This window comes from Sturnus vulgaris, chromosome 19 (assembly GCF_052056855.1).
Source record: "Sturnus vulgaris isolate bStuVul1 chromosome 19, bStuVul1.hap1, whole genome shotgun sequence".
NCBI lineage: Eukaryota > Metazoa > Chordata > Aves > Passeriformes > Sturnidae > Sturnus > Sturnus vulgaris.
The window spans coordinates 4,596,679-4,666,269 of NC_142261.1; the positions used below are offsets into that span (position 1 = coordinate 4,596,679).

Here is a 69,591-nt window from a genome sequence, read left to right on the forward strand (position 1 = left end):
TTACTGTACAAGGAGAGGCACGGCAGGGCCGGGCGAGCCCCGACGCGCTCGGTGCATGAATGATCCCGACAGGTGAAGCCGGGGTCAGCCCCAAGTGGGGCACGGACGGGCTCCTGCGGCCACCCAGCCTGGAGCCGTGGGGTCCCACCATCACCCCCGTGCCACCAACCCTCTGTGCCACCCTCTCCCCACGCTACCCTGGTCGCTGCTGGTGGCCTCGCCCTCCCCAGCATTGCCACCCTGCCGCGCTCCGGTTGGTGCCCTGAGCTCAGGTGGGCAATGCCCGGCAAGGTCACGGTGCTGCCGGCCCGGCACAGCTCTGGGGCCAGCAGTAGCCCCTGGCTAACTCTCTCCTCTCTCTCTGCCCGGTGTTTCCCCGCGTGTCTCCTCACAGCACTGTCCTGCCTCGCCGCCACCATGGCCATCTCCTCGCGCCTGGCGCTCTGGGAGCAGAAGGAAAGTCTCGGTCCAGGCTGGCACTGGTGCTGTTTTGGGGCTGGGTGCTCAGTGCTGGGGGGGTGTCAGTGCAGCAGCCCCCGGGGTCGCATCCCCACAGCTCCCTGGGCACTTCTTTGGGCTGTGTCCAGCCCCCTGGCTCTGGGCTCCTTCACAGCCTGAGTGTTGTGGTTTGAATGATTTTTGCCTGCCTGGGTGAGCCTGGCAGGAGGCTGCAGGGTTTGTTCGATGCTGGTGCTGCTGCTGGAAAAGCTGTGGGAAGTGGGGCTGCTTTTGCCCTGGGCCTGGCACGGAGTGACCTGCGGGGCTGCATGTGGCTGTGGTGATGCTGGAGCTGCTTCTTGCCTGGCTGCAGCCAGGACGGTTCCTCCTGTGGCCAGGCCAGGGCTGCTGGCACAGAGCAGAGCTGGCAGTGCTCATGGGCTCCTGCTGTGCCAGCCCCCGGCGGCTGCACCAACCTGGGCGCTTCTCTCTGGGATTTTCTCCTCCCTCAGCATCTCTGACCCAGCCTGGTGCCCATGAGTGCCCTGTGGTCTCACCAGGGGCCAGGGCAACGCTCAGCCCTGCTGCCACTACCAGGCTGTGCTGGCTGCTGTCTCTGTGCCTGCCCTGTGACCCACCTCTGCTCCCAAACCCAGATTCGTGACGAGGACCGAGGGCCACCCCCATCTGCACCCCCCCTGCTCCTGTCGGTCATCCCGGGGGGGTTCATCAAGCAGCTGGTCCGGGAGACCGAGCAGGAGGCCAAGGCAGCACGGCAGAGGAAGGAGAGCAGGGTGGGCACCAAGGAGGAGGTGAGCACTGAGGGACCTCCCACAGCACCCACCAGGGAGCTGGATGTCCCCAGGTGTCCCCAGGTGTCACGCCAGGCTCCTCTCCTTTGCTTGGCAGCCCGTGGGGAAGGACGGCGAGGCCCGAGGAGGGGGGACCAGCGAGGGGCCACTGAGGAACGGGCTGAAGGCAGAGGGGCAGGGGGCCAAGGGGGTCACAGCCCCCCCCAACAAGGAGCTGCCCCCTGAGAAGGCTGTGGTGGGGACTGTCCCCAGCAAACCCTCTGTACCTGGCCCAGCAGCACCTGCCCCCCATCCAGCCGAGACACCCCCCAAAAAAGCAGAAACATCCCCCAAAATAGCAGCACCTGCCCCCAAACCGGCGGCGACATCCCCAAAAAGAGCAGAGACGCCCAGCAAACCAACAGAGACATCCTCAAAAACAGCTGAAACATCCCCCAAAACAGCAGAGGCTTCTTCCAAACCGTCAGAGACCACCCCCAAACCAGCAGACACCCCTCGCCCAGGGGGTCCCAAGGTGGTAAAGCCATTGTGGCTGGGGAAGAGCTCCAAGGACTCGTTTCTAGGGGGCAGCCCCCCAGCTCCTGCCCCTGCACCCAGCCAGGGCCTCCAGAGTGGCAGCAAAATCCCAGTGAAGGAAGTGCCCAAGGGAACAATCCCTGAGAGCACCAAGGAGAAGGGGACAGTCCCTGAGAACACCAAGAAGGAGAAGGGGACAGTCCCTGAGAACACCAAGGAGAAGGGGTCAGTTCCTGTGAACACCAAGGAGAAGGGGACAGTCCTTGAGACCACCAAGAAGGAAAAGGGGACAGTCCTTGAGAACACCAAGAAGGAGAAGGGGACAGTCCCTGAGAGCACCAAGAAGGAGAAGGGGACAGTCCTTGAGAGCACCAAGAAGGAAAAGGGGACAGTCCCTGAGAACACCAAGGAGAAGGGGACAGTTCCTGTGAACACCAAGGAGAAGGGGACAGTCCTTGAGAGCACCAAGAAGGAGAAGGGGACAGTCCCTGAGAACACCAAGAAGGAGAAGGGGACACCCCTGAGGCACGAGGAGCCCCCAGCCAAGGTGAAAACCCAGAGGGAGCTGTTGTCAGCCAGGAAAGAGCCAGAGAAGATGAAGAAAGATGTTGGAGGTGGCAAGAAGGAGCCAAGGGAGATCAAAAAGCCTGAAAAAGCAGCAAACAAGTCAGAGGATCTCAAGCGGGAGCCAGGAGGAATCCAAGAGAAGTCCACAGATGTGGGAAAAGAGGTGGGGAAGATGAAGGAAGAGCTGGGAAAGAGTAAAGAGATGCTGAAAGAGAGCAAAGGGATTGGCAAGAGCACGGACAAGGACCAGACTAAAGAAACATCGGGAAGGAGCAAAGAGATGAGCAAGAGCATGGAAAAGGACCAGGATAAAGAGGCATCGGGCGAGAGCACGGACAAGGACCAGGTAATGTGTCAGGTGTTATCTGTGTTTTGAGGCACTGGTGCAGTTTTCTGGTTTCATGCAGCTCCTCCCGTTCCCGTGGGCAGGGAGCAGAGGGGCAGGAGTGTGGAAATGTCGCTGTCCCTGCGGCAAAGGCAGTTTGTGCAGCTCAGCTTTCCTCCTGCTCCTGCCCAATCCCCCTCTCTCCTCCCCGCAGGCTCCGAGGGATGTTTGGTACGAGGCAGAGAAGGTCTGGCTGGTGCAGCAGGACGGGTTCACGCTGGGTAACTCTCCCTCCTCTGCTCTGGATGAGACGTGTCGGGAGCAGAGCAGGCTCCGGGTGCTGTGCCCTGCTGGGGTCGGGGTTGGGTTTGTCCCCTTGGCATCTCCCCAGCCCACAGCTGGCTGTGCCCCGGGCTGTCCCACGCTTGGGGACACTCACCAGCCTCTCCTTCAGCCACACAGCTCAAGCCAGACGTGGGGACACCGGAGCTGCCAGCAGGGAGGGTGAGGGTGCGGCGGGACGAGGATGGCACCGTCACCGAGGTGGACGAGGACAGCGTGCAGAGGGTGAGTCTTGGTTCTTGGGATACTTTTTTTCCTTATATTTACATATGTATGTACACAAACAACAGGATGAGACTGCTGGAGCAGCTGTCGGGATGCCTTTATTCCATCACAATAATCAGCCTCATTTTACAGAGCTAAGCACAGGAGATGGACACAGCTTCAGCCACTAGAAGTTTTTTTTTGTTACAAAGTCTTTTAACGACTTTCTAGCCAATAGCATAATATTAAAAGCTGACAAACCTTTGCTCAGGCCAATTAATAAAGCTGCACGTACATCTTGCTTTGAACAATGCTTGCTTGTAACAGCTTAAAACAATGGATAAAGCTTCATTATTAAGCTTACATATTTCTACTATTTTGCTTAACATGTTTTCCTGGTGGAAAATCTTTACACAGCTCATAGCCCTGCTGTTTCTTGTCCTCGCATCTTAAGCATTCTTGCATTCTCCATCTTGAGATTTGCCTTCACACAGTCCAGTCCTCCCTTTTACCTTTACCACTAAGGGTTTCACAGATGGAATTGTGCCTCTTAATCCTGGCATCTTGAGTGATTCGACAATTCCCGATTATATGTGCTGTCGTTTCATAATTGGCACCACAATGTCTGCAAGATCTAACGCAGTCATCCCTCCTACCCCCGGCTAGGAATTCTCAGCTTTCTGAGAGTTTTATACCTTTCCTATTTCCCACAGGTGAGCCCTGGGCTGGTGCAGGGATGGGAGCCCTGCTGCAGGGCAGTGCCTGGGCACAGTGATGCTTCTCCAGGCTGGCTGTGCCCAAGGTGTTGGGGTTCCAGCGGGTGTGGCACAGCCCTGCCATGCCAGCAGAGCTCGAGGGGTCTCTGTTCCCACAGACCAACCCCCCCAGCCTGGACCAGGCCGAGGATCTGGCCATGCTCATCAGCCTCAACGAGTGCAGTGTCCTGAACACGCTGCGGCAGCGCTTCCGTGCCCGCCTGCCCTGCACCTACGCGGGGCCCAGCCTGGTGGCCATCGGCACCGGCCCCGCGCCCGCAGGAGCCGGAAAGGTGAGAGAAGGGACCTGGGGCAGCGACACCTCCCGTGGGAAGCGGCCACCAACCCTCCTGGGGACAGTGGCGGAGGGCGCCGGGCACGGCGGGGCCGGCAGGTGGCACCGTGGGATCGTCACAGTGCGGGGACATTCCGGATGCTCAGGGGACATTTGGGACCGGGGATGCTCAGGGGACATTTCGGACTGGGGATGCTCTGGGGACATTTGGGATCGGGGATGCTGAGGGGACATTTGGGATCGAGGATGCTCAGGGGACATTTGGGACTGGGAATACTCTGGAGACGTTTGGGGACTTGGAATGCTCTGGGGACACTCGGGACCGGGGATGATTTGGGAGGGGGCTGCTCTGAAGATACTGATGGCCAGGAATGCTCTGGAGATGCTTGGTCTTGGGGCTGGGGGTGCTCTGAGGACTCAGTCTCGGGAGGTTCTGCATCCTGTGGAGCAATCATCATCCCGAGTGTGAATATCTTGAGGATTTTCTCCGTGAGAAGCATTTTCGGGACGTGCTCTGTCACTCTCTCCCTGCCCGCAGGTTCCCAGGGGGAAGCGGGACAACCTTCCCCCGCACATCTGCTCGCTGGCACACAGAGCCTACAGGAACCTGCTGATGCAGCGGCAGGACCAGGCCATCGTCCCCCTGGGGCACAGCGGGGCCGGCAGGACCCGGTGCTGCCAGAGCGCTCTGGAGTACCTGGTGGGCACGGCGGGCAGCCTGGACGGCAGGGTGACAGGTACGGGCAGGGTCTGGGCAGGGTGACAGGTGTGGGCAGGGTGACAGGTACGGGCAGGGTCTGGGCAGGGTGACAGGTGTGGGCAGGGTGACAGGTACGGGCAGGGTCTGGGCAGGGTGACAGGTGTGGACAGGGTCTGAGGTCTCAGGTACGGGCAGGTTTGAGGTGTGGGCAGGGTCTGAGGTGTAGGCAGTGTTACAGGTATGGGGAAGGGTCACAGGTATGGGAAGGGTCTGGGCAGGGTCTCAGGTACGGGCAGGGATGGCTCTGCATGCCCGGTGCTGAGCAAGGGCAGCACACAGAGCCTGTGCAGGCTGGGGGCACACAGACACACAAAATCCTGGCCTGATTTGTGCCCACTGGGGTGGCTCCTAAGCAGCCGGTGTGGCCGCGAGTGCCACTGTCCCCGTCCCAGCCTCAACAGATTTGCTGCTTTGATAAACACCGGCGTGAGCAGCGGGAGGGAATTACTCGAATGACCCCGGTGCCTGGGGCAGCGCTTTCCCACCTGCTCGGGTTACTGGTGACGCGGGAGGAAGCGCTGCTCCCGAGTGGCTTCAGAGGGCAGGATTGGATTTTGGAGCTCTCCTGGGTACACCGTGCTCTTGCACAGCACTGAGGGACGGCCTGGAACAGGCTGGGCAAGCTGGCACATCCCGTTCCCATCAGTGTACACCCTCTATGGGGTGCTGACCCCATGCCTGGCCAGTTCCCCAGGGCTGGGACAGACCCCAGGAGGAGCAGGTAGAGGTGAGGCAGGAGGAGACACCTCCTCCAGAGCTGCAGGGGCTCAGAGAGGCTCTGATGGGGTTTGTGTTGCAGTGGAGAAGATCCAGGCGATGTTCACAGTGCTGGGAGCCTTTGGCTCGGTGACCACCAGCCACAGCAGCAGCTCCACACGCTTCTCCATGGTCCTGTCGCTGGATTTCAGTGCCACTGGCCAGGTCACTGCTGCTCACCTCCAGGTACCTGGCACCTGGTGAGATGGGACGGCTGTGGCTGAAAGTGGGGGTCCTTGGGGTGGGGATGAGCCTCCCCTGTGCTGCACTTCCCAGCCAGGCTGGGCATGAGGAGCGATGCTCTGCTCTCTGCTCCTCCTAAACCAGAGGTGCCCAAATGGCCCCTGAGCAGAAGCTCTGTCAGCAGTGTGGCAGAGTCCCCCAGCCTGTCCCCGTCCCTGGCAGGGAGCTGGGAGCAGTGCTGGGATGAAATGTTGATGAGGAAATGTATAATTCAGCGTTTCATTAGCAGCACCTCACAGCCGCCTGGAGCTGAGCCTCAGAGGGCTTTTATCACCGTCAGGGCTCTTATCAAAGCTCTTTAATCAGAGCTCCCCATGCCCCTGGGCCTTGTCTGGGGGAGGGCTGGAGCTTTGTCTGCTCCTGGGGAGCGCCAGGGCTTCCCACTGCTGCTCCTGCTCTGCCCTGGGCACCCACGGGGAGCTGGTGGCCCGGTGGAGCTGTCCCTGTGCAGGAGTGGGAATGTCCCCATTGTGCCACCAGAACCATGCAGGCACGTCCGTGGGACAGCGGGATGGGGACCCCCAGCTCTGCAGACTCACTGCTGGCTCCAGTGCTGGCACTGACACCTTAGGCAAGGCTGGAGCTGAGCTGGGCTTGTCTGGAGCCCAGGCAATGACTTATCCCAGTCCTGCAGCGTCTTTGCTGGGGCCATGGCACTGCCCAGACCCCTGGAAGCTCAGAGGGACCGTGGGTGTTGCTTTCATGCACTGAAGTGTTGCCTGGATCATGATACAGCCCTGGGTGGGAGGAACAGCCCCCAAACCCAGCTGAAGAGCAAGGAGAAATCCTTCCCTCCTTGGCAGATCCCAGAGCATCTCCCCATGTCCCTGTCCCCTTTTCCCTCCCCAGACCTTGCTGCTGGAGAGTGCCCGCGTTGCCCAGCAGCCCGAAGGAGAGAGCAGCTTCAACATCTTCCCACTGCTGCTGGCGGGGCTGGATGTGGCAGAGAGGTGGGTGTGAGGCTCCAACAGCCCCGGGCTGCCCAGGGATTCCCCATACTTTATACCTAAATTCCCTCCATCAATGGGGTTTTGAGACCCCCGGATAAGAGATTGTGAGATCAATTAACATGTTAATGGGGCTGCAGGGATCTTTCTGCACATACAGAGATTTTCTGTGGAATGAGGGCATTTCCTGGTGCTTTTTTGCCCCTCCACTAAAGCTGAAATTGGGGTGAGAAATGAGACAGAGCTCCCTTTCCCTCTCACTTCCCCTCAGGCTATATCCCCAGGAGGAGGCTCCTGGTGCACCAGCTCATGTCCCTGCGTGGGGCAGTGCTGTGGTGGCCTGTCCCATCCAGGATTCTCAGATGGTGCTGTAAAGGTGGCTGGGGGTGCTCCGGCCAGGCAAGGAGGGAGCTTGACTCTCTTATTTTTTTTTGTGACTACTCCCAGGACGATGCTGCACCTGCACCAGGTGGCTGAGAGCAATTCCTTTGGGATCAAACCGTTCACAAAGGTAGGGAGAGGGAAATGCTGGAGTCTGAAGTGGGATGCTTCAGGGCACCCCCTTTGTCACCACCAGTTAGAGAATGACTTGTTGTCCCTGGGTGACTCCAGTGATGATGCCACTGTACAGGGAGCCTGGAGGAGAGGGAGGGAATGTTGGGATGTGAGGGAGGCTCTGCCCAAACAGCCCCCCCAGCACCCCTCTGACACCACAGGGGAGCTGCTGGGACTGGGGCTGCCCTTCCTGGGATGTCTGCTTGGGTTTTCCACAGCCACAGCCACCTTGGCACCAGATCCTGCTGCTCCAGGGTCACCTATCCCGGATGTTCCCTTGCAGCAGCAACTCCCAGGGGCAAGAGCATCCTTTGGCAGCCTAGAATGTGAATTTTAGGGGTTAAAGCTCCACAGCTGATTCCCACCTCCAGCCCCTCGTTAGTCTGAGCTGTCTGCAGAGCCCCAGCAGATTGTCCACGAGCCAAAGTGCTGGGATGAATTGCAGCAATTTGCAGTTACATCATCTACTGATGAATCCAATATTCCATCTTCATTAGGGAGCTCCTGCTCCACTTTGGCAGCCAAAAGAATCTGCTGCTGGAGCAGCAGCTCTAGGGAGGGCACAGCAAGGTCCTCACCCTGCTGATGCAGCAGGTTTGGGTTCAGAGATGGGGTTTTACCCTCCTTCCACAGCTCTGATTTTTGGGGATTTGCCGTCCCAGAATGGGGAGTTTCCCCTGGTCCATGCCAAGGTGGGATGCTGCCCGCTGGAGCTGGTGGCTCCTGGCCCCACAGAGCAGTCCCTGAGCTGCAGGACAGGGTGTCACTGGTGGGAGGTGGCAGGTGTTTTTGGTGAGGAGTGAGGGGACAGGGCTCCATGGGCAACCTGGGCTGTGGAAGGTGTCCCTGCCATGGCAGGGGCTTGGAAGGAGATGAGCTTTAAGATCCCTTCCAACCCAAACCATGATATAAATGAAATAAATGATGGATGATATAAAACATCCACCTCCAGCTGCTGCTCTGTAGGCTCCCATGAAGTGGGAATTATTACATACAAATCCTTGTATGACAAGGTGATGCACACTGCTTGCTCCCAACACCAGGCACCCCAGCAACCTGCCAGTGGCTTCCCCACTTGGTCCAAATTTTCTGAGGGTCCCTTGCTGTGTTTCCTTGCCGTCCTGATGGTTTCACTCTCCCTTCTGTGGGGCACAGTGCCCAGCAGAGGCAGTGACATCCCCTGGCTCTGTCTCCCTGCAGCCTGAGGATAAGCAGAGAGCCTCGGTGGCCTTCTCCCAGCTCCGGGCTGCCATGGGCACGCTGGGCATCAGCACAGAGGAGCAGGCGGCCGTGTGGCGAATCCTGGCTGGGATCTACCACCTGGGAGCTGCTGGAGCCTGCAGAGGTGAGGGGAAATCTGTCTCTGCTTCCCTCACACCTTGTCTGTCACCAGAAGGTCAGACGTGACACACACACACACACACACACACACAAGAACAGAATAACAACGGCGTCCTCCTTTATTTAGTGTGTTTTCTATATTTATATAGAAATAGATTTAGAAATATATAGAGAAATTTATATAGAAATAGATACAGAAATATATATATCTCTATATTTTTCTATATTTCTATATATAGAAATATAGTTTATATAGAGTATAGAGTTTATATATTCTTAACAAAGCGTGATCTCAAGTCATTGACTACATCGCAATAACTTATTATAGTAATTGGTGCAAAGCAATTAGCCTCAATATATTTGGCAAAAGTTTTGCAAAAAGTTAGTAAGGCGTGTATACACGTTTACTTATGCATGTAGTTTAGTACAAAAAAATTTGGTGTCTTTTAAAATCAATTTTCGTGCTAATGGCTTTGTCTTCTTCTTTGCTACGGATACACTCAGAATTCATCAATTGCTGTTTCTGTTACTAACTCAGTTTGGCTCACAGGCCAGCTGCCAAGCCTCTCTGCACTTGTGTCTGTGCTTGGAGCAGGGAGGGAGCGTGTCCTGGCAGGGATCAGTGTTTGGGGCTGTGCAGGGATGATGCTCAACCCAAGGCTGCTCCGTTCGTGGTGGTTCCAAGTTGTTCCTTGCTCTTCCTCCGTGGTGGGGTGTGGGATGCTGGTGTCCTGCCTCGTGGGGGCTTCTGGACACATGGGGACAGGGCAGAGACTGCTGAGTGTCACCTCATGCCAGCTCCTTAGGAAGGACTGGGATGGGTGACACCTTGGTTGGCACATTGTCCCCAGTGACACCACGAAGGGACAGCCTCAGGTCAGCACTAATTTCATCATCTCTTGAGTGTCTACCACAGTAACTGAATTATAATAGGCTGAGTCTGGATGAAGATTGTATTTATAGAGACTTTGTTAATATGGGCGAGCAGAAATTGCCTTATCCCTTACAAATTATTTTAGGACCTGCTCTAACCCATTTTAGAGGCAGCCACATTGATTTACACACTTCAATTTATGAGGGCTGCATAAAGGCTGCCATAAACTAAGCCACAGACATTTATAAATGTCTCTGCAACATGTCATAACACATCTTATGGTAATTTATGCCATTAATCATTTATTAATTATTTTAAAAGGATAGATGCTGTCATGACTTACAGTGAGTTCTCTTTTCTCCTTTTTGGTGTTCTCTTTCCTCATCTCCATCTACCTAAATGCCCTTCCAGCCTTTATAGATGACCCTGTGCTCTTAGGCTGATGAATATCAGAAGGCTCTTGGCCAAAAAAATTTTGAAAGTCCTTCTGCCCTGTGAGTTTTCAGGAGAGCAGATTTTGGAGAAGTGTCTCATTTTGGGAGTGCCCAGCTCAAGGGCAGCTGGAGGGATGTCACAGGGAGTTTTGCTTTGCTCAGACTTCCTGCACATTCAGCCCTCTGTAAATCAGTCTGGGAGGGAATTGAATGCTGCATCCAACAAATGCTGCTCCATTCTTTGAGCAGGAGCAGGAATGGGAGTAGCAGCTCCAGGCAGCTCCAGGCGCACTCTGGTGTGGGATTAACACGCAGAGCATGTCTCAGTGTCGCTCACTCTGGTATTGATTCCCCCACCGTGTGTCAACAAAAGGGGAGAAATGAAAGGAAATATGGATAAAAAATGGATCAAAGCTGGGTGGAGCAAAAGTCTCAGTGGGGGCGACGACTCTTTTAATGTGGTTAAACCTGTCTCCCGATAGCCATCTCTTCCCTTCCCCTTTCATGCCCTTTGATGTTGTGTATTCCAAATCCTCTCCTTGAAATCTCACCGAAGGGAGCCTTGGCACTGCTTTTCCAGGGCATTCAGGAGCTCAGCCCCGCTCCTCCTCCATCCCCATCCACAGCCTCGTGTTAAACGGGCCCCAGTGTGGGCTAAAGGCACCTTTTTCCCTTCTCTCCTCACCCGTTCAGTTTGTTCAGGAATAAACCAGGAGGGAACAGCACCACCTCTCCCTGGCTGGGGGTGGAAAATGCATTTGCAGCTACAAAAACGCTGAGAAGAAAAGGTTGAATTTCAAAAGCTTGTTCTGCTCTATCCTGGCGTCAGCCCTTCCTGCTGCCTTTGAAATGTATTCGAGCAGCTCTTTTATTAGGAAAGCAGCCTGGCAGCTGGAGGCCAGCAGGGCACCCCGGGCACCATTCACCTGAGTGCTCCAGTCCCTTTGTGGGCTGCAGAAAATCCCCAGTTTTAATTTATTTGCTGCCCCTGTAAGCGGAAGGGAGGTTTGGGGTGCAGCAGGGGGGGAGTTCAGCTCGCTCTCACACTGCCCTTTTGCTGGCTGATATCAGAATAAAGATCCCAGCTCCCTGTGGGCTTCCCACCACGCACCTGTAGTGGAGGTGGCTGCCATTCCACCCTCCTGGTGCTGCCACAGGTGTGTCAGGAGTCACTCCAAACCCCCTGGCACAGCGAGGCTGCTGCAAATCCAGCATCCTGAACCCCTCTGAATGGAGGAAAACCACCGGGCAGGAGGGCTGGGACCTGCTGCTCAGGTGGAGGACACTGAGCTGCCCCAAACCCTGCAGAGGTGTCAAGGGCACCAGGGCAGCAGGAGGGAGGGACAGGAGCACCCAGACAGCCAGGGGGGAGTTTTGGGGTCAGTGAGAACACCATCAATAGCTCAGGGTGAGTGCTTGAGCTGCTGCTGTGGCCCAGGGGGTCTGCACAGACCCACCCCTGTGGCATCACGTCCTGGGAACCCAGGAAATCGGGCACTGAGCAGCTTGGAAATGGGCTGAGAAATGGGAAAGAGCTGTCCCTGTGAGTGCTGACCCTGTGCTTTCCTTCTGCTTCCCTTAAATATTACCCGAGCTGAAATAATTCCCTTCAGGTGTTAAAGTCAGCGAATTTTCCATGGTCGCATCACACTCAGGAGAGCCATGTGGAGCTGCTGCTGGTTATAGTTTATGGAGGGTAAAATGGTTCCTGGTGATGCCAGGGCTGAGTGGACCTTCTTGTTTATCCCAGGGATGCTGGAGTGGGCAGTGTGGGGTGCTGGAGTGGGCAGTGTGGGGTGCTGGAGTGGGCAGGGTGTGGGATGCTGGAGCACAGAGGGATATTGGAATGGGCAGTGTGGGATTCCAGCCTGCTCTGTGCAGCCCTGGCCCCCAGCCCCTCCAACTCCCTGGCAGGCAGAGCTTTTGTGTCTGACAGGAATCAGCGTCTGTCCAGCCAGCTCAGACAAGAACAAGCGAAAACAGAATAAATCAAAGCCTGGAGTGCTGAGGCAATTCCCCTGCCTGCTCCAGCACAGCCCTTGATGTTGGAATCCTTCAGTCAGCATAGAAAATACTGGGAAAGGATCAAAGGGGAAGGGAGAAGGGGGCTCTCATGGGTGTGAGGGCCCTCGAGCCCTGCTTTGTGCATCCCCTCGGCCAGGAGTGGGTCCTCCATGGATATCCCCAGGATGTGGCCACCTCTCTCTCTCCATCCCACACCCTCTTCCCTGCCACCAGCTGTGTTTTAATTTTAGCTGCGAGCCCCCTGAGCTCCTCACCCACCACCCAAAAGTGCCACCCTGAGGTCTCTGGGTGACTTTGGCTGCTCCCATTTGTGCTCATCCCCCATGCCTGAGCTGTGCTGCCTGGCTGCCTCCACGGCACCTTTCTGCCCTGGATTTGTAAAAGGATTAATCCTGCAGATTACTTCCCTATTGATTTTAATCATTAAGCTGGAATCATTATCACCGGATGTGAGTGATGTCTGCTCCTGGCTGTGGGGACAGCAAACACTGCTGGGACCCTGAAAGGTGATCCCGGATTTCGAGGGATTGGTTGGTAATCCCATCAGCTCCCACCAGCACATCTGCTGCTTTGATCTGCTCAAACTCTTCGGACACTGATGTCCTGTGTTTGCCGACTTGCTTTGGACCATTTTGATTTTGGGGGTGCACGAGGGAGGGCATGGGGGCGTTTTGGTGCTGCTGGGGCAGAGCTGGCCCTGGCTGAGCCCCCTGTGCCCCTCTGCAGTTGGCAGGAAGCAGTTCCTGAGGTTTGAGAGTGCCAGCCGTGCTGCCGAGGTGCTGGGCTGTGACGTGGAGGAGCTGGGCACTGCTGTCTTCAAACACCACCTGAGGCACATCCTGGCACAGGTGACAGCACGGGGCCAGCCCCAAGCAGAGGACAGCACACCAGGTACTGGGATGTCCCGTCCTTTTTCCCTTTATTTCTGCAGGAGAGGGGGAGGTGAGGCACATTGTCCTGTTCTCCTTAGGCTGTGATGCCCAGTGAGGTCTCTTGATATTCATAAAATCATTAACTGTGCTGGGTCACGTCGCTGCCCTCAGCTCTCCAGCTGGCCCTGCCTGACCCCCCTTAGGGACACATGAAATCAGGTGAATTCAGATAAGTGATGTGGCTGAAATGCTGTGAGAGCTCTGCCTAGAAAAACAGGGGAAGTCACCAAACTCCACAAATGGAGCTGGGCTGGTGTTGTGCTCCAGATGTGGATCAGGGATTGTGCTGCTGAGCCACCATAAACCTTAAATTATTGCATGGATCTAATTCACGGAGGCAGATCCAGCACGTGCAAGGTGGGAGGGTGAGATATTGCCTGGATTTCAGGTCAGCCTTCCCACATTCCTTAAAAGTTGGACTTGATGATCTTAGAGGTCTTTTCCAACCTTGATGATTCCATGATGCTCAGCAGCAGAATTCCAGCTGGGCCTTGCAAACTATCCCGATAAAAATAAGGACTTGAGGAAGTGGCATGGCAATAATTGCATTCCTTAAATCCACGTGAGGCAGGAGAGGAGCTGAAGGCAGGCGAGGGGATGTGCAGGGGTGCTCTGTGGAGCTGTGCGGGTTCTCCTGCACCACAATCCGGGGAATCCTGGGTGCCACCTCAGCTCCGTGCAGGATGAACTTGGCTGGAAATGAACTTGGCTGTTCCTGCTCTTCCCTTCACTGTGCCAGGGCCAAAGCTGTCGGGAGTGGAGTGTGTGCAGGGAATGGCCTCGGGGCTCTACGAGGAGCTCTTTGCTGCCGTGGTCTCGCTCATCAACAGGTACCAAAGATCTGATGGGCGCTGGGGCTGGGGGTGGCAGTGCCTTCTCCAGGGGCATGGAGCAGGTGCCTGATTCCTGCTGGATTCTTGCTGGATTCCTGCTGGAAAAACAGGCAGTTGTGTGAAAAATCTTAATGTGTGAGCTGCGCTGGCACTTGGGACACCCATGTCCCACGCTCCTGTGGCACGGGCACCACGAGGGCCTGGCTGGCACCACTCTGCTCCTACCTGTGGCTAAATCCTGGTGCTGTGTGTGCCTTTTCCCAGGTCCTTCTCCTCCCAGCACCTCTCCATGGCCTCCATTGCCGTGGTGGACACCCCTGGCTTCCAGAGCCCGCGGCAGCAGCGGAGCGAGCGAGCGGCCACCTTCGAGGAGCTGTGCCACAACTACGTCCAGGAGAGGCTGCAGGGGCTCTTCTACGAGAAAACCTTCCTGTGGGAGATGGAGAGGTACAAAGAGGTGAGGAGCAGGGGCTGGGAGCTGCTCCCAGCACCTGGGGAGTGGGGCTGCCTTTGTCCCCAGGGGTCTCTGTGTCCCGCTGTGGGGTGAGAGAGTAACTCAGGAGCTTTACTGCAGCAGAACTGGGGGGGTTCTGCGTGGAGCAAAGCCTCTCTCTCTACCCCCTGCCTCAGTTCTGAATCCTCCTGGCTATTTCTGATGTGCCAGAGATGCTCTCTTGGCATCTTTGTGGAAGCTTTGTGGCAGGGGGGTTGGAATGAGATGATTTTAAGGTCCCTCCCAACCCAAAGCACTCTGGAATTCTATTATATACTTGCTCCAGCTCAGGAGACTGTTCCCTTCTGTTGTCACAGATGACTTTTTCCTCAGGTGATGAATAATAGAGAATAGAAAGGAAAATGATAAATTATTGCAGAAATAAGCTGCTGAGAAACCTACAGGCAGAGATGAACTTATTATAGGCTTGAAGGAGTTACCATAATGCCTCTAGCCCTGGGAAAATAACTGAATTCCTATGGTTTAACACACACATCATTGAGTAAGGAGAGATGTGCCCTTCCCTAGTAATGTAGACTTCCAGATGCCATCCCACGACTGAAACAAGCTTTTAAATGATGTTTTCCAGGAAAATGTTGAGGTGTCTTTTGATCTTCCAGAGCGCTCTCCACTGGCCACGCTGTCCATCATCGACCTGAGCTGCTCCCAGGTACCCTGTCCCCTCTGCAGCCTGCTGCTCCAAGCAGTGAGGGCTCCAGAGGCAGAGTGGGACCCTGTGGAGCATCCCAGAGCAACCTGAGGTGTTGCAGGGAGGGAGGGGCGCAGCATCCACCAGGACCTTTTTGGCTTTTTAAAATATAAGGGCCCTCCCTGACGAATCCATCACCCCTTCCAGCCTGGGCTGATGGGCTACTCTGGGACACTGTCACTGCTGAGGGTGATGTCCAGAGCTGGATCAGGTTGGGAGGGTCTGCTCTGGGGTGGGGGTCACAGCTGGGCAGTGGGAGCAGGATGGAGGGAACAGAGCAGGATGGAGGGAACAGAGCAGGATGGAGCAGAGCAGAGCAGGATGGAGTGAGCAGAGCAGGATGGAGCAGAGCAGAGCAGGATGGAGCAGAGCAGGCTGGCGTGGCTGTGGCTGGAGCACAGAGCCCTCGTGTTCCTCGGCAGCCTCAGGTGCTCCCAGGCAGCCCCGGGGCCGCTCGCCGGGGGCTGCTGTGGATCCTGGATGAGGAGGTGCTGATCCCAGGCTCCGGGGATGGCACTGCCTTCGAGCGCCTCTGCTCCTACTTCGCCACCAAGGGACCCGACCAGGAGGGTGAGTTGGGCTCGGCTTGGCTGCCCAGCCTCTGCCATCACAATTTTCTTTGGGAGTTTGGGAGATGTGGAGGATTTAACCCCTCACTGGGCTTTTCTCTGGCCGGACCTGGGGTGCTGCTGCTGTCACAGGTGACGGGCACCTGCGTAGGTGTGAGCAGACCCTGCACTTCGAGATCTGCCACCAGCTGGGCACGGCCCCCGTGCGCTACGACCTCACGGGCTGGGTCAGCAAAGCCAAGTTCAACCTCTCAGCCCAGAATGCCATCCAGGTGCTGCAGAATTCCACGGTGTAAGTGCCAGGAGGTGCCACAGCGCCGGGGGGGAACCCTGTGCCCGTGGGAGGAGGACGGGGATGTCCCTGCCCTGAGCTGCCAACCTGCTCCAGAGACAGAGGGTGGTGTGGGGCATCAAGGGGGAATGGTTTCCCACTGCCAGAGGGCAGCATTAGGTGGGATATTGGGGAGAATTCCCTGGCTGTGAGGGTGGTGAGGCCCTGGCACAGAGCAGCTGTGGCTGTTCCATCCCTGGAAGTGTCCAAGGCCAGGTTGGACAGGGTTTGGAGTGACCTGGGCTAGTGGAAGATGTCCCTGCCTGTGGGGGATCCAGCACAAGTCAGAGCTGTGAGGCTTCACCAGCAGCTGCCCAGGTTTTCCCAACTGCTTTGAGCAACCTTGTAAAATAAATTGGAATTGAAAGGGAACTGAAGTGCTGCAGGTGTCTGTGCACACAGGGGGATTTTAACCCTCTGCTTGTGTACTCCTGCCTCATTTGGTTTGGGCTTCAACCCAGGGAAGCTTTAACAGCAGTGAACAGCTCCATGCTCGGAGCAGAGAGGATGAAGCGGGTTGGGGTGTGCCAGCATCCTGGTCCACCGTGCAGAGCAGCACCAATTTGGAATTTGGGGCTTTGGGTGTTGCATCCCTGTTGAAGAAGCTGGGAAACCGATCCGGCCGTGTGTGTCCCGGCAGAGCCGCGGTTCGGGAGCTGATGCAGCCGCGGGCCAGCGCTCCGCTGTGCTGCCGAGCCCTGGCCGGGCTGGACGGGCGCTCCCAGGCTGCCCTGCACCGCAACGCCTGCCTGAGGAAAACCTTCGCCAGCAGCTTCGCCGCCGTCAGGAAGAGGTCGGTGTGTGCCCAGATCAAGCTGCAGGCGGTGAGTGCCGGCACCGGGACCCCGTGGCTGCGGCTCGGGGGGGTTGTGGCACACAGCGTGGTGGCCACACGCTTGCCTTGCTCCCTTTACCGGGGAGCCCACACCCCCAGCAGTGACCTGTCCGTCCCCATTGTGGCTGTGGCCACTGGGAGTGCTGTGCTGGCCAGTCCAGCACTGCTATCACACAGGGAGAGCCCCCCCGGCAAAGAGATCAGTCACAGATTACACACTGATTACACAAATCATACATTGATCACACACAGATCATACAGTGATCACACACAGATCATACAGTGATCACACACTGGTCACACCCAGATCACACCCAAATCACACACCGATCACACCCAGATCACACACTGGTCACACCCAGATCACACCCAGATCACACATTGATCACACCCAGATCACACTGATCACACACTGATCACACCCAGATCACACCCAGATCACCCAGATCACACCCAGATCACACCCAGATCACACCCAGATCACACCCAGATCACACACTGATCACACACAGATCACACACTGATGACACACAGATCACACAGATTACAGAAGCGCCTCGCTGCTTTAATCCTCTTAAGTGCTCAGACAGTAACCAGCCCTTGGCGCTGGGCACATGCCAGGCTCCTGCTGCTCTCACATTTAATTAAGTGTCCAAACTCTCTTGAGGAGCGGAGGCTCAGGCTCTGCTGATTCCCTGACCAGCCCGTTTTGGGGTCTTGCCTGTCCCCAGCATGCCTCAACCACGATGATCTTTAACCCTTCCAATACGAAGCGTTCCATGATTCTACCAATCCTGGTAAATTTTCTGGCCACCTGAGCACATGGGACGTGAGGAGGAAGGGTCCTGCTCAGTCCTGCTCTCCACCTGTGTTCACCCCTCTGACTGACGCTGTTCCCAGCTCGGAGCTGACTCCTCCACCTGCCCAGACACCCTGCAGGTGCACAGGGAGCACTTCCCACTGCCAGCACGTGCTGACCCTTTGTCCCTTCCATCCCCACTGACCTCTGCTGCCCTCCAGGATGCCCTCACCAACCTTCTCCGACGGTCCCAGCTGCACTTTGTCCACTGCCTGCTCCCAGGGATGGGCGGGGAAGGGCCGGTCCCTCGGCCCCCAGCGCCGCCAGATGCAGCCCCACAGCTGGATGTGGTGGCCCTGAGGACACAGCTGGAGGGCACCCAGCTCCTGGATGCCCTGCGCCTGCACCGTGTCGGTAAGTCCAGACCCTGCTCTGGCCCCTGCCCATCCCACCTGCTGCTCCCTGCCCCTGGCTCAGCCCTTCCACTCTTTGCTCATCACCTGCTTCTCACCAGCAGGCAAGGAATCCCCTCTTTGAGAAATTCCCCATTCAGAAATCCTCCTCAAATTTTATTCCTGCTTTTTGCAAGGGTTCTGAGCCCCTCTCATGCCTGAGCTCTGTGGCTGCAGCTCCAATGCAGTTCCTCTTGGAGCACCCATGCATCAGGCTGGACCTGCACTGACCACAACCACAGCCCATGCCATGGGGAGAGGGAGCTGTGCAGGAGGTCCAGGAGCATGTCCTGTGTGACACGAAGTGCTGGGGTGGCATCTGGTCACATCCAGCTCATCTCTGTGCCCTCTCCCTGCCCTCACTGCAAGGGTTTCTCTCCCATGGCAGCTCCCCATGTCCCCTCCACCCCCGGTGCCCTTTGCTGGATGTCCCAGCAGGTCCCTCCCCATCGTGCCAGTGCCCTGGGGCTGGTGCAGCTCCCAACAGCCCTGTGTGCCCGCAGGGTATTCGGATCGGCTGCTCCTCACCCAGTTCTGCAGGCGCTTCCAGGTGCTGGCTCCGGAGGTGCTGAAGAAGCACAGCTCTGCCCACGAGGTGCCAGAGGAGAGCAAGGTGTGTGCTGGGCTGGGGGGCACGGGCTGAGACCCCCACTGGGGCTGTGGTGATGCCAGAGCTATTCCAGCAGGACAGGGATAGGAGAGGGCAGGATGTGGGCATTGCTGTGGCCCAGCAGAACAGTCCATATCCCTGGCTCCCCCAAAACCCGGGACAAGCCAGGCAACATTCCCAGGGACCTAAGAGAGCAAGGACTGTGGAATTTCTGGGCATCACCTGCAGCCCGGGGTGACTCCTCACCTCACCTCATCTCACCCCATGATGCTGAAAGCCAAAAGAGCTCAGGAAGGAATCTGGACATGTGCCAGTTTTATTTGTTTCCTAGTAAATTTGTAGCAAAACCGGCACAAAGCCGTGCCTGGAATAAGGCTATGGATGAGCCAGGAAGAGCTGAGAGGAGCTGAATTAAAGCTGGGCACGTGCTGTGTTGTGCAAACTGCAGCCAGCATGTGCAAAGGCAGTTAAGACCTCGGGATTTAATAAGACAAGTCTGACAATCGGGAAAGGTCAATATTGCTATGAAATGCTGTTGGAGGCAGAGGGTGCCTTGTCAGCAGCGTGTAAGCAGGAGATTTGGAAAATCCCATCCTCCTTGGAGCTTGCTGCCACGAGGGTTTGTCAGCTGGGAAATGCTTCCCAGGACACAGTATTAATCTGGCTGCTGGAGCAGGAGAGAGGCTCGTCAGCTGCGAGGGGACAGAGCAGAGCTGGCCCTGTGCTTGTGTTTGGGACTGTCCCACACAGCCCTACACCAATCCTGGTCCCAGGAGTGCCACCAGAACAGGCACAGCCACAGCACTGGTGCTTCCTCACCCTGGCACAGTGTTTGAGGCTCTGTGATCCATATCCTCATTCCCTGGTGTGATCCATCCCTTCCTTGCACGACTACTGGTGAGGCCAGTGTGCTGCTCCTGAGTCTGTGGTGGAATATTCCTTCTGTGGGTTTGTCCTTTGGGGAGGAGCTGGGTGAGGCTGCCAGATGATGTGGTGTGGAGTGAGGTATTAGCAGAGGATTTTTGTTACAATTTCTGTAGCCCTGGGGCTTTCAAACCATCCCTCCAGCCGGCCAGCGTGGCTGCCCCGGGGGAATGGCTGGTGTTGCTGGCTGTTATGTTCATGATCTGGTCCAAAGCTTGGAGTAATTGAGTTCAGGCTTCTCCTTGGGATAATCTCCTGCTCGAATCCTCCAGGAGTTCTGTTCTGTGCCGGTGGGCTCAGGGGACAACTCAGCCCTTCCTCCTGTTTTTGGCTCCATGGGATGAGCTGTTGCTGAGGTGGGCAGGAGGGGAGCACCGAGTGCAGCTGGATGGTGCTGGGACAGGCACTGTCCCCTGTCACCTCCTGCCCACGCACCAAGGCTCTGCCAGACCAGGGATGGCAGAAAAATGGGGAAAATCTTGCCTGCAGCTGCAGATCTCGACTCCCCGTCCTGCTGAAAGCCTTGGGGGAGGAAAGTCCTTGCACTGGGACTTGGGACTGGGCAGATGGGCTTTGGCAAGGGGAGGAGGAGAGGAGGGCAGAGCTGGATGAACCCTTCCTGGAGATAAGGGGGTGCCTGCACCCCATTTCAGCAGCTCATAGCAGGCTGTGGGTGTTTCCTGAGCAGTGCCATGATGTGTCCCTTCTCCCTAGGCTATCGAGGAGCTGTTGCAGGCGCTGGACCTGGAGAAGAAGAGCGTTGCCATAGGGCGCACCCAGGTACGATGACTGTGCCCTGCTTCCCCGTTGCTCTGGTGTGTGGGGGAACAGCCCCATCCCAGACTCCCCAGCAGCCCAAAATTCCCCAAATTGAGGACGAAAGCTCCCCTCCACTGCTGCATGTGGCACCAGGTGGTCTGGGAAACAGACTCGCTAAATATCAGAGCAAAAGAATCCTAATTCTCATCTGAAAGCAGTGCCCAGGGTAAATCCTGTACCTAATTACCAAAATCCAGCCAGTTCCTGGTGGTATTTAAGTTCCTAATTACCACTGATGGCTTCTGGGAGTGAAGGGGGCTTGGGCAGTTCGTGGGCTTGCTGCAGAGCAGGAACTGTTTCAGCAACAACACTTGAACTTCAATGGTGATGCTCTCAAAGAAAAATTAATTTCACGTGCGTGCTTGCCTTCAGCTCTGGAGTTTGTAAAGAAAGAATCCATGGAACGGTTCTGTGGAGCAAAATGACTTTCTTTTATCCTGCACTGTGCAGTTTGTAATTATCTCCTCTCTGGAAGCCTCGTTCTTAATCAATAGCGCGGTGGCAGCCCCGGTCACATTTCGTTAGGGACGAGTTCGCTCTGCCGTCGCTTTGAGCATTGATTTTGTAGCAGCTGCGAAACTTGCGGGGCTGGGGAGTTAATTCAGACATTAATGAGGCAATCGAATGGGTGGTGGAGCAATCATGGCATCAGCTCGGCAGAGCCACTTTCCTTGGGATTGTGCTTTGATTCAATTTGGCGTGGTTAAAATGCAGCTCTGTCAGCACAGCCCCGGCCTCGCCCGTGTCACTCGGGGGTTGTTAAAGCTGGGCCATGCAAATGGTTGGGAGCTCCTGATCCTGGATTCCAAGAGCTTCTCCCAGCAGTGACCCAGAGACACTTCAGACACTCAGAGATCGATACTGGCCTGGGTTTGATGGCATCAGCAAACCTGTGTCATTTCTGAGGCGTTTCTGAGCAGTTCACAAAAAGAAAAAAATCTGGTTTATTTTGGTTTTGCTATTGTACCACATCGTTGCTGTTACCTGTGTGCATCTGTGTGCATCTGTCAGAATCCATCCATCCATCCATCCATCCATCCATCCATCCATCCATCCATCCATCCCTCTCCATAGTGGGGGCAACGGGCAGCATCCCACGGGAAAAAATGTTGAGGAATTGCGCCTTGTGATGGTCGATGCCTCTGTCGAGCAGGAGGAGGGAGAGGTTTCAGAGGTGTGTAACCTGTTCCTTGCTGCCAGGTGTTCCTGAAGCCAGGAGTCATCTCCAGGCTGGAGAAGCAGCGGGACAAGCTGATAGCCCAGAAGATGACTCTGCTCCAGGCTGCCTGCAAGGGCTTCCTCAGCCGCCAAAAATTCAAGAGACTGAAGGTACCCATCCTGTGGGCTGGGGATACCTGAGCCCAGCCAGCTCAGTGCTGCTGGGATATGGCCCACAGCACCCAAATAACAGCTCTTCTGAGCTCCTTTGGAGGGTACCAGCTTTTCCCTGCAGCCTTGAGATGCTGTGCTGCCATCCTTGAGCTCCTCTGCCACCCTTCCCTCTCCAGCCCCCTGTCCCAGCCTGGCCATGGCTGGTGAGGGTCACGGCTGCTGTGTCCCCACAGATCCAGCGCCTCGCCATCCGCTGCATCCAGAAGAACCTGCTGGTGTTCCAGGCGGTCAGGCACTGGCCCTGGTGGCAGCTGTTGAGCCACGTGCGGCCCCTGCTCAGCGTTAACCTCGCCGAGGAGCAGCTCCGTGCCAAGGAAGTGAGTGCCAGGGGCTGGGGTGGGGTGGGTGGGACAGCACAGGGCAGCACAGGGTGCTTTAGGGGCTCTGCCTGGTGGATTGGTCAAGTTGGAAGTCATTTCTGCCCAAGCAAAGACGTTTTTCCTACCATCCAGGAGCTGCCATCTGTTCTTAGCCCGGTGTCACACGTTCTGCAGAGCTGTGGAGGGAGAAGTGATTTCTTGCTTAGAGGGACAGTAGCAAACACACGATGTCCCCAATCAAACCCCATCCCAGGGTTCCCCCACTGCCCTTCTTATTCCTCTGCAAGCTCCAGGGGCTGTGTCCCCTGAGCCAAACCCCTGAGGATGGGCTCAGCCTGTGGGGTGATGGAAGATGAGCATTCAAAGACACCTGTGACACAGGGGACAATATCCTGTACTGTCCCCGGTGCTGTGCTGCCATCCACCTGTGTTGCCCCGGGTGATGGGAGATGCTAATGGACATTTTTTTTGTCCCAGGAAAAGTTCCTTTCACCCCTCTGCACGCTCTGAGATATGGGCTAAATTCCTAGTCTATCTTCCCTGGAGTCCCGCTCCTTCTCTTGCCTTATTGAGGTTTTAACAAGATGTTTTCAGGCTGGCTCAGATGAAATAAAAGCTGCCCAAGCCTCTGTTTTTGTCTCCAAACCCACCTGGGATCCATCAGGCCCCATCATCTGTTAACCTCTGTTTTTATCACGGCTCTGCACGTTCTGCTCCTGCTCAGTGTTGGACATCAAAGCAGGACAAGGCTGCGTGGAGCAGCTCCTGCTGCCTGGGGAGGAATCACAGCCAACACTGTGCCTTTGCACCGTGCTCTGATACCTGCCAGGGCCCTGGGACACTCCCTGGGCATGATCCAGGGCCCTGGCTGTTCATCCCAGCCTTTTGAGGTTTGCTGCTCTCTCATAAAACATGCTCTCCACACACCAAAGCTGACATTCCCTCCGATGGAATTCATGTCAGGAGCTGTAGTCCCGGCAATTTGCAGTGAGCAGCCTTCAAAGTTGCCTGGTAAATTTTATTAATAAGGCAGCTATGTCTCTTCCACTTATTTTGAACAGAAAACAAGGTTTTCATAAATAAACCGAGGATGCTGGAACTCTCTGTGTGTTTTTTTCCAATCTTCCCTAGGAGGAGCTGGCGGCGCTGAGAAGGAAGCTGGAAAAATCCGAGCAGGCGTGCAGCGAGCTCAGACAGAATACAGAGAGTCTGGAGAGCAAGGTACGGCCCCAGATCCTCTGGTACATACCCCAAAACATCTGATACAGACCCCAAAACCTCTGCCACAGCCCTGTTTGGCCAGGTTGGGAAAGGAGCAGATGGGGATGAACAGGAGCAGGAGGAGCCATGGGCAGGGGCAGCTGCCAGGGATGGTCCTTTGGACAGGACTCTGGACAGGCTGCAGTGTCCAGCTGCAGAATTCCAGGCTGGCATCACTCCAGGCTGCCCAGAGAAGGTGTGGCTGCCCCTGGATCACTGAAAGTATCCAAGGCCAGGTTGGATGGGGCTCAGAGAAACCTGGCCTAATGGAAGGTGTCCCTGCCCATGGCAGGTGGTGGAACTGGGTGAGCTTTAGGGTCCTTTCTAACTCAAACCATTCTGGGATTCCATGTTCCCAGCTGGCTGCTGGTCCTCTGTGGGTTCTGCTCTCAGATGTGCAGTTCCTTGTGATTATGCCTGGGATTTTGCCAAGCATCACGAGGAGAAGGAGCTCCCAAGGTTTCTATAAATAATACCCTGGGTTTTCCCAGCTCCCTTGGCTGCAGCAGGGCTGAGCTGGGTCTAGGCTGCAGCTCTGCCTAATGGAGCCAACAGCCCCCAAGCCAGGACCCTCCTCTTCACTGGGAAGGGGGTAAAGATGTTTTATTTAAGCTCTTTGGGAATGCTGAGCAGGGCAACTGCCTCAGGGCAGACCTAGGAAAACACCATTTCTCTCTAGGGAGAGAAACCCTCTGAGATTTGCTCGCTGGGTTAAACTTGTGTGACTCCCTAGGGAGATGGTGCCTGCACAATGCGAGGTGCCTTAAAATGCTGTCAGACACAGGAAAGGAGCGTTGGAATGCTGTGTTTTCCTGTGGCCCCCTCTGCAGCCCCTCGCTGGACTGGCTGAGCAGGAAGGACCACGGGCCCGTCTGCTCTGTGGAAAATGAAATCGATTTTCTGGATTAATAGTTCTCCCCTTCTGCTCCTGGTTTCAAAGGAGATTTAATGTAATCAAGTAGGACAATGGAGAGCTGTGATGAGCCCTGCCTGCAGTGCAGTGCGAGCAGCATGGCACAGGCAGGAGCCTGGTGACACCGGTGACACTGCTCAGTGCTGCTGGGCACTCCTAGACCAGGCAGAGCTGTCAGGACTCTGTACGGATGTGGGATGGCAGAACCCCTCCCAGCCATGCCCAGACTGACCCCCTGCTCCCCCAGATCATCGACCTGACCACGGAGCTGTCGGACGAGCGGTACAAGGGCGATGTCACCTGCCAGGCCCTGGATGGGGAGCGGGCGGAGCGGCTGCGGGGCACCCGCGAGCTGCAGGAGCTGCAGGTACCAGAGCCCCTGTGCCGTGACAGTGGCAGTGCCATCCCCCTGACACAGCCCTCCTGAGTGCCCCAGAGCCGGGTAGAGCTGCTCCCTTCCTCCCTCCCCCAGAGCAAACACGACCAAGTGCAGAAGAAACTGGAGTCGGTGGAGAAGCAGCTGGAGGAGGCGCAGCAGCTGGTGCAGCTGCGTGAGATGAAGATCAGCGGCTCTGGAGGAGGTAGGGATGTCCCTCCGGAGGCAGTGCATGCTCTGGGCATCCAGCCTGACCTGTGGGGCCACAGAGAAGCGGGCAGAGGTTTGTCCCCTCCGTGTCAGTGCCACTCTCCAGCCCCTGGCCACTCCGGAGTGTTCTGTCACCCCACATTGCTCATGCAGTGGGAGCTGGCAGTGACAGCTCGGTCACACAGCTCTGGCTCCAGCATGGGGCTGGTGGTGCTGTGCCCCAGGGTGTTGCTGGCACTGCCTGGCAGCCCTGGCACCTCAGGGTGTGCCTGAAGCACGTGGAGTGAAGAGCAGGCTGCTGAGGCACGGATGGGATGGGATGGGATAGGCACAGATGCTGTGCCTGAACCTGGGTACGTGTTTATGAGAGTGGGGCAGCCCTGGGCACACAAAGCAGAGGCCTGCCCCATAAATTCCGTGCTGGTGTGGGTGCTTTGTGCATCCCCAGCAGGGCCACGGGGCTGCAGCACCCACCCTGCAGCCCTGGGTGTCTCTCGTTGGCAGAGGACGAGTGGCAGGTGAGGTTTGACTGTGCCCAGACCGAGATTGTTTTCCTGCGGAAGCGCCTGGCACAGCTGGAGGAGCGGCTGGAGGCAGAGCTGGGCACCAGGACAGGGCTCGAGCAAAAGGCAAGTGCTGCCAGCCCAGGAGGGGACAGGGACACCCAAAGGAGCAGTGCTTTTCCGGGGTTATTCCTCTCCCTGCTCCCAGCAGCTTTGCAGGGCTGAGGCTCAGCATTGCATCTGCTTCTTGTTGCTGCTCGCACTGACCAGGGAAAAGCGGATATTTTCTACTGGTTTGAGCTTCAAAAATCACTTTCGTGTAGCAAAATTCCACCTTGCTCAAGTGTGAGCGTGGGCAGAGGGTGAGGAGCTGTGAGCACTGGTGGGTCTTGCGACTGCTCTGGCTTTAGGAGCTGTACAGGGCTGTGCTCTCCCCATCTGTCACACAAAGAGCTGCTGGTGGAAAGCTTTGCCCTGAGGAGGGAAAAAGCCAGCGTGCTCCCCTGAGCAGTGCCGGGGAGCCAGGTCAGTTCCCATAAGGATAAAACAAAGAAATAAAGATTTCTCATGGTACATTAAATAGTAATAAGAAAGAAGCCGAGTCTTAGGAGCTTGAGTAAAGCGAAGCAGCCCATTTGCTCTCAGTTAGTTCGGAATTACAGGCTTCATTAATGCAAGATTTTGCTTATTTAAAGTCATTCCTTAACGACTCCATTCCCTGGCGTGGGAGATCTCTGCGTGTCTGTCCCAAACACAACGTGAATCCTTGGGGATTCCAGTCCAGACGCTGCTTTTAGCAGAGAAATGGGATCAGGCATGGCCCCGGGGCAGCTCTGCTGACTCAGCAGGAGGGGCTGGGGATGCTGCAGGCACTGGAGGGGTCACAGCACCTCGGGCTGTCCCGGTTTAGTGAAAAATCTTCTGGGTGAACCAGCCGAGGGGAATAAAGTGAGGCTGAGTCCTGGTGGGGATTTTATCCAGGGGGTGTGTGCTGTGGGGTCAGTGGGATCCCTCCTCTGTGGGGTGTGTGGGGTCCATGTGCCCTTCCTTTGTGGGGTGTGTGTGCTGTGGGGTCCTTCCTCTGTGAATTGAGTGTGCCATGGAGTCTATGGGGTCCCTTCCATGTGGGGTCCATGGGTCCCACCTTTGTGGAATGTGTGGGTTCCATGCGCCCCTCCTCTGTGGGGTCCATGGGTCCATGTGCCCCTCATTTGTGGGATGCCTGTGCCATGGTGTCTGTGGGGTCTATGGGGTCCCTCCTCTGTGGGGTCCATGGGTCCTTGTGCCCCTCCTTTGTGGTGTGTACATGCCATGGTGTCTGTGGGGTCTATGGGGTCCCTCCTCTGTGGGGTCCATGGGTCCTTGTGCCCCTCCTTTGTGGTGTGTACATGCCATGGTGTCTGTGGGGTCTATAGGATCCCTCCTCCATGGCACACATGTACTGCCGAGTCCATGGGGCGCACGTGTCCATCCTCTGCGGGGTCCCTGGGGTCCATCCACGTGTCCCTGCCCGGGGTCCCTGTCCCACAGTCCCCGTGTCCCCTCCCACAGCTGGCTGAGGCTCAGGCTGCGTGCCAGGCGGCGAGGGACGGGGCACAGCGGCTGCGGAGGCGGTGCCAGCGCCTGGCCTGTGAGCTGGAGGATGCCCGGGTGCTGGCTGAGAACCAGCAGAGCCGCAGCCACGAGCTGGAGAAGAGGCAGAAGAAGTAAGGAAGGCTTGGGGGGCGAGCATAGGGAGGGCTGGGAGTACTGGAGCAGGAGCCAGGGAATAGGGAGGATTTGGGGTGGGTGAGGAGCTGCTGTGAGGGTGGAGCTGTTTTCATCTGTTTTGGCTGCTGGGAGTTGTTTTCCCATCCCATTCTGTGTGCCTGACACGTGGTCTGATCCCAGACTGGTTTGGGTTGGAAGAGACCTTAAAACTCATCCAGTTCCATCCCTTGCCAATGGAGGAGGAATCTCCTCCTGCCACCATCCCATGCTGCTCCAAGCCCCGTCCAGCCTGACCTTGCTGTGCTCCCCTCCAGGTTTGACCTGCAGTTAGCCCAGGCCCTGGGGCAATCTGCCTTCGAGAAGAGCCTCCGTGAAAAGCTATCCCAGGAGAACACGAGCATCCGCTGGGAGATGGGCAAACTCCAGCAGAGCCTGGAGGTGAGGGGAGACCCCGCTTTGCTGTGCTGTCCCCAGTTTTGGGAGCAGCTCTGGCAGCAAAGCCATTACCTTTGCAATTAGAGCAGAGGCAATCAGGAAACTTGATTCTAATCTCTCTTAGCACAGTTTGGTGTGTTTAAATAACTTTCTCCTTCCAGAAGGGTTGTTGCTATGTATAAGTGATCCCTGTCCCATGGTTCAGTTAATCAGGGCCACCCCCATTTTCACTGGGGTCACTTGTGCTCTTCCTCACATCCCTACCCCCAATCCCACCTTGGCCAAGGTGCTGATCTGTGCCCCATGGGATGGGGCTGCACCAAACGCCACCATGGTGGCAGGGGCTGGGGTGAACCCCCAGGGCTGCTGCCAGCACCCCCAGGCAGCTGGGGCTGCAGGGAACCCATGGGAGACACCCCAGGGGAATGGAAAGGTGAGGTCAGGATCAAGAGGGAAAGGTGGGGATGGGGCTGTCAGTGTGGGGCAGGGGCTGCCCAACCCCTGCTCCTGCTCCAGGGGATTGGGATGATGCCTTTGCCTTTGCCTGTGGGTTCTGATAGTGGGGTGGGAGTGTCCAGGCTCTGACCCCCGCTCTGCCCAGCACAAGGAGGCCGAGGTGGCCAGGCTGGAGCAGCAGGTGGCCGTGCTGGCCGGCCGAGTGCAGGAGCTCAGCACCCCCGGGGCCACGGACACGGTGCCTGTGCTCAAGAAGAAGCTCTGGGACCTGGAGGGCAGCGCTGCTGAGCAGAAGAAGGAGCTGGAGCGACAAACTGCTGCTGTTGATCACCTGGAGCAGGTACTGGGGGGCTCGGGGGACCGAGGGTATCTGTCCCGACCGGGCACATGGAGCCCAGGCCAACACCATCCTCATCCCCCTGGGGCTGTGCATCATCCCTGGGTGTTTCAGGTCCACGAGAGGCTGGAGCTGGAGATCGAGCGGATGAAGCAGATCCATCAGAAGGAGCTGGAGGACAAGGACGAGGAGCTGGAGGACATGCAGAAGTCCTGCCAGAAGAGGGTAGGTCCTTGCTGGGTGGGTTTGATGCTGGGTGCTCCCCAAAGCTCCCCAGGAGCCCTTCCAGGGGTCCATGTTCCCAGAGAAGTGCCCCAGGGTCAGCCTCGGTCACAGCCTGGGGGTGCAGATCAGGCTTTGGGACAGGGCTGAGCCCCTGCCACGCTGGAGGGGCTGTTGGGGACAGTGTGTGAGAGCCACACCTGGTGCAGCACATGGACCTGCTGCTCCCAGTAGCACCAGAGTCACACCAAGGGCACCAACTCCAGGGCTTTGTGTTTGGGGATGATTTGTAAGAAATACCCTTTCTTCAAAGCCGTGAGGTTGGTGGGTGCAAACACGAATTCCAGAGCTGCAGGGGCACCCTTTGGGCATGTCTGGGTGTGCCTCAAACAGCCCATCCTGTCCCCAGTGTCCTGCAGCTTCCTGGAGTGCTTCCTCTCTTCTGGACTGGCACTGCCAGGGGTAGGAGGTGCTCCAGGGGACATGACCCATTCCTGGTCCCCAAAGAGCTCGGTGCACTCCCTCTCCTGGGGAATTCCAAATCCCCAGGGTTTCACTGTGGCACTGAGCGGGGCTGGGTTCCTCCCACACAGCTCCGGCAGCTGGAGATGCAGCTGGAGCAGGAGCACGAGCAGAAGCAGATGGTGCTGCACGAGAAGCAGGACCTGGAAGGGCTCATTGGCACCTTGTGTGAGCAGGTAAGGGGACAGTGCCCTCCCAGGGGCTGCTTCGTGGGCCATGCCCTGCCCTAAAAACAGGAGTGGGGATAAACAAGTGCAGCCAGAGCAGCAGCCTGGTGTTGGTGCAGCTGCTCGTGGTGTTCTGTCCCTCATCTCTCCCAGATGCCACCCAGCCACAGCAGGCACTGGGATCTGGAGGGTTTGGGACTGCAGGGATCACACATGGCCCCACTAAGGACCCGCAGAGGGGAACTGTTCTCTTTTGTACAGGAGAATTATCCAAGCAGGGGGAGGCATCTGCTTTTTGCTGGTGTTTCAGGAGAGTCGAACTAGCCAGGTCTAGCACTGGAGTGCATCCAACTGCCTAGAAAAGCAGTTTATCCAATTCTGCTCATTGCAGAGGAATTATATCCCAAGCACATTTGGTGAACAAATCCTCTTTCCCTCTCTGATGAGTCTGTGGCTGCAACTGAACAAAAGCACACCCAGTTCTGCTCCTGTTCAGTCAGCAGGTGAGGGGCTGGACTCAGCCTCCTTGGGCAGCATTTATCAGCTTGGGCATCCCTTGGCATCACCCAGAGGCCATCCCAGAGCTCTGGTGACTTTGTCCACGGCTGAGGATGGCACCAGCTCAGTGTCACTGTGGTGGTGCTGCACCCCAGGACTCCCCAGAGCTCAGCCCAGGGGATCTGTCCTTATTCCTTGTCCCCGTGCCACTCACCCTGGCACAGAAACCCAGCCCTGTGTCCTCTGGCTGCTGGCACAAGCTGGATTTCACCATTTCACCAGCCCTGGCAGTGCTGTGTGTTCATTAAATGGGATGAATCTGGGATCTCTGCAGCACCAGAGTGGGGGGCATATTTCAAGTAGACACAAAATGGTCTCATGAAGCTTATCCAACACATACCTCCTGCTCCTGGCTTAGAAAATATTTTGGGAGTTGTCACAATAAATTGTGCTGTATGAAAGCAGGGGATTATTACAACAGTCCAACACGTCCTGCTGGTTTGGTGGAAGGGAGCTGAGATGGATGAGGAGGCAGCAGGAGCTGGGAAAGGCCCCTTCTGCCTCCAGGACAGTCCCCAGGTGTTGCCCTGGCAGCCCCCAGCCCTCCAAGGGCAGTCCTGGTGTAAGAGAAAGAGAGATGAGGCCATGCAGCTGAGATTGCTGTGAGACACAACCACAGTTTGGCAGCAGCTATTAAATCAAATCCTGGCTTTGTCACTTAAAAATCTTGGGCTGCAGTGGTGGGAAGGGGCAGCTGGTTCCACCACGGCACCAAATGTATCCCCAGTGGTTGTGGATAGACCCTGATGGACAGGAAAATGATGTGAGCAGTGTCCAGGACGCAGCTGGAGGGATGGCAGGAGAACAGCAGTGGTGGTGCTGCAAACACCCTCTGGTTTGCAGAGGACAGTTCATTAAAATTGGGAAGAAAACAGCCAACCCAGAAAACTAATTAAGGAAATGGAGATGCCAATGATTTCTAGTTCCAGCAAATTCCAGCCAGCTCCAAACCAGGCTACAAGGTCAGATCCACACAGTTGATTTTAGCCAGTGAACAGAAAATAGGAAAAGGAGGGGGTTCGAAAACAGAGCTGTGGAAAGCACCCCAAATGGAATATGTTCTTCAGTTATGTTGAAATCAAGCACTGAAACCATGTCCCTGTTTATTTGGTGGTTTTCTAATTCTTTTATCCCTGTAACCATGGTTGCTCTCTCCCTCTCTCTGGATGGGGAACATAGAGGGTGGGTTTCTAAGGTGCTTCTCACATCTGTGTGTCCCTCTGGCCACAGGGGTGATCACTGGGGAGGATGTGACTGATGGAGACCAGGGATGGGCAAATATTTTCAGAGCTCTTTGGTGGGGAAAAATATGGAATACCCTGGAGGTGCTCGAGGAATAACCGGCTGTGGCACTCGGTGCTCTGGTGTGGTTAAAATATCCCTAAAAAATTATTCCTAAATGGTGTGGGGAACACCTTGGGGTGGGGTGGAAGGGCCTGATGGAGTTTTTAGGGGGCAGCATGGCTCAGACACCGCCTGTCCCCTGCTCAGATCGGCCACCGAGACTTCGACGTGGAGAAGCGGCTGCGGCGGGACCTGCGCAGGACCCGAGCCCTCCTGGCCGATGTTCAGCTGCTGCTGGCGGCCCCAGCGGAGCCCGGGGGCAGCGCCCAGGAGCTGGAGCAGCTGCGCAAACAGGTAGGGAGGGATGTGCGGGGGATGCAGGAACATCCCCGGCTGCCCCGCGCTGACTGCCGGGCGCCCAGAGTCTCCTCGTAAGGGGCACTTCCCTGTAATTAAGCCAATGCTGGTGAAGTGTTTTTTTCCTTTTTTTTTTCTTTGTTAATTACCTTCTGTTTGGTGCGTTTCTGTGTGTCCCCTACGGCCGGGCTGGGGCGGCGTTGCCATAGGGATGCTGGAAGCGGCAGAGGGATCGGGTGGGATTGGCGGTGGCACACAGCCCCGGGCTCAGCGGGGTTGGGTGACCTGGGCAGAGGCTCCAGCTCTGTGCCAGCTTGTGCCACCACACTGGGGACAAGCCCAGGGTGAGTTCTTAGTCCTGTGGGATGCCCTGCCACGGGACAGAGGCACCACGGGGCTGTCCATCCCCTTGTGGGCTGTGTATTCCAAAGTGCCAAGCCGGGGCTCAGCTGAAGATGCTGGCCCTCTGAAACCACTCAGGAATTAATCTGTTCTGCACATTTCCCCTGGAAACAAACGAATCTGGAGGCACGAGCAATTCCAGCAACATCCAAATGTAATTGGGAGGTTCGTTGTGCATAAATAACAGCTGTGAGCTGCAGCTGTTCCCACCTGTGCTGAGGGAGAAGGGGAAGGTGAGTTGGGTCTGGTGGAGTGTCCTGTGCCCGTTCCTATGTCCGTGCCCTTGTCTGTGTCCATTACCTGGATGTCCAGGGCAGGGGACATGGGAATGGCCATTTTTTGCCCTCATGTGTTGTTAAATGTTATTGACCCATTGCTGCACTTCATTAATCCCTCAGCGTTTCCCAAATCCTGCTTTGGGGCTGGAGAGGTGGCACTGCCCCTGTTTTTTTCCCAGTCTCTGGTGGGAGGGAAATGTGGCAGGGCCCTGTCCCCAGGTCCCTTCCATGTGCTGATCTGAGGGACTTACATGAATGCTGAGGTGCTTCCTCTGCCCCTCTCATAGTGTCCAGCCCCATCTCTCTGGGGAATAATGCCCACCTCACTTGGGGAACAGAGCTGGGGAAGCAAATCTTTACTCTAGAGAGTAAAGTCACAGGGAGAGCAACTGAGAGATCTAGGGGGGCTCAGCCTGGAGAAAAGGAGAGACCTTGTGGTTCTGCACAACTCCCTGACAGGAGGGGACAGCCGGGGGGGACAGGCTCTGCTCCCAGGGAACAGGGACAGGAGGAGAGGAAACTGCATCAAACTGTGCCAGGGGAGGGTCAGGTTGGACACCAGGAGGAATTTCCTCATGGAAAGTTTGATCAGGGACTGGAAGGGGCAGCCCAGGGAGGTTTGGAGTCCCCATCCCTGGAGGTGTCCAAGGAAGGACTGGACATGGCACTCAGTGCTCTGGGCTAGTGACAAGGTGGGGATGGGGCACTGGTTGAATTTGATGACCTTGGAAGTCTTTCCCAGCCTTAATGACTTTGGGATTCTGGGATTCTTGCTCCCTGCACACCCCAGTCCCCACAGCAAGGCAGGAGGTCTCTCTTTCCCTGTGATTCCATTCAGTCCATCCCTGGCTCCCTCACTCCACGGCCTGTCCTTGGCTCCCTTGTGTTTGGAGACGAGCAAACAGCCTGGATTTGGGGAATGTGGAGTTTTTGCTGAGCCACCAATACCGAGACTCTGCATGTGTTTAAAATGCCACATGATTATTCTGTCCTTTAAGCTGAAACAATTTCTAATGGCATTCATGACGATTTTCTCAAAAGCCAATGCATCCTACAGCCAGCCCACGGACCTGCAAGAGAAGAAAAACTTTGCTAAAATGCTACATTTCCGTTAATCAAAATCCATATGGCTGGAAGTGCAGCATTGTTTCTTAATAAGGCTGAGGCATCCATTTTATGCAGGTATTTAACAGATGGTGCTCACAGCAAACTAATGTTCTTCCACAGTTCATACATTATGCATTTTTGGGGGGAATTTCAATTTATTCTTCCCAAGTGGGAAAATTCCATTACACAAAGTGAATTGGAAACTGATGTTTAATGAAGGGTCCTGGAGATGCTTTTTTGTCTGAGTGAACTATCAGGAGTTTGGTGGGAATTGTGGCAGGGAAGAGGCCAGTCCAAGGGCTGACTCTGGATGCAGCTGTTTCTGGAGCAGCTGGACAGGTGGGAAAGTCCTTGGCCATAAAACCATGAGTTGATCTGAGTGGCATCTTCAACTCATCCCAGCAAAGCTCAGAGATTTTTTTTTCAGCTGATGGAAGAAAGTGATTCCTTTTCTAGTGGAAGGTGTCAATCTCAATCTCAAGCAGTGGAGGGAAGCAAGACAAGGATAGCTCCAGTTCTGGTATTCCATGATTCCCCCCACCTTTTTTTAATTTTTTTTTTTCTGTTGAGGGAGAGAGATAAAAAAGAAAGTAAACCCTGACAAAACAGCCTAAAATTCTCAAAGTCTCGCCATGGTGTGCAGCTTTTCCCGCTGCTCCCAGGAACTCCATAGGGAAACCAGGGCCAGGCACAGGAAATGAGCAGCGAGTGGAGGGGTTTGGTTTTCTTTTTGGTAGAGAAAAGAAAGAAACCCCAAGGAGCAGGGGAAGGAACTGGATGTTCAGGTACAGCCTACAACAACTCCTCCTCCCAGGCAAGGGGGGAGTTTTGGGGATGACGCTGCAGCTTCCAGATGTTTGCAGCCCATTGAAGATCCTTGTGATCTTAATGGCTGAGCTGTAAAACCCGAGTGTGAATTAGCGTTTATAAACGGGATCTTCCACGTGGATTTGCAAATGCAATTTACGCCACGTGAAAAGCCCATTTGCAAACCCCGAATCATGAATTGCTCTAATCAGGAACTACATGGAATTCACATAATTTTGCAAATTAATGATCCCAGCTCTACCTCACCGAGGAAGAGGTAGGATGTGCCATGGAGGCACTGGGTGCTGGACTCACCAGGACAGTCACTGGTGTTGGGATCTGTGCTGGGAGGTGCCAAGGAAGATTTGTTTGCCCTGTAAACCAGGAGCAGACAAGCTGGGGAGCAGCACGGGTTTAAAAGGTGGAGATTCTGTGTTCTTTAGCAGGGAAATGCACTCTGTAGAAGTGGAAATAAACGTGGCTGTGTGGCACGGGGACAGCACCATCAGCTTGTGGTTTCTGCTCCTTTAATGATGATTTTTCCCTGCAACTTTTCCCAGCTGGAAGAGAGTGAAGCAAAGTGTGCAGAGGCCCAGCGATCCCAGCAGACAGCAGCCCTGGAGCTGGAGAACCTGCACACAGAGCTGGAGAGCCTCAGCAGAAGCAAAACCCTGGTGGGTTCCTGCAGAAGTGGCCAGGGCAGGTGGGAGGGCACAGTCCCACCTCGGGGGGTTTGGCAGCAATCAGCAGCTGCTTTGCTAAATCAGCCACTACCAGAGTGTTTAATTAATCACCTCAGTGTTAATTACACCACAGAGGATATTTACAAAATGTCCCAGCATATTTACTAAGTCTCCAAGGATATTCACTAAATCACCTGGACTGCTTGGAAACGACAGCCCCCGGGGTGGTTTAATGGGTGGACAAAATTCCTGCCAGGGAGCATCATCCCATGGTCCTGCTCTGCCTCTCTGGTGGGCTGGAGGCTGTTGGCAGCACATCCCAGAGGGGATTTGGGGGTTCCCTGTGGGATCCATCAACCAGTGATCCTCCTGCAGGTGGATGAGCAGCTGTTCCAGCTGCAGCATGAGAGAGATGACCTGCTGAAACGCGTCGATGAGGACCAGGAAGACCTGAACGAGCTCATGGAAAAGCACAAGGCTCTGATTGCCCAGGTAGGAGCTGGGGCAGCATGTCCAACCCTGGGAGGGCTCTCAGCAAGGCCTGCAGGCTGGCACAGAGCAGGTGGTGGCAGGTAATGCACAGGAGGGTGGGGATGCTGTGATGAGGAAGGGAAGGCTCAAGGCACCAGCTCCTCTCACCTGCAGTTTTGACTCTTCTTTCAGGAGATGTTTTGCTCTTTGTTCCAACACTTGGGGAATCCTACAGCTGCCCCTCTGGGTCATTTTTATTCTTCCTTTCACCATTTTCTCATGCAGAGGTGAAAAAGTGTTGCCAGACAGCCCTGGGGCTTTCAGTGCCATATCCAAACTCTGTCAGGGTCTCCCAAAGGATTGTTCTGGGAGCTGAGGGACCCCAAAGCTCCCATGGGAGAGGAGCAGGCTGGCCAGGCTGACAATTCACAGTCTGATGCCCCTTGCAGAGGTGATAGAGATCCAGGAGCCTGGGTCTGGAAGGGTCCTGAGGGCAGAGGTGACAATCTAGTTTCTGTCCTGATGCACAAATACTTGTTTCAAAAATTAGGGAATCTGCAGTGGGAATTGGGAGAATTAAGCTCCATCAGAGCAGTCCAGGAGCAGCTCACTGTCCCAGTGGCAGGAGGTGCAGGCAGGAGCCAGCCCTCTGCTCCAATCCCTTGGTTCTGATCCTGCTGCTCCCACTCCAAATTTTCTGTTTCTGCAGTCGGCCACAGACATCGCTCAGATCCGGGAGCTGCAGACACAGGTGGAGGATGTGAAGAAAGAAAAGCAGAGCCTGCAGGAGAAGGTAATTCCTGCAGGAGAATGTAATTCCTGCCCAGCCTGTGGCACCCTGCTGAGGAGTGAGACCTCTTTAGGCTGGAGAAATCTTTTCCTGGCAGAGCTCTTGGGATTCACAGCCTGGCTTCTCCCTCCTCCCCTGCTGAACTGCCAGTGGCTGGGATGGGCTGACCCCGGGGCTACCCTGGGGTGGTCACCAGCAGGGGCTGCACCCCCTCGCCTCTGTGGCTGTGCCAACCCTCCTGGAGTGATGGATTTAATTTTAAACACATGAGTAATCCCATTAAGTTAAGTGCTTTATTGGAGCGTGGCTAAGCTGCCCAGGAATCAGAAGCGGGACTCGCTCCCTCCGAGGCGGAGCGGGTGGTGCTTTGGAGATAGGCTGGATAAAAGGAGACAAATTCCCGTAGTTCTAGGTCAAATTCAAAATCTGAACCTGAGCTGTACCAGGATCACTAAAAGGGCAGTTTCCTTTGGAGGTCTTGGTGTAAGAGCTCCGGAAACAGCTTGGTCCAGGCAGCTTTCCACAAAGACTCTGAATTTTTACACCTGCTGTCCTCAAAGAATCTGTGAGAAGAGAAAAGCAAAGGAGCCCCAGACACGTGTCCCTGGCCAGCAGGCTCTCCATTCAGAGCCACACATTGGTGTCAGGCCTGTGCTGTGTGGCTTTGAGAGCAGGGAATTCTTTGGGAAGTGAGGGCAATGCCTTGGGGGCTAGGAGAGACCCCCAGTTCACATAAGGGACTGGGGAGGGGTCCAGCAGAGGGGTTCAGCAGAGGGGCTGGGGGATGCTGACACAGCCCCTGCTCTCCCAGCTGCAGGCAGCTCAGGCCAGGGCAGCACAGCTGGAGCAGTGCCCGGCCGAGCGCTCCATCGTCAGCCGGCAGGAAGCGCGGATCCGGGACCTGGAGAGCCAGCTGGACTTCCAGGCTGTGCAGATGAAACGCTTCGAGGTACCCCCTCCTCACCTGTGCCCGTGCCAGCACCTCACCTGTGGGGAAAGCAGCACCTGGGAAGGGCTGGGAGGGCAGCACAGATGGTTCGTGGCGCTGCTGTATTCTCTGTGTGGGGGTTTCTGCCAGGCTGGGTGCTCACACAGAGAATTCCAACACCTTCCCAACTTCACCAGGTGCTGGTGCTGCGCCTGCGAGACAGCATCATCCAGATGGGAGAGGAGCTGGAGAAGGCAGCCGAGTCAGAGGCACGGGAGAGGGAGAACACCAGGTACTACCAGAGGAGGATGGAGGAGATGAAGGCTGACATGGACGAGCTGGTGCAGAGGGAGCTGGAGTCCAGCCGCCGGCGCATGGAGCTGGTGAGGGGATGCTCCTCACGGGTTTGGGTGGTCCCATGGCCATGGGGAGGTTTGCTGGAGCTGACCCCTCATAACCCCTGAGGGCCCCAGAAAACTAATTTTCTGTGTGGTCCTTTGTGTGCTCTGGGTCTGGGGATGGAGCTGTTCCCTGTGCAGGGAGTCCCTGGGTGTCCCAGGCTGCTCCTCTGGGAGGGGCAGGGAATTGCTTTTCATCTCTCTGCAGCCCCAAACCATTGAACCAAAGCTGTCCTTGAGGACCCTCATGTTCCCTTTGTCCTGGATAGTCACTCTGCTCCATGTTGGTTTTTTTGTTTTTGTGGGAAGGAGGTGGCTTTGCCTTCCCCGCTCACAGAAATGCAGTTCACGTGTGGATGTGGCACTTGGGGACATGGTTTAGTGCTGACTTGGCAGTGCTGGGCTAACAGCTGGGCTGGATGATCTTGGAGGTATTTCCATCCTAGATGAATCTACGATTCCACGTTGCTCAGGTGATTCCTGCAGCTCCTCGTGCTGGTTCTCCTCATGTCAGGCAGAACCACAGTGGGTGGGAAATGCCCTGGCCCTGCAGCAGCCCCTGAGTGCTGAGTGCTGGTCACAGGGCTGGGTGTGCCAGGCTCAGCCCAAGCACCAGATCCTCCTGGAGCTCCTGGCTTTGCCAAAGCACCCCCGTGGCTGCAGCTCAGACAGTTCCAACCAGCAGCTAAACCTGCTCTGAGCAAGCAGAGCCCCAGCTGGGTTTGGAGAGCAGCAAAAATAGATTCACCTTCACTTTCCAGCCCTTTCCCAGGGTCTCTTTTCATGTTCTTTCTTCCACTAATCCAAGGAAAAGCCTCGCTCCCGAGCAGTAATTGAAAGATATTGCAGTTCTGCTGGCAGCAGGGCCGAATTAGGAGCAGTTATTTTATCAATAATCTTTTAGTTAGCAATCAAGGAGATTTCAGGATTCATTCTGCCCCGAGGCTGCTAGCATTCCCGAGGGGAATGGTGTGAATGATTCCCAATCCTCTGCCTGCACCAGGGTCGGGCTTTGTCCTTGCCCAGTCAGGCTGAGCCCCGTGTGCTCTGGCTGCCAGAGCAGCCTCCCCTGGGCACGGAATGAGGTCGGATCTCTCAGCCTCTGAAGCTCTGCAGAGCCATGAGATGGTGAAGTGAGAGGCTCTGCTGAAGTGCCATGGGCATCCTGGGCTCCCTGATCCTACTGCTTTCCCTGTGGGCCTGGGGGAGCTGTGGTTGCTGTGGTTTGGGTGTTTGTTGCTTTGGTTTTGGGTGTTTGTTGCTGTGGTTTTGGGTGTTTGTTGCTGTGATTTTGGGTGCTTGTTGCAGCTCTGCTGGAAGGGCAGTGTTTGGAACGTGGATGCTCTGGCTGTCGGGATAGGAGTGGGTCCTTTCCGCTGTATTTTTGGAGTTGTGCCTATATTTTTAGAAGCTTTTTGAATATTTCATATGGAGACGTGAGTGACGGGTGAAGGAAGGTACAGGAACTTCTTGGCACTCTTGTGCTCTCCTAAATAAAGTGTGCTAAGAGGTCGGGAAGCGATTTTAGAGGCAGCTCCCTCAAATAAGACACAAGCCCCCATAAACAGCTGAACTTGTAAGGCACAACTGAGGGGTCTGGGTTTATCCAGACCCTCAGATATTTGGGGTTATCTGGCATCTGCAGGAGAAAGGATGGGCTCCCCCAGACTCACCTCCCCATCCCAGCTTTTCCATTGCTCCATGGGAACTGGCTCCATGTGCACAGCCAGGGGCTGCTGTGACATTCCTGGGAGCAGAGGCATCCCCCGGGCTGTGTGTCCTCTTAAGAGCACTTCAATAAAACATGGGGCAGAGCTGTGATCGAGGAGCCTGGCCCAGCTTGTCGGGAGCCTGGTGGGGAGCATCAATAGTTAATGGAAACCCACTTATGGCTCTGCTCCTGCTAAATCCCCCATCAATTATAAATCCAGCGTGAATTATTCACTTGACATTACTAAAGTCGTGCTCTGCTCCTAACCATTCTTTAAAAAAAAAAATTATTTAAATACATGGTGATGAGGTTGTGGATTTACCACACACTGTCGAGGTTTAAAGGGGGAGTGTTGAAGGGACAAATTCCTGGCAGGGGCTGAGTTAGAAATCCTGTCTTGTTTCAGAGCTGTTGCCTGTATATGTATATATATATATATTGCATATATATACAATGTACAAAATAGAAGGTATTTTGTTCTCACGTCTCATATTTATCAGTGGTGGATGCACTGGAAAATCTCACATCACCATCCCCAGCCAGGCTTAGGGCATCTATTCCATCCCTCCTCCTTTTCCCACCCAGTTTAGGGCAGCCTTGTGCCATTCAGCAGGGAATATCCAGTGAGGAGCAGGGATGAGAGCTGCCTGCCAGGCAGATGGCTCTGCCTCATGAATTTTGTAAGAAGGATGGGTTTTGAACACTTTCCAAGCATGTTTGGTAATGATGGGGGTAGAACTTGGCCCTGCTGGACTCTCTTTGCTCTGGCTGCACATCCTGGGTTTCCTCCCTGGAGCTGGAGCTCCTCTTCCAATAAAATCTGGATCCCAGCCTGCAGCAGATCCTCATTTCTCAGCTGCTGTGCTGACACCCAGAGCTTGCCAGGCCAGCCCCAGCCCCCTGGTGTCCTCAGACCACGCAGACACCGAGTCCTGGTGAGGAGGGAGGGATGGATTTCCAGTTTGGAGTTAATCCTGGGGATCTTAAACCCAAGCCCTGCTCTCTGTTTTCATCGTGTGTGCATTAACACTCATGCTTGTCCCCTACATGTGTTCCCTGGTGAGGCTGCAGTGCAGGGAAGGAGGGAACAGGGGCTGGGAAGGAGGGAACAGGGGCTGGGAAGGATGGAACAGAATCTGGGAAGGAGGGAACAGGGGCTGGGAAGGATGGAGAAGGGCTGGGAAGGATGGAGAAGGGCTGGGAGCAGGCAAGGAGCAGGGATTTGGGATTTCCCTCCTGAGGCTGCTCTTAGAGAAGGATGGTGCTGGCTGAGCTGCGTGCACAGCTCGGATTTCATGGGAGAATTCAAACATCTGGGTGAAATCTGAAGCTCTGGGATGAAAGCTCTGGAATGGGGTCCAGCCATGGGCAGGAACCCCTCAGGTCTCTTCTCCTGGAGAGCCAGAAGCCTTCTGGATGGAATTCCGAGGGACAAACAGAGGCTGATCCAGCTGGATGAAGCCCTGGGTGGCCAAGGCACAACCCAGGACTTGCCGGGTCCCCTCCTGCCCCTCTGCACCCAGCGCAGCTCCACTGCCCCCCCTCCTCCAGCACAGCACGGGGGCTGGCGGGTGCTGTCCAAAAATCAGCTTTCTTTAATGAAGCTGTGAAATTCATCAGCACAACAATTAACTAATTTTACAGAAAACTGAAGTACAGGTGTGAAGATACTCTTCACAAGTTCGGTGGGTTTTTTTAGTTTGTTGTTTCTTTCCTTTTTCTCTCTTTTTTTTTTTTTTTTTTTTTTTTTGTGAGAGCCTCAGTGTAAATAAGCTTTCTTTTTTTCTTTTTCTTTTTTTTTTTTTTCTGGTTCTTTTGATGGCAGATCTTAGTGCCCCTTCCCCAACCCCGATATGGCCACGTTGTGTACAGCCCGAACTCCATGATTAGGGGTTTTTGCTCATTTGTAAACTTTAAAGGCTGGTGGTTTGGTTTTTGTTGTTGTTGTTGGTTTTTTTTTTTTTTTTTTTTTTTTTTTTTTGGGGGGGGGGTGTTTGTTTGGGTTTTTTTTGTGTTTTTTTTGTTTTGTTTCTTTGGTTTTTTTGTGTGTTTCCCCCTCCCTTTTTTTTTGTTTGTTCGGTTTTTTTGGTTTTTTTTTTTGTTTGTTTTTCGGGTTTTTTTTTTGGCGCTTCCAGTGAACTTGAGAATCGAAGTGGGAGCCGTTTGTGCCTCCAGCCGGGAATGCCACGCTCCCAGCAGGGTCCCAGCAAACCCTCTGATGTCTCCGCAGCTCCTGTCCCCATCCCCGCCTGCTCCTGGCTTTTTCCCGCTGCTCTTCCCTTCAAGAGCGAATGTCTTTGAGGAAGTGTAATGACAATTATCATCAAAGGCAGCCGGTCCTTAGAGGTGAGGGTGGGTGATGCAGGAGCCAGGAGCTGTGTATGCGCTAATTAGGGCTGTTGTGATTCTTCTTTGCCATTAAAAGAGTAAATTCCTCAGGAATCCATCAGCGGCGGCTGCTCGCTCACCAATTACACGCTGCTCGCCCCATCTCACTCAAGCCTTCAACTGCGCAAATTTTGTCACTTCAAACTTTGCGAGAACCCCGCGAGTTAACGGCTTAATTAAAAATAATAATGATGGGTGAATTCCGCAGGTGCGCTCGAAGAAAAGTGATCCAAATTGGACTAATTAGATTACACTTCACTTGAGGTGGATGGGAGCGAGCAAAGAGGGTGTCACAGCACAACCACAAACAAAAATACACGGAGGTGACAAGGACATGGTGCTGGCCTGAGAATCCTTTGGAGTCCCACGGATCATTTCACTGCTGGTTTTGTTTATCTCCTTTTAACTTCTCTTCAAATAATTCCAGACTAAATTAGTTCGGAGGGGAAAGAGCCTCGTAAGAAAAAGCAGGTTTAGAAATTCCCTTCCATGAAGGATGTGCAGAATCTCTTCCCTGGTAGCCCCTGGGCAAGGGCAGGAGCCCAGCTGAGAGCAGCTCCCTGTGGGTTTGCTGGGTTCCAGCCATCCCTGAGTGAGCTCCTGTCCCCTTGTCTTGGGGAATCCTTTAATCCAGGCTCCCTGTCAGCAGGAATCAACCTCAGCTTTCTGAAATCATGGTTTCTGGCCCACCTGCAGAGCCAGTCCTTTGCTCTGGGGCAGTCTCTCTTCCAGTGTGAATGGGAGAACCTGGTTTGGAAATGTACTCAGAACCAGGCAGAAGGTATATTTTATTTATTGATGATAAAATATGCATCAGCCAGGGGTTCTGAGGGTCAGGCTGGTCCTGCTGTGCATGTCTGACTGGTTTGATGGAAGCAGCCAGAGATGCTGCTGCCAAGAGGGGTTTAACAGCAGAGGATGCTCCTTTCAGCCCCTCAGCCCGTGGTGCAGTTTGCCCAATAATATGAGTTTTCTTAACTGATAGATTTTCCCCTTTATTTCTCCCCTTTTTCTGCTCAGAGGAAACGAAAAGCCAGCTCTGCCCAGTGTCAGGGTGACAGTTCTCAGCCCAGGGACTGTGTGAAAAGACAAAAGCTTCTTGGATTTACATTTAGATAGAAACAACGTGTGTCAAAGGTGTCCAACAGCTCCCTGGGTGCCAGGAGCCTGGTGCTGGGATGGGCCTTGTCAGTTTGTGTTATGCAGACAGTATTTTCCCATCTGGAATTGAATCATATTGGCAAAATTATTCCTTTCCTTGAGACAATTGTAGGGTATGGAGAAAAGCATGAAGTGTCTCCGTGGATGAGATTTGGGACAGCTGGGATGTGAGGTTGAGCAGTGTCAGCTCTATTTTCTGGCTCACATTCCAATTACCCCTCGGGTGGTCTGTGGGCAGAGGACCCCAGGGTCACCCACATCCCCAGTGTCACCCCAGTGCCCTGCAGGTCCCATTCCCGGGGCCACCAGTGTGGGTGCCACAAAGTGTGGGTGCCCAGGGATGTGCTGGGGGTGGCAGGTGGAGCATCCCCTGGGATGGTCCCTTTCCTCTTGGTGAGGTCAGGGGGGATCCCTCCAGTCAGGGGGGCCCCTCCAACCCCCAGGACATTCTGTTTGCTGCTCCCACAGCCATCCCAGGGGATTTCTGTGTCTGTCTGTGGACAGAGGAAGCAGGTTTGGGGTGCTGGTAGGGGGATGTTCCTGCCCATCCCTGTTAACAACAGCAGAACAGAGCAGGAGAATTAAATGCAGCCACTGAACTATATTTAATTTGTTCCATAGCCTGCAGATGAGGAGCTGGGTCAATAGAGGCTCTCTTATCAGCCTGTGGAAGGGCTCAGCTCTTTATCAGGCAGTGGTTTCACTCCCTGCTCCTGCAGTCCCAAATTGCTGAACACAGGGATGTAGGCACCCGGAGCTCGGGGCTCTTTTCTCCTCTCAGGGGTTTGTGTTTCACCATGTGCCCTGTTCTGAGCCCCTGAGCTCCTTGATTAAACACTTCCCTGGATGAAACAGCTCCTTCCCACCTTTTCCTGAGCCAGGAGGGAAGTGGAGGGTTTGGAAACACCAAGTTTCGGAAAACTTCTTGAGGTTTTCAGCAACATCAGCGCGTTCCCAGGAGCCGCGGTGACACCGCGCGACCCAAACGGGGCTGTTTCTTTTCATCTTTTGATGAACTGAGATGCTCTTCCCCCGGGGCCCGTGTGCCCAGTGATTCCAGGCCTTCCATTATTTCCTGTGACAGTGTGCCAGCTCCTGTGCCGTGGCCTGTCTCAAATCATCCCTCACCTTGTCACTGCCGCCACGGCGATTTCACAGCTGGCAGCTTCAATCTCTGCGGGTCTGCTGCTCCCTCCTCTCTGCCCTGTGATGGCTTAGGAGAAGCAGGAAGGACTTGGGATGTGAGGAAACATGGGTGCAGGGCCAAGTTGGTGTGCAAGGCGGGCGATGCTGGGTCCATGGAGCTGTGTGGGTTGTGTCAGATTGTAAATCCTGGAATGGTTTGGGTTGCAGGGACCTCAAAGCTCATCCTGTCCCACTCCCTGACATGGGTAGGACACCTTTCACTATCCCAGGTTGCTCCAAGCCCTGTTCAGCCTGGCTTTGGACACTTCCAGGGATCCACAGCTTCTTTGTGCCAGGACCTCACCACCCTCACAGGGAAGGATTTCTTCCCAATATCCCATCTATCCCTGGTAGTGGGAAGTCATTGCCTGTGCCCTGTCACTCCATGCCCTTATCCAAAATTCCTCTCCAGCTGTCTTGGAGCCCCTTTAAGCACTGTAAGATGCAGTTTATGTTCACAGTACCACAGGGCACAGTGCAGGTAACCAGCCCTGCCAGGCACTGGGAGCACTGGGCTGTGGGTGGGACGGTGTCACAGCCACCCCACTCGCAGCTCAGGTGCCAGCTCAGGTGCTGGCCCTCACCTGGTGTCCCCTGTGCAGGAGCAGCAGCTGGCAGAGCTGGCAGAGGTGAGGCAGGTGCTGCAGGCTGACCTGGGCACCTCCATCCGCCGCATCGCCGACCTGCAGGTGGCCCTGGAGGGGCTGCGTGACAGCGACGACAGCGATGCTGACAGGTGAGGAGCAAAACGAGGGCTGGGGGAGCTGGGGGAGGGCTCAGCTGCTCTGTGAAGAAAAGGCAGCGCTGGACAAACCCGGGGTAGTTTCGTGTCCTCATCCTCACGTGTTTGCGCTGAATGTAACAGCAGAAAACTTGGTGTTAATGGAAGGTTTCGTGGAAAGTGTCACCTGTAAAATCATCCCGGGTGGCCCTGCTTAAAGTGAGAAAAAGGGTGGGAATAGCCCCATTTGTACAGCAGGTCCCTGGCAGCAGTTTGTTGGTTCACCAGCTCTGGGTTCATTGAGTGAAAATCGTGCTTTGATTGTCCCCAGGAGCCAGAGGAGCCAGTGAATCTGGGAGATTGGGTAGAGGGTTTTACTAGGAAAAAAATGAGGAAAGAATCCCAGTGCATTTTTCAGGTGTTATTTCTAAAGCCTTTCAATTTTCCCCTCTGCCACGCAGCTAAAGGGGCATCATGACAAATGGAGACAAAACAGATAAATGAGTTTAAAAGGGAAAATAAAAAAGCAAAAAAAAGCTGAGGTGTGCTTATCACCACTTGCTCTTGCTCTGTGTGGTGATTAAACCAGGGAAGGGTGAGATAGAAACCGTGAGCTTAGACTGCTTCCCAAAAGAAGAGTGATTTCCAATGTAGCTGATGCATCACTGGAGGTGAGAAGTGATTCCCGGTAAGAACAGCAGCTGCTGCTGGCAGGAGCAGCCCCGAGCATCGCTCCCAGTTCTGCTCCCTCCTTTTGCCCTGGGGTCCCATTTCCAGCCAGGAGCAGGGAGGGGTCTCCAGCCCTATTCCCTGTGGTTGTTTTGGGAGCGTTCCCCGGCTCAGCCCGACCCCTGCTCTGCTGCACTCGGTCTGGGAAGTTTTGCACCTCGTGGTGGGTTTGGGGTCCCCAGGAGCGGTCGCTGACCCTCTGCTGTGCTCCTTGCAGCGTGCGGACGGCGAAGGAGTCGCTGTGCTCCAGGAGAGACACGTGAGTGACCCCACGAGATGGTGCTGCCAAAGGACAGAGCCTGTGCCTGCTTCTGCCACAGCTCCTGGACCACCAGCTGCTGCTCTCAGGGGCTCTGAACCAGTGTCTGCTGCAGCTGCACGGGCAGGGCTCGCAGTGGCATCCAGATGTGCTGGTGTTGTGTGCCCCACATTGACCCACTCCTGTTCCCTGGGAGCTCCTATCCCCAGGGATGCTTCCCCTCCTCTTGGCTGAGCTTTGAGAGATGAGGATGATCTGTGGCTTTGAAGGAAAACTGAGATCCTAAAGGATTTCATCCACTGCCCCTGCTCTGGGGGCTCCTGGTGGGTGGGCTGGGGTAGCTCTGGCTCTGGGGTAGCCCAGGGGTGCACAGTGGGGTACCCAGGGTCACAGGAGCTCTGTCACTGCAGTTCCAGCCCTAGGGAGGTCCTGGGCTGTGTAGGGCTCTATGGGGTGACACTGGCTCTGTCACTGCAGCTCCAGCCCCAGGGCACAGCAGAGAGTGCAGGGCTCTGCTACCCAAGGTCTGCAGGGCACTTGCAAAAGCTTGATGAAATAATGAATGGCAGCAACGATGGTACAAGGCTGCCTGGAAAGATTTCTTTTCTCTGTGCTGGTGCCACAAACCAGCCCGAGCAGAGCCCACCAGCTGGAGCTGCTGTGGTGGAGGTGTGAGGACACAAGAGGTGTGGTGGCACAGCTCTGTGCCCCGTGCCACCATCAGAGTGACCCACAACCCCTCCTGCCTGCAGCTGCAGAGCTGACAGCTCTCTCCTGTCCCCTCAGGGATGCCTGCTCCAGCGTTGGCTCCGTGCTCAGCCTGGAGCCTGCAGAGAGTGTCAAGTCCTGGGCGAGTTCCTCCACAGGCTGGACATCCCTGGCCAGTGCCAGCGTGGCCGGGAGCATTTCAGCACCGTCCATCGGCAGCCGCAGCACCCAGAGCCTCAGGTAAGGGACCCCCAGCCCATCCTGGGTGTTTTGGGGGGTGCTGACGTGTGGGGGCTTCCCCTGGGCTCAGCGGGACCTGTGGTGTTTAAGGTCAAAACATCAAATCAAGGAAGGCAGTCAGTGCCACGCCAGGATCAGTAAAACACCAGATGAAAGTCACTACATCAAAAACATGCTTCAAGCAGGAAAATATCCCTTGATGTATTCTCTGGAGATAATTTAAAGAGGCAATGCAGCCTATTTGAGGATTTGTATGCCATATGCTCGCTGCTGAGGGGGAGGGATGCATTTCTACCGTTCTAATATCAAATATGTTAATTTCTGATGGTGATGCTGATGGGCTGGGACAGAGCTGGAGAGGGGCCCAATCACCTGCACAGCTCAAATGTCCCTGTTTTGCTCTGTGGGTGCCCAGGTGCCCATCCTGAATTGGTGCCTATCAGAGGGACCACCCAGCCCAGAGAAAAACCCCATTTCTGGGTCACAGAGAAACTGTTTCTTTGTGCTTCATGTGTGAAACAATCACATGGGTTGAGTTTGGAAAAGCTCTGTAAATCAGGTCTGGGGCTGCATTGTGGAGGGAGGTGGTGAGGATGGAGGAGGGTGTCAGATCCCCGTGGAGGTTTGTGTGGGCAGAGCTGGAGCAGGGATGGAGTCCTGGGGCAGGGAGCAGAGTGAGCTCCAGAGAGCATCATCCCCCTGTAGGGAAGGTGGAGAAGGTGCCAACCATCCAAACTGAGGGTGGGCAGGGCTGGCAGTACCCCTGCTGCAGTCTCTGTGATTTGGGACCTTCCCCACCCTGCTGCTTTCCCAGGGATGGCGTCTCAGGACATGCGTCACTATTTTCCCAGTTTTTCTCCCCATAACCAGGGCAGGTGCCAGGCTGAGGCTGGGCACAGCTCACTGCAGCTCCCACCTGCTCCCTGCAGGTGTGTAGGTAGATTTGCCAGGATTGTGGAGCACAGTTTCACTGCAGACATTAGTATTAATCTCCCTGCTCCGATTCTGGCGAGCTCTGTCCCCACGGCCCCCACCTGCCTTGTACAGGAGAATCGCTGTTGTCAGAACTGATGTTCTGAGGAGCAGTTCCCTGGCAGGAAACAACCTGGGTGAGCTGGATCGGTGTGGGGAGGTACAAAGCAGAGTTTAAGAGCAGTCAGGCAGGGCAGAGACCTGTGGGGAGATCACAGAATCCTGGAATGATTGGAGTTGGAAGGGACCTTAAAAATCATCTCATTCCAACTCCTTCCGTACACCAGTGATGAGTTGGAGCCCTGAGTGAAGTTGGCTGAGCTCAGTGGGACCCTGCACAATACATAAGATCCTTCCTAAGTGCTGCTGAGGAGGTTTTGGTGCAAATGACCCAACTCTGCTCGTTATTGAATGACAGAAAAACAGGCATTGTGGCTAATACCTTATTTCTGAGCTGAAACACCTTGGATTCATAGTAAAAAATATGCAGGCTTTCAGGTTTGACTTTGGGAAGAATTTCCTCATGGAAGGGGTGGTCAGGTCTTGGCAGAGAGATTTGGAGTGCCCATCCCTGGAGGTGTCCAAGGAAGTGCTGTGGGTGGGTGACAAGGCTGGTCACAGGTTGGGCTCGATTCCTTTCCAGCCTCAGTGATTCTGGGGTTTGCTGGGCTGCCTGGGGCCCTTGTGAAAAGCAAATTGTCCTGAGCCCTGGCCACAGTGTGACCATCAGGTCCTGGGACCTGTGAAGGGGCAAATTGCAAATGCTGCTGTGGGAGCTGGGTTTGGCTGCAGCTCAACTAAGATGGAAATAAAGGGAGGAGGGGATGAAATGCAAACAAACAGGAGACGAGACTGGAGGTAATAAAAATGAGATCAGGGAAACGAGCTCTTCCTTATTAAGATTCCTTTGTCTTACACGAGCTCCTAGTAATGAAAAACGAGTCTTGCTCGTGTTGGCTGCTCAGCACCACATCTGGGGTGTTTGCTGAACAAACAGCTGCCAAGAGCCAGAGGAGAGCGAGGAGCTCTTATCACCCGTGTGCTTACAGGAGAGAATGCTTTGATTAACGTTTCCTTTAATTCTCTGCTATTTAAATGCCTGTACAAAATGCTGGCCAGCAGAGCTAAGCCTCCATAAATATGGCATAGTGCAAGGTTGGAATGAATATGATTTTTTTTTTTTTTATTAAGAAGCAAATTTAAAAGTTCATGTATTTATTCTGCCCCTTTCCAGGCAGGTCAGGGTTGTGCTGTATTGGGGAGTTTTCCACGGGTGCAGTCAGGGAGCAGATCCATAACCCAGGATCTGCCTCTCCACCCTGCATCCCGCAGGATTGTGGCATCCAGAACCCTGGCATCACCCCAGGATCACCCTGACAGCAATTCCCCTCCCACCTTGGTTTTCACAAAACATTGTCTTGGGACCCAAGAGCCCTGGTCCCAAGGCTGCTGGGGATCCAACACATTTATTTTTAACCACGATTGTGTCAAAAGCAAATCATTACGTGGGAAACTGGGAGCTCTTGTGTAGATGATGATGTGACAAGAAAATCCTCTTCTGACAGAAATGAGGCCAATGTCTCTTCCCTCCCTGAAATGGAACTGTCTTGGCTTTATTTATGAGCTCCCAGGAAAAGCATCCCAGCCACACTTTCAGCTCTGGTCATGTGTTGCAGAGCATGTGTGGATTTTATTGTATAAATGATTTCAACTGGTATAATTGTAATCATGCTAATTGCTATGTAATCTGCACTAATTATTGTTGTATGTCATTTGGTTTGGTGTGAATGGCAGATTGCAGAGCTCCCTTGGCTTCCAGGTGCCTCCCAGGCGCCTCCCAGGCTCGGCATCTTTTGCCTTTTGCTGGGAAAATCATCTTCCCTGAGGATGATGGAGGAGCAGGGCTCTGCTCAGGGCTGGAGGGGCTCCTGGTCCTTCCTCCTGTGGCATCACCTTCCCTTGGGGCCGCCTGTGACTCCCTGGGGTCATTCCAAGCCCTGGGAATTCGTGCTGGCACATCAGCCCCTTGCCAGGGATTTCTGGGTGAGCAGAGGATGCCACAGGATGGGGCGTGACCTTCTTGCTCTTGTGTCTTGCCTTGTGAGGAGGATGAGGACGAGGATGAGGAAGACTAGCCATGATTTTGGAGGGGATTTTGGTAGGCATAAGGGAACAGTTAAAGAAACAAATCCTGGAATGGCTAGGGTGGGAAGGGACGTTAAAAATCATCCTGTCCCACCCCCTGCCATGGGCAGGGACACCTTCCACTATCCCAGGTTGCTCCAAGCCCCATCCAACCTGGCCTTGGACATTTCTAGGGATCCAGGGGCAGCCACAGCTTCTCTGGGCAGCCCGTGCCAGGGGCTCCCCATCCTCCTAGGGAAAGAATTCCTTCCCAATATCCCATCCAACCCTGCCTCTGGTAGTTTAATGGGTGCAGAAAATGGGAACTGTTGGGAGAGACAAGGATGGATCGGGCAGTCTTGGCCTTTGTCTGGAAACCAGGGCATGGAGAGTGTGAGGTCCCTGTTTGGGCTCCGGGGCTGTGTGGCCCTTGCCAGCCAGGGAAGTTGGAACAATCCCACCTTTGCAGCTTTCACTCCATTTCAGACTCCAAAGATTTTCATAAAAGCGGTACCTGTCTGTCATGCTGATCAGGACAATAAATACAGCATGTTCACTCCTTGTTCACAGCCCATTAGTGGTTCTCACCTCTCCACTCACTTTTATCTCAGCCTTAAAACCCAAATAAAAACCCCGATGCCGATGTCTAATTTATGAAAGCCATTCATGCAGCGCACAGGTTACAACATTATTTGGAAATGTACAGAATGAATGGAGCAATTTCTGTACAAAACCTCACCGAAGGATTACACCAGCCATTTAAGTAAAATGCACTTTAGGGTCCTAAAACCCAGCATTATTGCAATGTCTCAAACTATTAATCAGCTGCAGAGCTTCAGCAGCACCAGCACGGGATGGCCGTGAAGGGTGCAGTGATTCAGGGAGAGGAAATCTCTGGTTAATTCCTTTTGTGTTGAATAATCAAGTGGTTTAGGCTGGTTTAATGAGCAGGGAAATGCCGTGGTACCAGGACAGGGGGGGCAGCTCTGTGCCCTGGGCTGTGCCACCGGGTGCCGGGAAGATGGAGCTGCTCCACTGCCCCTTCCCTTCTGAACTCACGCATTTCCCAGCTCTGGAGTTTGTCTTCAGCCCATCTCGGCATGTAAATTATTTCACGGGTCAGCAGAGCCTGGTCCGAGCGTCCCGAGCAGTGCGAGGATTATCCGCCCCCATCCCATTCCCATGGCAACAGCGGCATTCCCAGGGCAGGAAGCTTCATTATGGCCACGAACAACTTGAGCGCTGCTCCTTCCCAGAGATGGGTTTGTTGCTTGGGTACTGCTGCTCTGCTTTGCCCTGTTCCCTCTTTTCCCCTCCTCCTTTCTTTCCCAAATTCACGTCCCAGCAGCATTCCCGGTCAGGCCAGCCCTGGGTTCTCTGGGCTGAGCAGTGATGGGGTACCTGGCAGTGGGGACACTGCCAGCAAGCAAATGTAGGTGCTTGGAGGGGGTCATAAAGTGTCCCATCAGGGGCGTGGTGACACCAGTGACCCCATTGGTGACTGCAGTCCCCCCATCCCTGTGCATCAGCCTGGTTTGGGCTACTGCTGTGGCTCCTCGGGGCTGAGCAGAGCTGGATCCCGTGTGGATTCTGCACCAGCCCTTCTCTGGGATGTGGATCTGTCTGGCCACCCTTCCCCTCGCTGTGCAGGCTCAGGTGTTCTGATCTGCAGGTCAGAAGTGTTTGTGCAGCAGCCTGGGTGAAACATGCCCAGCTGTAACATTGAGACGTGTCGGGGGTGTGCTGTGAGCTGGCTTCATAAAATTTTAGTGAATAATCTTTGGCTTTGACAGAAATAAAATAAATCCTACATATTGCTGTAATCTGTCAAGAAAAAAGGATATTTGGAGGTAAGTGCTGGCTTGGCAGAGCTGAAGCTGGTCACACCACACGCTCTACACCAGGAATTATGTGGGCTGGCTGACCTGGGTTTGTTTAAGATGAAATCCTTGGGCATTGCCCAACTGCTGGATAGAGCAGTGGGTTTATCCGAGACTCCCATGGCAATGCCAGCTTTTCACTGCTCAGCCTTGTCCTTGCTGAATAACATCCCTGTCACTGGGAACCCCACAGCCTAAACTAACACCAATTTCTGTTGTTCAGGGTGAGCAGAGACACCAAGGACCCCGCTCTGAGCCGGCCGCTGTCCTCCCGGAGCGCAGATCAGGGGAGAACAGCGAGTCCCAGAAGACGGGAATATGGAAAACCTCTGGCGGAAGAAGAGGAGATGGAGAACCCAAAGAAGCCGGTGGATAGGATAGGAGAGACATCTCCATCAGTGCTGCGGCGGGGCGGATCCCCGGCTCCGGACAGGAGATTCCCCAGCGCGGTGTCCCCACCGGTGCCCAGCAGGAGGAGGCTCTCGGTGGCCTCGGGGCCGGTCTCGGTGGCCTCGGGGCCGGTGCCCAGCTCTGCCGCGCTGTCCGAGTACGTGGAGGAGCTGCGGCGGCAGCGGGGAGCGGAGCGGGAGCCGGGGCTGCCGGCACTTGGGGACACCTCTCCGCTCCCCATTTACCGCACCACCGGAGCCTCTGCCCTGCGGCGCTCCAGGGCTGTCCCTGCGGCCGAGGAGCCGCCGAGGAGGCTGGAGGGGGATCAGGCAGGAGAAGGGGAGGGAGCAGGTGCCGGCCTCACACGCTCCTCCAGCCTGCGGAGCATGGCCTCGGAGCCGGCCGAGCCCCCGCGATCCCCAGCGTTGAAAAAGGCGTCGAAATTCGGCTCCTACGACTCGCTCCTGCCGGCCCTCGACGGCTCCGGCCGCCGGCCGAGCTCCCCGGCTGCCGGGATGGAGGTGCCGCGGCTGAGCTCCTGGAGGAGCTGCCTGGAGCCGTCGCTGGAGGATGTGGAGCTGGGGAAGGAGCCGGAGGGATTTCTGAGCTCCCTGTCCAGCGATGGGCTGGGTGAGGGCAAGGGGAGCGACCCCTTCAGCTGGCGAATACCCACCCTCAACTACGAGAGGAGAACCAAGGTTGATTTCGATGATTTCGTGCCGGCCATCCGCAAGTCCCGCTCCGCCAGCAGCCTGGCCAGAGCCCGCAGGGACAGGAGGGACGGACACCGGCCCCTCACCGTGCGCTTCGAGGATGAGGCCATCGCGGGCACTACGGAGTCTTCGGAGACCAAGGGCACGGCCAAGAGCAGCCCAGCCTCCCGGGAAGAGCCCGGGAACCTCTCTGACTCCTCCTCATCCTCGGGCTCCCACCTGTCCTCCCGCAGCGCCGACAGCGTCAAGCGCCGGCCGCAGCCGCCGAGAGGGGACGGGGAGGGCTCCAGCGGCAGAGCCGGCAGCCAGGGCAGCGGGGTGAGCCGCCGAGCCGAGGCCGAAGGCAAGGAGGACGATGTCAGCAGCATCATGAAGAAATACCTGGGCAAAGATTAAGGTAATGCTGAGCCACCCACGGCACGGGCTCAGAGCACATTTTTGGCTGGCCCTGAGCCGCTGCCTCTCCTCGGTGTTTGTGCTGGTGTCAGGGTGTGTGTAGGGACGGGGGGGACAGCAGGAGTCCCCATACTCCTCCTGGCATGTCAGAGCATCCCAGGGCTGCCAGGGTGTCCCTTGGGATATGTGGCATTGGGACTGGTCCCCCCTTGCCTTTGCACCTTCAGAGCTGCAACGGGGACACTGCTGGTGTCAGGGACAGCCTCAGAGACGTCCACAACACTAGCTCAGAATGCACTGGGGTTTCCCAAAACCAGCATCCCTCAGCTCCCACACCAGCACCTGGCAGACTCATTCCCTCAAGGCCCTCGAATGCTTCCTCCTCAGGGCCCCAAGGAGGGCCACCAATTCTTTTGGTGATTGGAAATCAGCTCAGGCTGGATGCTGGGGGTTCCTTCTCTGGAGGATGGGGCTCCCACCTGGCCCAGACATCCTTCCCCCAGTCATCAACAGCCTCTGACACCCACTTGGATGCCATGTCTAGATTGCAACTGACACTTGGAGAATTAGGATTTATTGCTGCAATCCAGGTTTGAAAGCAGAGTCCCTAATGAATGCGCCACAACTGTAATTAAGTGTTTAAAACAGATTAGAAAAACATTTTGTAAAACCATTGCCTTTAGAGTAACTTATTGGATGTCAAGCTGTGACCAAATTGACTAAGCCAACACACGAAGGGAGCGTGTGTTAATAAAACATTTCTTTCCAGGAAGCAAATTTGCATAATGCAACGTCCCACTTTCTGCAGGATTTGTTTCGATCAAGCGCAGCAGCTGGCCCCGACCCGCAGTGACGAGGATCACGTTGGGCACACAGCTTCCCTGCTCCTGGCAGAGCCATCTCACGTGAGCAGAGACCTCAAATGGCTCCACAGAAGTCATGGGATGGTTCTACAAACTTTTTTTGGTCTTGGACATACCATGGTTTCCTCTCCTGCCCTGTTTCCCAGCACAGCAGCTTTGCTCAGGGCCAGCCGCGGGGACAAGGACTTTCCTGTTCTCCTGCAGTTGTTTGACTTGGGAGTTGGTGCTTTAATTAAAACCCAGCGGCTGCCACAGATGCTGAGGACGTGCCATGGCCTGGGAAAGAGGAGCTGGAGGGAACCAAACCCCTCCTTTGTAACCCAGAGCTCCAGCCCAGGTGTCTCACCCCACGTTGCCCTGCTCAAAAATCAGCTGATCTTTGAGGGTGCTCTTGGGTCTCAGCGTGACACCCAGCAACAGCAGAGCTCTGAAGCTTTCATAATTCCACAGGTATTTGAAGATGGATCCGTCTGTGCTTCCATGGCTCCAGCCTGTGGGAGACATCTGGGCACATCCCAGTGGTGTGGGGGAAATGGGGAGCTCTATTTAATGTCTGCTTGGTTTTTACACAATAAAATATTTGCTTCTTTGACACACAGGTCCCTTTTTGTTATTCCTTTCCCCAGGTCCCTGGAATCAGTGCACAGTTGAGCACGTCCTTCCACACAAAACTCTTTTCTCAGCCTCACCCTTCTTTCCTAGAAGAGACCCAAACTTATTCCTTGATCAGAAGTTTGGGGCAAAAGGATATAGGTCCATGCACAGATCTGTCCTCTCCATCAGAGATTTCCAAGTCATTTGCTTGGCTGGGAAATCTGCACTGATTTGCACAACCTCCCAGGACCCCCCGGGACAGCCACAGGGCAATGGCAGCTTGAAAGGCCAATTGGGCACTGTTCAGCATTTTGTTTTGCCTGTTGGATTCTTCACCTTCACTTCTAATTTAAAGCAAAGCCTTGCAGCAAGCAGCATTTTCCTTGTCAGCGATGGATGGGGAGCCTGGGGATGAGGGCTCACATCAGCACTTTGCTCGGCCGCCTGTCAGCAATTCCCAACCATTCCTGGGTCCCTGCAGCTCCGCAGGGCCAGCAGCCTGGCAGGAGGCAGCTCTGCTCAGGGTGACATTCCCTGTGCTCCCACGTGTCCCTCTCACGACGTGTGCCTCATGCAAGAAGGCAGCAGATGAAGAAATTGCCTCTAATTAGTTTTAAATCGGTCTTTTTTTAATGATTCTGCTATTTCTGGGAGGAAAAAAAAAGCAAGTGCTTTTCTCTTCACAGCGAGTATTGCTCCCCAGAGGGATTTCATAGAGCCAGGGAATCACAGAAGTGTTTGGGTGGGAAGGGACATTAAAAATCATCCCATTCCACCCCTGCCATGAGCAGGGACACCTTCCACTATCCCAGGTTGCTCCAAGCCCCATCCAACCTGGCCTTGGACACTTCCAGGGATCCAGGGGCAGCCACAGCTTCTCTGGGCAGCCTGTGTCAGGGTCTCCCCACCCTCACAGGGAAGGATTTCCTCTCAATATTCCATCCAACCCTTCCCTCTGGCATTTTGAAGCCATTCCCCTTGTCCTTTCACTCCAAGCCCTTGTCCCAAGTCCCTTTTGAGCTCTCCTGGAGCCTCTTTAGGCACTGCAAGGGGCTCTGAGCTCTCTCTGGAGCCTTCTCTTTTCCAGGGGAGCATTCCCAGCTCCCCCATCCTGGCTCCTTGGCAGAGGGGCTCCAGCCCTCGGGACTCTGCTCTGCCCCAAGCTGACTGGTGGCACCTGAGGGCAGGGACACCAGTGGCACCTGGAGGAGGGACACCCAGGGCCAGGAATCCAGTGCTGCCCCACCTTCAGCCTCTCAAGTCTGATCTGCAACCGCTGCTGGCCGAGGTGTCGCTTTGCTACTCATTTTTAATCTAATCTCCAAACGTAACATAAATTGTTCATTATTTGTGGCTGTAGCAAAATGAATCTTTTGACACAAAGCCTTTGATTTGGAATTACTACAGGGTTGGGTTTGCTGGAAATTAAGCTGTTCCTATTTCAACTTGCAGGAGAAAAGCAGATTTGTGTGTAATACGCTGACTTCTTTCTTTTCCTTTTGCTTTGCAGGACACAAAGGAAATTGCTCTGTCACTTGGAATGGCTGTGCACATCCTTTAATGACAAACCAGGACAAAACGATGCTTGGCCTGGAGCGTTTCAGGCTGAGTCCAGAGAATTGCTTGCCCTTGGAGCAGCCAGAGAGCAAAGCTCATGGATGGTGAGACCGAGCTATCCATCAGTGCTGGCCAGCAGAAAATACGGCGTGTGCACAGCACAGGAGGGAAAGCTCTGGTTCTCTGCTCCCCCTGGGATGCTCAGGAGGCACAAAACTGATGGCTGAGCCAGCCAGGAGCAGGACCACGGCCATTTATAGCCTGGAGTGGGAGGACAGGAGTTATTCCCCTTGCCCCTGTGTTTTAGCACATTCACCTGCTTTCAGCACAAGAGCTTTGCCCTGTGCTGCTAGCAGGGATGGAGCCTGTGGGGAGGGAAGTGTGGAGGCTCCATGTCAGCCCTGGAGAAGGGAGAGTGCTGCCAGTCAGGTAGGATGCTTCACCTGAGAGCACCTCGGAGCTGGGATCGACAGGCAGGTGAGGGTAACACCCCTGGAGTCCAGCACCCCTGTGCCCACATCTCTCCCTCTCCAGGAAGGGCAGATCCTAGCAAAGGGAAATGTCTCCACATCAAATGCAGAAGCATCAAGCAACGAGACTGCCAAGTCTCTAATTAGCATAATTAAAGCTTGTTCTTTTTGTTCTTTTCTTCCACTGGCTGTGCCTGTGGAAAGCCTTCCTCAGAGGAGTGATCTCTGTGAGAGCTCATTCTTTGCATGATGCCCATCACTCAGGATTGAGTGTCCAGAGCCATCCTGCAGCACTCCTGGAGCTGGGACCAGCTGCTTCCTGCTGGCAGAGCTTCCTTTGGCTCATCACATCCATGTCTCATGGAGAATCCAGCGGCAGTGTGGGTGAGTTGGGCAGGCTCAGGTGCAATTCCCAGTCCCTGCTGAGGTGGGTACCAGGGCTGGAGACCTCCCTGGTCTCCCCATCACCCCCCTGAACCACGGCACCTTTGCAGGAGCTGAGCATCAAGGAGATCATAGAATTCCTGAGTTGGAAAAGAGACCCACGGGGATCATCGATCCAGCTCCTGATCCTGTACCAGACCACCCCGAGAATCCCACCACGCTCCTGAGGTGCTCTGTGGCCTCCTCCAATGCTCTCAGAGCAATCAGGGAACTCCATTTACTGCACTCCCAAATGATTCAGCCAGATCTGTGAGCCTCTTCCAACAAATAAGCTCTTTCTCCCAGCACCTGTATCCCTGAACGCTTGGCTTTGACTCCTAACTCTGCTCAGGGGGGTGGAAGCGCCCAGAGCTGCACCTGGTAGAGCAGCCAGGGTTGTCCTGATGGCTTGGTGGCTCTGGCAGAAGGATGGGGATGTGGGAGCCCCACCTCTCCTGCACCGTGTTCAGCTCCTGCCTGCTCTGACAGGATTCAATTTCACGGCACTTGGACGCAGTGAGTTAATTCCTGATTGCTGCCATGCACGGAGCCTCTCTGCCATTAAATGTGTCCCTTCCAAAAGGGAGATAGAAGCGAAATTATTCTTCCTTGGGGCGGATAGAAGTGAATTATTCTTCCTTGGGGCCTCCCCCTGCCTTGCTCACTGTTTGCTGTTGTGGCTGGGCTCGAGCTCTGGCAGTGGCCAAGCCCACCCCCAGCACAGTGACTTCCAAATGGGTTTGGAATGGGAAATGGCTCTGTGAAGTCTTTGGCATGGCATGGCACTGCAGGATGGATGGAAAATGAAAACAGACTGGATTTGCCAAAGCAGCATCACCTTGGCCATTTTCTTCATCCCTGTGAGGATGGAGAGCAGGAATTGTGTCCCTGGCTGTCCAGAACCACTGAGGGTGACCCTAAATCCCCTGTCCCCATCAAAATCAGGATCTTTTCCCTGCCCAGGGTGTCCCCTCACCGTCCATCCCAGCGTGGGGTCAGTCAGGAGGAAGGCAGGATGTGCTCCCTGCCCAACTCCTGCCTTTCCCCCTCGCTCAGGGCCATCTGTCAGGCTGGGGCTCGTTTCTATCAGGCTGAGCTTTATCCTTAGAGAAGTCCCGCTGGGATCCCTGCCTCAGTGCCAGCCAGCCCACACCCTCCTGCCGTGCTGGTGACAAGCACGGGCTGTGCTCCAGCGAGGCTCCAGCGATCCCGGCACAGCCCGGGGCATCCTGGATCACCTGGGGAATATCAAACACCCTACACATGCCAGCGCCTCCTGCTCTCCGATGGGGAAAAAAATCCCTGAAATCAGGACTAGGAGTCAGAAGGAGGAGCTGGGGTCTCTGGGCTGAGGCTCTGCTGGGCTTGGTTTAGGCTGACACTGATCCTGCTGCTCCGGGAAAAGCTGAGATCCAGATGGCAAAGGGGAATGTGGTGGGGCTGTTCAGTGACGCCCCCAGCAGGGCTGGCCCCCCACGTGTCCCTGGGTGGCTCCTGCTCTCTCAATTCAAAAGGCCCATGCTATAAATAAATCACATATATCTAATATTATATATTCTACATATGTATTGTAAAGAAATTATTAGATATAAATACATGGTAGATACATATTATACACTGATACATCTTATAATTACATTGTATATTATATAATACATTATATATTCTGTGTTCTGTATGATGTATTTTATTGATGTATTCTATATTTATAGAGGAGCTTGCTATGTCATCAAATGACTGATAGAGCAGGGAAAAACCACTATAATTATCCTCATTCTGTTTTCCACTTTCACTAAATGTACTTTTGGGCTGTTATAATGGCTATAATTAATTTTTGGTTGTTATTTTGAAGTGCAGGCCCACAGAGGCCTTTCCCACCTATATCCGAGAGATCACTTTTACCACACACCCACCCTGGCCATTAAGGAAAATTGCTGCCAAATGAACTTAATACAAATTAGATTTAGCTAGACAGCCAGTGAACATTCCCAGTAATTTGGATTGTGCTAAATAATTTATAAGAGGACTGAGGGCAGGACATGGGTCCTCATTTGCTAACCCGGGTGATGAAGAGGGAGCAGCACCACTGCTGGGCATAAACCTCCACATATTGGCCATGGCTTTGGGGGGAAAAGTGTTGTTTTTTTCCCTCAACTTCCAGCCAAGCTGCTCTTTCTGAGTGATGAATTTCTCTGAATTGAAGTCCTGAAAGAACAGCGAGAGCTTAATTACAGTGCAAGGTCTTTGTGCTCGTGTGGCACATGGCAAACCAGCTGGGGAGAGAGTTCCTGCAGCAGGAACCCTCCCAGAGCCTCCTGCTGCCACTGGGGTACCTGGAGCAGAGGGAGGGCTTTAAAGGGAATAAAACCCACCCAGCAGAAGCAAACCCCGCATCTGAGGCTCATTTGCATTCCCATTGCAGAGCTCTGGGCTGGCACTGACTCCAACCCACCCAGGCATCACCTACAGCAAAAATACAAAACTGGGGCAAACTGGTGCTGCCGAAAATGCTTTTTCCTAAGGAATATTCATGTTCTTATCTTCTGGCTGGAGTAGCCAGGGCACCATGGCTGTGCCTTGGGAGAAGGGCCCCTCAGAGCCAGCCGTGACCCTGAGCTTGTCACGCTGCTGCCACTTTCTGCTGATGTGTCAGAAATAGCTCAAGGTCTCGGGGGTTTCAAGACAAAGGTTTGGTACCTGTCCATTTTAATTACTCTCCAACAGCACAGCCTTTGTCAGCTGCCATCCTGAAGGATAAAGCCATCCTGCTTTGCCAGAGTTTCCCAGCAGTGGTGGGTGGGATTTCACGGGGGTTTGTTCTGCCTGGTGCTGTACAAACACAGCCAGGAGAGGTGCCAGGGAGGGCGAGCAAGGTTTGGTGCTGGGGTGCCCTGGGCAGGCACCAGGACCAGCACAGGGACGTGGAAGCTCAGCTGAGCACGGGGAGCGTGGGCAGGGATCCAGGGAAACAGGACTCTGTGCTGGAAACCTGAACATGTGCTTTCTGGAAAGTGCCAAGAAAGCAACATTTGGAGGTTAAGAAATGGCAGAAAACAGACAGATTTTTCCATGCGAAATTCGGAGAAACGACGGCTGCGAGCTTGGCGGAGCCCAAGCTGTGCAGTTTGAGTGATTAATTCATTAATGTTTGCAGGGGGCTCTGGGCTCCTCAGATGAAAGGTGCCAGTGGCATTTTTGTGATGGGTGGCTGAGGAAAATGCAGGAGTGATGGGGTGCAGAAAGAGGAGCTGCCACAAGCCCTGTTTACCCCTGTGGGCTTTGGGATGGGCTGGAGGTGCAAACCAGGTGTGTGAAGGGGGCACACCTGGAGGGCTCCGTGCTCAGGTCCCTGATCCCTGCTGGAGCACAGTGAGATGGCAGTGCCTGCTCCCCTGCCCCAGCTCTGCACCCCCCAATATCTTAGCATTGTGGTTTTGAGCCCAAAACATCCTTCAGATTAAATTATTTATTCCTATGAAATGTGCTTACAACTGCAGAAGGATTTTGCTTAATTGAGAGTGCAGCCAGCGTTTTAATAAAACTATAAAAGGGTGAAACGTGCATAAACAGAAGAAAAGTGTTTAATCTCGGCGCAATCACTTGATGTTCGTGAGAGCATTTAGCTTCCAATATAGCAAAGCAAATAATACTGAGATCCCACGAGCAAAGAGATATTTTTATCCTTTTGCACAAGCCCTGGGTTTAAATCTGACATTATAATTGTGAATTATGGTAGTCCATTACCATAGCTACAGGAGGCTCTGACCAGCCAGGGGATCACGTTACTAATGGCTGTCACAGGTTGGCTGTGGTGACAGCAATCCCTTGGGACTGCCCTGCCCTGGGTGACACCGCAGAGGTGGCACTGCAGCACGTGGCACCATGGGCACAGCACGGGTGTGGGGTCAGTGTGGCTAACTTGTGTTGAAGCCACTCCTCCCTGTGCCTTGGATATGGGACCAGCACCTTCCTGTACATTTAATATGAGCCCAGCACTCTGCTGTCACTGGATACGGGACCAGCACCCTCCTGTGCCTTGGATACGGGACCAGCACCCTCCTGGGTTTCCTTGGGGGTGCTGGGAGAAGACTGAGGCTTTCTGAACCCCATAATAGTCCCCATATCCTCACACCAGGCAGCACATCCTCCATTTAGTCTTGTAAATAGCTGGGAGCAGCTTGTCTGGGCTTTGGCATTTGGGATTGCACAGAGCCCATTGGATCTGCTCCGACTGCATCGCTCAGACACCTCTGCAAAACCAGCAGGAGCCCCTTCCCCACCCCCTCCCGTGCTCTCATCCTCTCAGCAGCACCAGGAATGAGGCAGGGAGATGGGGAACCCCTCCAATCCGAGATTCAAACTCCCTGCTCACAGCCTGCTCTCCGAGAACAGCATTTGTGTGGCGTATTGTAACCAAGGAGACTGGAAACTCAGGGAATGGCCAGTCCCACTTATCAGGAGCTTTTCTTCATCTCTGCTGGCGCACAGGATTGTGCTTGGTTTAATAAAGAGGTTGAAACCGCGTCGCCCTTTGCAGGGAGAGACAATTCTTCACCAGGCACTGACGTCCCAGCTGGCATCTGCCGATAGGAAAAGATGGACAGCTCAGAAATCAGCACAGCCCGCAGCTGGAATTCTCTGCACTCCTCCAGGCACCAAACTTCCATCCCAATTGCAGGATTTGCCAGGCAGTTTCCAGGCCCAGCATCATGCCAAGGAAGGCTCCTTGTGCCAGCTGGGGTGGGGATTTGGGGGGCTGCATCCCCAGGCTCTGCCCAAGGGACCCCTGGGCTGTGCCCAGGAGGCAGAAATCACTGGGAAAATCCCAGTGGATGCTGCACTGTCGGCTCTGTGGCTCCCAGCAAGGTGCTGCTCCTTCCATCCATGGGACAGAACATTAATATATTCCTGCCTATCTCAGAGCCTGCTCCTGGGGACAAAAGCCATTATTTAAACATTAATTCCTTGTGTGGGCTCTCCTGCAATAAAGCAGGAGTGCGGAGGTGTTGAAGGAATTACGTTTTTATTTAATCACGGAGTAATTACAGGACCAGAGCTCTATGCAGCAGCTGTGATTGACTTGCCAGCTCAGCCCCTGCTCACAGGAAGAGCCAAACTGTCTGACACCAAACACACAGGGACAACCTCACCCCTCACCTCAGGCATGGCCACTGCAATGGTGGTGCTGCTGGAAGCCTGTCAATGTGCCATAGAAATGTAAATAGACAAATATTTATATGTAGGCATATAGAAAAATATATAATATTTATTTATATAGGCAATATTTATAGTGTCCTGCAAGGAGAGCCCCAGCTCAGACGGGGCTCTGCTTCCAGGGTGGTTTTGCACCAAGAAGCTGCAGCTCCATGACCCGGAGCAGGTCCCTGGGGATGCATCCAGACCATTCTCCAAATTCCAAACTTTGTACAGACACCATTTACCAAAGGGTAAAGGGGTTGCCCCAAGGGTGACAAGTGTAAGAGCATGGCTTGTGGCAGGACCAGCAGTCCTGGCTTCACTGGGAATAGGAATATGCTGGGAAATGTCTCTTCTCCCCATTCCAGGGCAATTACTTCAACCTGGGTTTGCCTTAAAAATTCCATCAGTTTTAACAAAAAGCTGATTTTGAGGCCAGAGTGTTCTGCAGGGTCTGGGCTGACGTTTGAGCACAGGCAGTAAATACCTCCAGTTGTTTTTTGCTCAAGTGAAGCTTTTCCTTGGAAAAAAACATCCCGACTTAATTTGAAAACTTCAAGAGACTGAGAAAGCACCACTTCCCCTTGATAATTCGTTCCAGTGGTTAATTACCTCACTATTAGAAATGTGTCTTTTGTTCTAATTTAAATGTGTCTGGCTCCGGCTTCCAGTTGTTGGCTCTCTTGTGCTTTCTCTGCTGGATTAAAAGGCCCTTTCAGAGCTTGCTGTATCCCAGGAACATTTTTGCAGAGCGGATTCAAGGCACCTCTGGATCCTCCTTTGGCAAAACCCCAGGGACCTCACTCCCTCCTCGCCTTTCAATGGTGTTTTTTCAGTCCTCAAAGAATTTTCCTCCCTCTTTTATTCAACCTCTCCGGTTTGCCAAACCCCACTTTAATGAGCCACGTTTCCCAGCCCTGCATGGAATATTCCCCTTGGCCCCACAGGTGCATCAGGACAGTGCCAGGACCATGGTAACCCCTTAAACCCCACCAGGGCCATGCTGGGGCCACTGGCTCCAGCCTTGGAGGGTGTCAGAGCCCTAAGAATTCCTGTGGAGCTGCTTTTGCTCCTCCAGCCTCTAAATTATTTTCACATTTGATGTTTTCTGGGACGCAGCCTCCCAGTTTGTGAGCATGGCCTATATTTCCTGTGTCTAGAATGCAGCATTGCCTTGGATTTGATTAAAATGTGTTTTTTCTTGGATGGCAGTAGATTTACGAAGGAATCCTAATTCCTCCGCTCCCACAGGACACTGTCTCGCCAGCAGTCCCAGAAAACAGGGCTTTTTACCCAAACTTTGTGGGATGGGAACTGTTTCTTAATTCCATAGAACCACCCTCAGCATGGAGCCATGCTGCTGCCAGCACTAACAGGTTTAGCATCAGCCCCACGGGTTAAGCTGCTTAGTGGGAGCAGTGCTGAGTTTGTGGGAAGATCAGGGCTCAGGGATCCCCGTTCCCATCCCAGCAGCCTGGGAAGCACTGAGGGAATTCCCTGCTCGGTCCTGGTGGCTCTCCCACAGCTGCTGCCATAGCCATGCCACCGGCACATCCTGACAGGTGAGAGGTGGCCAAGCCACCCTCTGAGGAAAGAAGAGGGTGACAATGCACCCTGCAGGGCTCTGGCTTGGCCACCAGACCACAAGCGAGGTGATGCTGCACCACACGGTGCTGCTCCTGGGTTATCCAGCAGCAAAGAGGCCACGGGAGAGCTGTTGGTTCCTAGGAAATGCGGTGGGAAAGCAGAGGGTGCTGGTGGTGCCCTGCAGGTGGATGCTCCATCCCGGGTACCGGAGCAGCCCCATCCCGGGCCGGGCATGCGCCCACGGCGGCTGCGGAGCCCAGAGCTGGCACTGGCCCAGCCCTGGCACTGGCCCAGCCCTGCTGGCAGTCACGGAGGTGTTCTCAGCAATCAGATGTCACCTCTAACGATGTCTGCACGGGAACAGGACAGCTCCGCTCCCGGAGCTGTGACACCGGCAGTGTCCGCGCCCAGGGGACACCGCCAGCCCCGCAGCCCAGGATAATTCACGGTGATGGCATCACTCAGCCCTAGGGACCCCATCCCAGGGGTATTCCTCCCTCCCAGCACAGCCCTGGAGCCGTTTCCTTCATCCCCACATTGCGTGGGGCTTCGTGTCACCGCCTGGTGAGCGGCGCAGCGCCGGGTCCCTGTTTGGTGGTGGCTTTTTGGTCTGTCCGTCCCCCCCTGGGGACACTGCAGAGAGCTCCCTGGGAATACTCATGGATTCCTCCTTCTTGCTGGCCGGGTGACAAACAGGAAGGGACCACGCGACACCCACGGCCACCCGGGAGGAGGAGATGCGCGGGCGTTTCCCCGGCAATAAGGAAATCTCTGGCAGCTTCTCTGAGCGAGGCTGGGGCTGGTTCGCTCCTTCCACAAGCCCAGCGCCTCCGTGCAAGGCAAACAGGGACCTCTGCCCTGCACGGGAGAGTTCATAAATCAGCAGTGACTTGCTCAGCCCTCCTCTCACCAGCGCCAGGCTGGAAATGCTCACGGAAGCTCCTTGTGGACCTGCCCCTCCTCCTCCGAGGTCTTCCACAGCTCCGGCACGAAGCCATCGAGTAAATAAAGATAAGACTCTTAACTCACCGCTGCCCACGTGAATTCATCGCTGGGTCCCGTTAGGGCAGCCAAGGAAAATGCTCCGTTTTCCCAGACCTCTGCAAACTAAAAAAAGCAATCCTGGCTGTCCCCTCGCCCTTGCTCTGGGCTGTGCCGGCGGCGCTGAGCTGCCAGAGCCCAGCACAGGGAGCCTTTGCCAAGCAGCTGCAGAACAGAGCCCGGGCTGTGCTCTCGCAGCCTTCGCTGCTTTTCTGCATCTCTGTTCCTCTGCCAAAGCATTAACACGCAGGGGAGAGGCACGAGTGGGAAAGGCAGCGAGGAGAGGCTCGCAGAGGGGGGAGAGCTGCGTGTGTGGCAGGGATGTGACCAGAACACCAGCTTGGGGACCTGCCAGGGACACCCAGAGGCTCCAAATCCTAACCAGAGCCTTTGCTCAGCACTGAGGGGCAGCAGCTGCAGCCTGCACACTGCAGGGAGCGTGGCAGGAGGCTGCAGTGCTGCTCCAGGCCCTGTGGATTGGTACGGGGGATTCAGGGATCTGCTCCTAGAGTGCAGGTTTTATGGCTGAAAACCTGGGCTGAACAAATGGATGATTCCCCATCTCTGGAAATGTCCAAGGCCAGGCTGGACAGGCCCTGGAGCAACGTGCTCTAGTGGAAAGTGACCCTGTCCAGGGCAGGGGGTGGGACAAATGGGCCTTAAAGTCCCTTCCAACCCAAACCATTCCAGGATTCCATGACAAAAGGAGCTCCTGGAGGGAGCAGGAGGAGAGGCAGAGCCGGCATCCCCCAGGCTGCTCCCATTGCAGGGCACACGTGTTGCTGCATGATGGATGTTTGCTCTGTACCAACCCAGGAGCTGAAATAAATTGCAACTATACAATGAAGAGGCACTTTATTGCTCAGGCATTAGGCAAAGCTAATGTAATCCGAACCGATATTGAATACAAATCCTTGGCTGTGACTCACCCTGCTATTACATTGTGTTCTGCAGAGCAGCCGCGTGCCATCAGAGTCAGGCTTTAGGGAAAAATAAGAAAGGAACAGGCTTTTCTCTCTCTCTGTGAAAGACAGCTGCAATGACGGCCAAATCACCCAATCATTGCCTTAATTAATAATTATTTGGAGCCTCCTGGGATTGATTGGATCATTATGACACCAAGTGAAGCCTGAAGAGGAACTCCAGGGAGAAGATGGTGCTGATTCTGTGTTGGCTCTCACACTTGCAGAAGGAGCATATCAGAGCTTCAGGAGCCCACAGGGGGAGAGAACCTGCATTTTTTCCTGGGATAACTCCTTCCTGCAAGCAATATGAGATTTTAGAACCATCACTTCCTCTGCCTGAAGCCCAGCATGAAGCCTTTACACTGTGCAGGGCAGAGCTGCAGCAGAAGAATGAGGGGATAGGGGAGCTTTATTCCCCCAGCCTTCCTCAATCATCTCCCTCCCTCCCTGAGACAGGAGCTGGGATTCTGCTTAGCACAACTTTTGGTTTCAGATGCCACCTTGGTGCCTGATGCACAGCCAGCAGCCAGGCCTGTGGGTTGTACTGCCAGAGAATCCTTTCCCTCTAGGAATGGGGGTGTGGAGGAGACACTGGTGAATCAAGACCCCAAACGCTCCTGAAAGGCAGGGGCTATCGCTGCCCAGTGCTCTGTGGGGTTTAGAGTCGAGCACAGCCTTGTGCTGAGTTAGGAAATCTCACCACACCTGAGGTCAATACTAATGCAGTCCTTGATCCCACAGCCAGCACTGCAAATCTTCCCTCTAATACAGCCAGGAACCTTCTCCTGCTCAAACTCACTCTCCCTTTATCTGTTCACTTCAAGAGCAGACAAACTTGGGTAAATCAAATTGGGTCCCCCTGGGCCATGAGCCCCAGAGCATCCCTGTATCTTCAGCAGTGCTGAAGGGCCGAGTCCCTCTCCACTTGGTCCCTGTATCCCCGATCCCCTGCCAAAACTCAGGCACCCTTGGGGAGAGCCTGTTCATGCTCTACACTGCTGCACAGAACTTCTTGAGGCATGTCAAGAAAATAAACATGATCCCCAAAAGAAAAATCAAAATCCCTCCCACTCCTGCGTTGGATCATCACCCTGTTGGATATCCACACTGCCAGCACATGGGGATGAACCAGCCATGAGTGGTGAGCATGGAAATGGCTCTCCAGCACACTGAGGTGTCTTCCCTGGCTGCAGGCACATTTCCAGCCCTGTGACTTCCTTGGCTGCTTTGGGGCATCTCACTGGCTCCTTCTGGGCATGAGAGCTGGAAATGGATCATTGCTCTGGACTGCAGCAGGATAGGGACCAGCAAGGAGCACCCCAGTCTTGGTCTGACATCTGCTGCAGGTGCCTCAGGGACCTCCCAGGCCATGTTGCAGTGATGAACACACCTGCTGCTTCCCTGGCACTGGGGAAGAGGGAATGAACCATCCTCACTCTGCCAGCAAAGCTCTCAGTGAAGGCAATAAGTCATTTGCTCCCCTCCCTCCCTCGCAGTGCACCCCTGGTTAATGAGATCATCCATCAACAGGATTTTTGGAAGCTGTCAGCTTGGTTCAGGGTGAAAGACTCAGCCATCAGTCACAGGGATCCATCAGGGTCTGAGGAGTAGGCAGAGGCATCGACGGCTTCCCAGAGCACTGCCCTGACCTCTGAGCCCTGTCCCACCACCAGCGCTGCCAACCCCCCGTTCCCTCTGCTGCCGTGCCATGATGCTCGAGGTTTTCTGGGCACAGAGCACCGGTGCAGACACTGGGATGGGTCCCTTTCCCGGCTGTGCTGCTGCTGTGGCACAGGGAAAGCCTCGTGCTGCAGTCCTGGGCTGCTCCCTGGAAAGGTCAGGCTGGCAGAGCGCAGTCGCCAGCAAAACACTCCCAGCCCCCAGCACTGGCAGCCCTGGGCCATCTCTCAGCTGCTTTGTTTGCCCTCTGACAAACACAGGAAGCAGAGCAGAACCAGGGAGGTGCAGGGGCAGTGGGATGAAAGGGGATGAAAGCAGATGGCAAGACTGGGAGGGGCCAGAAATACCTGGAAGGCTTGAACTTCAGAGAATCGGTCTAATACGCGAATAAGTGCATTTTCCACAGTGCTGTGCATGGCAGAAGGACAGGCAGGGGCTGGTTTCTGCACCGTGAAATCAATCCCAGCCAGCACACACAGCTCGTTCTGCCAGGAATCCTTCCCGGGTCTCGCTGGCCCACCTCTGGTTGACACCCACAGCTCGCAAATGGAATTAGAGCAGTGATGAGTAATGGAGACCTTTCTCCTCAGCACGGTAAAAAAAGCTTATGAAAGTGAGGAAAACACCAGGAATTACAGGCATTTAGGGCTGTGAGCAGAGAGGCAGAGCAGTGTTGAAGTGGCACCCAGGGTGCTCAGAACTGGAGTGCCCAGATGAGAGGCTGAGGATGCCCTGGACAGGGCAGTCACATGTTTATTCCCAATTTGAGCCCCTTGACTCATCCTTTCTGCCCACTCACCTCCACCACCACCAGATCTAACCCTGCAGCATCCCTCTCCTCTGGGTTCCCCAATGTGTTCCCACCAGGATAGCCCAGAGATGGGGCTCATCAGGGGCTCCCCATGTACCCACACAGTGCCACACTCCCAGCTCTGCTTATCTGCTGCCAGGCTGACCAGCTCTGGCTGTAATTTCACACTGTTATAAGCAATCACACTTGTAAAGCAAAAATCACGGCTGTGTTTCATGGCACAGAATGTGAAGGAGGCTTTTAAACGCTGGAGAAATCCCAGCTGATGGCTCATCCCTCCATCCCTCTGCTGGCACTGCTTCCTCCCAATGCCCGGACATCCCCACAGCCACCCCCTCACCCACAGCTGTCAGAGCAGCCACAGAAAATAATTTATTCCTAATATTTAATTTAAACATACTCTCCTTTAGCTTAAAGCCATTTCCACTTACCCTGGCACTGCACACCCTTGTAAAAGCCCTCTCCATCCTCATCCTCCTGGAAGGGGCAGCCCTGCTTTTTTAGCAGCTCTCAGTAACAAGCCCCAGGTGGAAGCAAGAATCTCCATCCTGGCTGTGTCCCACGTCTGCCCTCAGCTCCTAAACCTCCTCAGTGCTGCCCTGTGACAAAGAATGGGTGGCTCAGTGCTGGATGTGGGGTGTGGGGGGACAGAGCTCCCCTGTGTCCCCCTCACTCCCTGCTCAGGGACTCAGGGATGTGGATGATCCCTTGTTGTGCCTCTCTCCCCGTGTCACACAGACGCCTTGTTAGACAGGCAGGGAATGTGTCGAGTGTTTTGGGAAGGAAACAAAACTCCGTATGGCGCTCTCCATCTGGGCTGAAAGGTTGCCTGGAAGGAAGGAAGGACAGCCAAGAGTGCAGACCACTGTCCCAGGGTGACAAAACCTGTCCTGCTTCCAGCCCAGCCCCCTTTCCCCTGTGCCACCATCCCCACCAGTATCGGGAGGAGCTCTGGGACCCCCGGTTCTGCCAGCTGGGGGACACAGGGAGGGCAGCCAGGAAAGGAGGGGGAGGATGTCAGGCTGCAGCTCTTTGGCCGAGCAGGAGAGGAGTGAGAGCAGCTCGGCTGAGCCCTGGGGCTCCGAGGGAGGGGGGAAAGAATTTTTCCTCCTGTGACTGGAGATTTTCAGCAATGAGCTGGGACAGGGAAGGTGCAGCCTGCGGCGCTCTGGCAGGGACTGGCTGCAAACGCTGCAGTTCTGCTCCAAGCTGTGAGGTGGCTCTGACACCCTGCCCAGGGACAGCCCCCACAGCCTTGATTTCTACTCCTGCATCTCTAGAGAGTCGATAGTGGGGAAATGCAATGGAAAAATCTTTTATAAGAGCAATAACTCTCCCCAGTCGTGCCATTTAGATCAACACAGGACAAGTCTGTGAGGAAAAGGTTGTAATGAGAGGTGAGAAGCTCCTTGGGCTGCCAGTATGGCTGGCCCTTGGCTGGCTCCT

The 69,591-nt window shown here is 54.8% G+C and overlaps 1 protein-coding gene across 1 annotated transcript; it reads left to right on the plus strand.

The window, feature by feature from the left end:
• The first annotated feature begins 417 nt into the window (after nt 1–417).
• MYO18B (myosin XVIIIB) lies at nt 418–54,413 on the plus strand. The gene is made up of 46 exons (XM_088175872.1): nt 418–454; nt 1,093–1,250; nt 1,348–1,512; nt 1,699–1,887; nt 1,990–2,001; nt 2,242–2,580; nt 2,870–2,939; nt 3,113–3,225; nt 4,079–4,252; nt 4,793–4,991; nt 5,814–5,956; nt 6,863–6,963; nt 7,408–7,471; nt 8,716–8,860; nt 12,916–13,080; nt 13,861–13,951; nt 14,219–14,411; nt 15,037–15,117; nt 15,579–15,726; nt 15,858–16,017; nt 16,697–16,880; nt 17,912–18,104; nt 18,646–18,755; nt 20,391–20,456; nt 21,696–21,824; nt 22,061–22,204; nt 23,339–23,428; nt 24,628–24,747; nt 24,853–24,961; nt 25,471–25,595; nt 27,021–27,175; nt 27,494–27,617; nt 28,216–28,410; nt 28,522–28,632; nt 29,223–29,327; nt 31,368–31,514; nt 34,672–34,785; nt 35,170–35,286; nt 35,975–36,058; nt 36,867–37,004; nt 37,181–37,366; nt 44,429–44,562; nt 45,494–45,535; nt 46,322–46,483; nt 51,683–52,959; nt 53,728–54,413. Exons 1-45 carry the CDS (start codon nt 418–420, stop codon nt 52,956–52,958), a joined length of 7,107 nt encoding a protein of 2,368 aa, XP_088031998.1. The 3' UTR covers nt 52,959; nt 53,728–54,413.
• Nucleotides 54,414–69,591: the final 15,178 nt, after the last annotated feature.

Coding starts and splice junctions, on each gene's coding strand:
- MYO18B (XM_088175872.1), top strand. CDS start 418: ATGGCCATCTCCTCGCGCCTGGCGCTCTGGGAGCAGA. Junction 15,727..15,857: donor CAAGGGACCCGACCAGGAGG/GTGAGTTGGGCT, acceptor CTGCTGTCACAG/GTGACGGGCACCTGCGTAGG. Junction 35,287..35,974: donor ACAAGGCTCTGATTGCCCAG/GTAGGAGCTGGG, acceptor CTGTTTCTGCAG/TCGGCCACAGACATCGCTCA.